Below are 72,089 nucleotides of genomic sequence, written 5' to 3' on the forward strand. Positions count from 1 at the left end.
CACTTTTTTTTTCTTTTTAATCCCAGGAGCCTGGTTCAGGGCCTAGCACATAGTAAGAGCTAAATTAATGTTTGTTGAATTAAATTAAATTAGAGCTGGAAGAAACCTTAGAGGCCATGTAAGCCAACCCCTTCATTTTATAGATGAGGAACTGAGGCAAAGAGAGGTTAAGAGTCTAGTCACCATATAATAAGTAGCAGAGCAGGATCTGAAATTGGGTCCTGCTACTCCAGATTTAGCAAGCTTTCCACTCACTACATTACCTTAATCATTAGTTCAACCATCTGTGTAAGGAAAATAAGGATTTCTATAGTGCTTACACTCTTCAGTAGCTATGTATATACTCTTTATAATTATATTTAAACTATTAGCCTTTTTGTACTCCTTTTTATATTTTCCACAATTGAAAATTTAAAACTATTAACTTCAAAGCAATTTTTTTTCTCAGTAATATAAAGTTTGGTTTAAGCCCTGCTCAAAATTGCAAGAATCTGAATTACTAGAGGCAGAATTAATAAGGTTTTTTACAATAAAGTAATTATATGAGTAAATACACAGATAACATTAAATTTTCTCTTTTTTTTAATGCACATGTCCTGGTTCATTTTTGTGTTTTCCTTTCAGATCCTGATTTCCTAAAATTTTCTAAGTGTAAATGTTTTTCCCCTTTGGGTAAATACCTTATATTTTATTAAAGGCCAATTTATTTAAAGGCTAAATCTCCACACTCTTTCCTGTTTCCAAATCTAGAAGGTCATTATCTGTAATAAGTATATTTTTTACACTTGGATAAAATAAAGGAACTATTTCCTAGAATAAGAGAAAACAAGATTGAGTCAGACAGATGACTTGGGTTTAAATCTTGTCCTTTTCAATAACCATATGAACCTGAGTAAATAATTTAATCTAGTCAGGTTCCACTTTCCTGATAATACCTATATTGTCTACTGCATGGGGTTGTTGTAAGGATCAAATTAAATCAGATAAAATACTGACATACCCTATCTATTGTTGTTAATTCATTGTACACAAATAAAAACTAAAATTCAATGATTTATTGATGAAATAGAACTCTGAGGTCATCTATTCCAACTTCTTCATTTTACAGCTGAGGAAACAGAGACCTAAGGAGGTCAAGTGATTTGCTTTAGGTCACATAGTTCATAAGTGAGAGTCAGGCTATCTACCCATTCCAAACCCATAACAGAATTGCACCATGATACCTTCTTTACTTTGCTCAAAACAATGTAAGAGGTGATTAATGCCATAAGAATAGTACCATCAAAAGTCTGCTGATGTTCAAGGGAGTCAGTGCCTCACAAGGGCTTATGAGCTTAGCTCACATTGTCAACCACCAGCCAATCAGCATTTTGGGCTACTAGCTGAATAACATTATATTTTGTTTTGCGACATTATAATGCAAATGAGGTTTAGTTATGATATGTATTAATGATACTTTTTGCAAAATGAGGTTGGCTGGGGCAACATTATGCAAGGGTGTTTTATGTGATACAGAAGTATTCTGCACACTGTAAAGTACTGTCAAAGGTAAGGACAGGGAAGGTGACTGGACTTGGGATTGCATTCCTATACAGCACTCCCAAATGAGAAAACTCTCTTTGCCAATGTAGGTTTGTGCCTTCTCTGAAACTTATAATCTTAGTGAGTGGCCTAGGACATTGAGAAGTTAAGTGACTTGCCCAGGGTCACACAGTTGGTCAGAGGTGGATTTTAACCCATGTTTGCCTGGCTTTGAGTCTGTCTTTATATGGTTCTCTTACACAAATGTAAGACATTATTAATAACAGGATGTAAGCTTCTCAATGGCAGGACTATGCTTTGACCTTCTTCGTATCCCCACCCTTACTGCCTAGCATAGTGCTCAGCTCACAACAGACTTTTAAAAATGGTTCTTTATGCAAAACTGATTTCTTGGGCAAAAGACATGGAATGCATGAATGCTGAAAATGTGTGAATGGTTAGGTGAACTCAATTCGAACTTTCAGAAAATATTTTAAAATTGGAAACCACCTAAATGTGGTTTCGTTTATAAGTCATAGAGGATGTTAGATGTCATTTCTAGGCAGAGATGATTATTTATTTAAAAAAAAGATCCTTTAAAATTTCAGGAAGCTGAGGTGATGGTTGCTCAGCGCCTCACGTGTCCTTCATTTCTGCCGATGACACTGCCATCCTCTCAGTCACCCAGGCTTAGTATCTCCAAGGATGTTTGCCTGTTTTCTCCCTCAATCCTCTCATTCAATCGCCAACTCTTGTCAATTTTGCCACGACATCAACTCTCAGATGTGTTGCTTCCATTTCACTCTTACTGTCAGTACCCTACTTCAGACTTTTAACCCACTTGAACTATTATAATAACTTCCTAATTCGAATCACGGAAAGAGGACCGGCCTTTGAGTCAGGAACACCTGGATTTAAATCCTATCTCTTAAACATATTGGTGATGTAACTCTGGGTAAGCCACTTTAATTTTCTCTCAAGTGCTCTCAAGAAAATATGTAAAATCATCAATTGCAAGCAATTTGCCAATCTGCATCAGTGACCTGAGCTTCCACAATGAGACTCCCTCTACATCAGAGCTGTCAAACTGGAGATTAGCCAAAGCTCCCAAGTGGGGCCTGAACCAGATTAAAATATAATTGGAAAATGTTTAACAAAATAAATGAAAATATAATACATCATAGATAATGTTAAATTGTGATCTTCTAAGTCAATATGAGGTTTGCAGGGTACGGATTTGTTTCTATTTGAGTTCAAAACCACTACTCTACACAAACAGAATCAGAAGTTTGGTTAAAAAAATAACCATCACTCCCTACTTCTACTTGCTCCCAATCACACAAGTGGAAAAATATCATCCTCTTAATGCACATGTCTGACCATGTCACTCCAACGCTCAAAAAACTACAATGGCTCCTTGTACCCTATAGGGAAAAAAAAAATCACAGAATCATTTAATTGCAAGGGAAAATGTCTTGCTTAATAGAGATTAAGATTGCATTAGCTTTTTAATAGAATCTGTAGTCCATTAAATTCTTCAGGTTCTTCCCCTCCCCCATCTCTGTCTGTCTTCTGTCTCTCTCTCTGTCTCTGTCTCTCTCTCACACACTCACACACACAGACACACACACAAATATTTAGCCATGTCTCCTTCATCTTGTACCTACAAAGCTGATTTTTTAAACTGTATTTTTGATTTTATATTTATCTTTATTACATTTTTGCCATATTAGATTTAGCCTGGGCAGCAAGGTGGCATAGTGGATAGAGCTCCGGCCTTGGAGTCAGGAGGAACCTAGTTCAAATCCGACCTCAGACACTTGACACTTACTAGCTGTGTGACCCTAGGCAAATCACTTAACCCTGATTTCCTCACCAAAAAAAAAATTTAGCCTATCATTCTAGCCTGTTAATTTTAGATCTCTACTCTGTCATCTACTATGCTACCTCTCCCAAGTTCTCTGTTATCTGAAATTTAACAAACATCATCTATGTCTTATTTGAAGTCATTGATAAAAATGTTTCACAACATAAAGTCAATGACAGATCCCTGTGGTACTTCATTAGAGACCTCTCCAAGGAATATTGGACCATTGATTCAGCCTAGTCATTGCTCTAGATCTGAAACCATTTAACCACAGTATCCTCTTGCTCAGATCTCTTCATCTTGTCCATAAGTATAGCCTGAATGTGTCATGCGCTTTGCTGAAATCGTAAAATATGACAGCACTCCCCTGACCAAAAATAAAACAGAAGGAAATGAGGCTAGTCAGACATGTTTTGGATGAAGCCAAGCTGGCCTTTCATGAGTGCCACTTCCCTTTTTCGATATGGACAGACCACCGTTGTAAAATAAAATTGTTCCAGAATTTCACCTGGAATTAAAATGAAGCTCACTAGAAGATTTGCAAGTAACATCTTCCATTTATTTTCAATCGTTTTATTCAAATGTTTTTCATTGTTTAAATGTTTCCCCCAATTTCTGATTTCAGATCCTCCACTTCTAAGGTATTTTTTCTGATTCTCCACAGTCTCTCGAAGATCACTTACAGTGCCTCAGTGACCATAATGTTCTCCAGGATACTAATATCCTGGAATGCAGTTTGTTCAGGTGTAGTGAATTAAATTTCTTGAGGTAATTTCTAGGTAGTTTCTTAATATCTTCTCAGTTTTGGGCAGGGGTTTCAACAGTGTATGAACTTTTTTCCCTTTATTTTCAACCCAAAGATTCTCCTTAATGGAGAAGACAGAAAAAAAAAACACAACAATAATTTAGTAGTTCTCAGTTATCACTTTCATCTGCCATTATCCCATCTACTCTAAATAGTTCTATTTCTTTGATCCTCCCTTCTAACTCCTTACCTTGGTGTTTGAGGTTCTTCAAAACATGACTGCAATCTACTTTCCCAGCCTTATTTCATATTACTGCATTTTACACAATCTATCTTGCATATGAAATGTACAAGCTGTTCTCCCAACTCTGCCTGCACTCCCTGCATCCATTCATTAACACAGGCCATCCTCCAAGCTTCATTTCTGCTTTTCCCAATCCTTCTTGTCATTCAGATTCTACTTGCCCACAAAACTTTTCCTGATTGAAGGGCCCCAGATAAAAGCAATCTATCCTTCCTCAATTTTCTGCAAAGCCTTTGTGTCTCTCCCTTGCTCTCATTATACCTGAGCTTGTATCATATTAATCTCCCTACATGTCCTTTCCCCAGTACTTGACTGAAATCTTTTGAGAGTGGGGATTGGAATTTTTCATCTTTGTACTCACAGCATTTAGCTAGAACAGTGCCTTGCACTTAGTAGGCAAATAATAAAATGTCTCTTGAATCTGGAAAGCAGTGGTACCAATGATAAATAAAAACAAAGGGTTTTCTTCAGCACAGAAGAAGGGTAAAAAATCTCTCCAGATGCCTATTTGTCAGATACCATCCTACTGAATTATTGCCCAATTGCTTGCCAAAAAGGGAAGGAACATATCCTGACTTCTCTCAGGATTGTTTCTAAGATGAGTCACAGATCCTATTGTGAGCAGCTTTGAAATTTCATGAGGAGGAAACACATTCTATAAGTAGCAAATGTTACTTGTTCCCATCACTATTTTTACATCAGTTACTATATAGCTATTGCAATTCAGATTATAAAATCTGTTTCATTAAAGGTATTCTAAAGCTTCCACTGGATATATGTCTTCATGCATCCGTTCAGTATGGTGCCCACATATATTCCTGGGTTTGTCTGAAAACCCACTTCTGTCACTTTCATTGATGACCTGAATTTATATCTTTTGATTTAAGTACACACATTACTTTGTGAACGAATGATGTTACTGATTTTTTTTCCTCAGTAGCAAGTTTGTGTCTATTTTTTCAAAGCTATTTCTGTTGAAGACTTTGGGGCAAATACTGTATTGGCCCAAATTTAGACTACATTTCCTCCCCCTTAAAAAGCTAAATTGTATAAAAGCCATGTGATCTAAAATTGTACTTGTAGTCAGAGAACTACAACTATAGTGTCAAAAATCATACAGCCATAAGAACTTAGAGCAGCCTTAGACCTAGAAGGTTCCTTCAAGGTTATGTCTTCACTTGACAGATGACAAAACCAGGCCTAAGGAGCGTAAATATGTTTCCTAAGGTCATATAAGTAGCACACATCATAGGAAAGATGTGAATGCATGTCCTCTGACTGCAGTCAGTGGAGAATAGGAATGATAAAAATGGAGCTCTTATCAATTTTCCACATTGTTCACCAAGCTCATCATCTCCTATTCAAGACTAAATGCAAATCAAAAAAGAAAAAGAAAACTTTGCATTTCTTACAACATCTATAAAGTGCTTTATTTCAGACTTTGAAGTAACATTTTGTCTAATGTCTATTTCTCCTAAAATTACAGAAGAATCGGCGAACTATTTTAAATGCAAGGTCAATCCAAACTAGTGCTTCATCTCTGATAGAGATGTATAGGGGGAGTTCACCTGTACCCTTTGAAATCAATGCCATAGGTTAGGTATGTTTCCAACCTTTGAATTTCCATTAATAAGCTATTCACAAATTTGTGTAAACCTTATTGTAAACAATTTGTATTTTTGGCCTCTTGGGAATGACAAGTTACATAAGGTTAATACCATTTGTGCCAACATCCTGCTGCACCTGTGATCTCTCATTATTTTAAACTTTCTCCTTTCAAACTTCATCATGGCTCTAGTATGAAGACTGAATGTCCAGTGAAAGGATCAGTGATTGGTGACCCTTGTAAATTTCACACAGTGCCCAATCCTTCTATCTATTGAGTTCATTGTCAAAATAGAAATACAGTGTTATTTCACTTTGATGATGATAGTCAACCTTGTTTGAATTATTTCCATACAAAAGGCCTGCTAGAGAATTCTACTTGAAACCTGGCAATTAAAACTCATGAATTGAGGTTCTAGTAAATAGAAATATATGAGATTTAGAGAGCAGATACCTAAAATTTACCTTTAATTAGCAAATCAGTTCTTTCAAAGCTATTCAGATTTGCATAACTAGCATAATATAAATTGAATCATAGAACAAATTTAACATAAAACAACAAAAATTGCTTCCTCAAACCCTCCAGAAGCTGTTATTGTAAATAGTTATTCCTACCAAAACACATTCTTGTCTACACTCAACTGTTATATTAATTATTCCATTCCACGTTTTTTATCAATTTTTAATGGATAGGATCCTGGGCCTGAAGTTAGGAAGACCTGAGTTCAAATCTAACTTCAGAAACTCACTTGCTTTCTCTGTGACCCTGGGCAAGTCAATTAACTTCTGTTTCCTTCAGTTTCCTCAACTGTAAAGTGGGGATAATAATAATACCTACTTCCCATGATTGTTGTGAGGATCAAATCAGATACTATTTATAAATTGTTTAGTACAATGGTGCATATAGTAAATGTTTAATTAATACTTACTCCCTTCCCTTCCCTTATTGATTGGGATCAAAGGTTCATAGATTTAGAGCTGGAAAGACCTTCAAGGTCATTTTGTCTAACTCCCTCAATTTACAGTTGAGGAAATTGGAACCAAGAAAGGTGAAGTAAACTATGCAAAGTAAAGCCAAAGAGAAAGTGGACATCAGGACTTATCTTTGACTCCTCCCTCTCCCCTCATACTCCTTTCCCCATAGACGAACAGTTATTTACTCCTGTCCATTTTTCCCTCATATTTCCTTTCCCCTCCATCCTTTCCCTTCCAATTCATCACTTACCACCTAAATTTATACTTTGGGTCTTCAACTGGCAAGAACCTCCTAGCTTCTCCTCCTTCTCCCTGTCATCTGTCATCAGCTCATTCACCCTAAACAGTAGGCACATTGCTTCTTTCATCTTCCCATTTTTTTCCAAATAAAAACTCACCCTGTCATATAGGTCACAAATCCTAGATACAGCAGTCAAAGTAATCTCAAATTAACCAAACCAGCATATTGCACTGAAAATGTCACTCCTCTGCTCAAATTTTTTTTCAGTGTCTCCCTATTGGCATGAGGATAAAGTCCAAACTCATACAAGGGCCTCTACAATCTGGTTTCCACCAATTTTTCTAGTTTCATCTTCAACTAGTCATGATCCCAAATCGTATTCTCCTTCCAACCTAGTCTACACGCTATCATCAAAACATATATGCTATCTCAGCATTATGGACTATTCCAAACCTTATTGACCTTTCAGGAGTCATCACCAACCTTCCGTCTTTGACTTCACTCCATCCCATAGGATTACCTCTATCTTTTGAACTTTATGGCAAGGAATAGCATGGTAAAGTGTTCACAGGGCCAAGTGTCTGAGATTGGATTTGAACTCAGGTCTTCTTGACTCCAGGCCCAGTGCTCTATCCTCCGTGCTACCTAGCTGCCCATTAATGGGAAGATATTGTTACAAACACAAGAAATCTCACTGTATTGGTCAGACCACCTCAAGGATGTTAGATTTAATTCTGTCTATCCCATTTTAAAAGGGATGTGATAAGGGTAATACGGTTAGTGAAAGGATTGAAAACAATAGTGCATGAGCAAAGAAGTGGAAAAGGCATTTATGTACTTTGGTACAGATCAGTCAATAGAAGGCAGGTAGTTCAACTCAATATAAAGCAAAACATCCCTCCTCAAATCTCCCCTGAGTTCTCCTTCCTCTCCCTCTTATCTGAGAACCTAGCTTCATACTGTATTTCCCCCCTGTTTCTATCATATCACTCAGATGCCTTCTACTACTATTTCTCCCTTCACCCCTATCTCATGTGAAATGGTAACCTTATTCCTTACCAAGGTCAACACTCTACCTGCACAAACAATCCCAACCTACCCCATATCCTCAAACAGTTTGCCTCCTCTGTCATCTCCCATCTAGCTCTTATTTTCAATCTCTCCCTATGTAGTGGCTTCTTTCCCACTGTCTACAAATATGACCATGTTTTCCCCATCAACAAAAGCCCTCACTCGATTCTTTTACCCCCAATATCATCAGCAAGAATGGAAGAGATGGTTCTGCTATTTATGGTTAAACTCCTTGGAAAAGCTGTCTGTAATAAATACACATTTAATAGGTATCCACTTTCTCCCCTCTCATTCACATTTTAATTCCTTACAATCCAGTTTCTGACCTCATAATTCCACCAAAAACTTCTTTCTATAAAGTTACCAATGATCTGTTAATTGGCAAATCCAATTGCTTTAACTCAATCTTCATTCTTCTTGACCTTTCTGCAGTTTTTGACACTGCTAATCCTCCTCTTCTCTTTGATACACTTTTTGTCTCTAGGTTTTTTGAAAACCACTCTCTCCAGGTTCTCCTCCTAACTATCAGGACACTCCTTTTCAGTCTCCTTTGTCAGGTCACACCCTCTAACTGTATGTTCCACAGGGTTTTGTCCTGGAAACCCTTCTCTTCTAACTCTATGCTATCATGGTCTCATCAGTCCCCATGGATTTAATTGTTAACTCTATTCTGACCATTTTCATATCTACCTATCCTGCCCTAACCTCACTGTTGACCTCCAATCTTGCATCTCCAACTGCCTTTCCAATAGTTCAAATTTGATGTCCAGTAGACATTTTAAACTCAACATGTCCAAAAATAAACTCATTATCTTCCTCTTAAACCTTCCCCTCTCCTAAATTCCTTATTACTGTTTTTATTTTTAATAGTATTTTATTTTTTCCAATTATATGTGAAGACAAATTTTAACATTCATTTTTCTTTTTAAATTTTTGAGTTTCAAATTTTTTTCCTTCTCTCCCTCCTTCTTGAGATAGTAAGCAATTTGACATAGATTATATATGTGCAATCATGTAAAACATATTTCCATATTAATCATACTGTGAAAAAAGGAACAGACCAAAAGGAAAAAAAATGAATAAAATAAAAAAAGTGAAAATAGTATGCTTTGATCTACATTCAGACTCCATAAGTTCTTTCTCTGGATGTTTCCCTATTACTGTTGAAGGCAACACTACCCTCCAGACTTAGAACCCAAGTGTCTTCCTCGATTCCTCCCATATTCAATCTTTGCAAGATCTTTTGAATACATCCCTTTCTCTCCTCTCATACTGTCACCATCCTTGTTTAGACCCTCATCACCTCATACTTGGGCTATTGGCTAGTGGGTCTGCTTGCCTCAAATCTCTCCCCATTCCAATTCAGCATCCATTCAGTCACCAAAATGATTTTCCTGAAGTACAGGTCTGACCATGTCACTTCCCTGCTCAATAAATTCCATTGGCTCCCTATCATTTCTAAGAACAAATACAAAATCCTCAGTTTGACTTCAAAACCCTTCATAGCCCAGCTCCTCCCCTCAGCTTTCCAATACTTTTCAATTTAATAACACTGGTCTCCTTGCTGTTGCACACTGACAAGATGTATACTCCGTTTCTTGGTTCTTGACATTTTGTCAGACTGACCCCCATGAATGGAATGCTCTCCCTCCACTTCTCTGTTTACTGGCTTCCCTGGCTTCTTTCAAATCCCAACTAAAATCTCATCTTCTACAAGAAGTCCTTCCTAAGCCCTATTAGTTCTATGGTCTTCTCTTTTAATTATTTCCTATTTATCTTATAAATAATTTGTTTGTACATATTTATGTTTGTTGTTTCTCCCATTAAATTGTGAGCTCTTTGAGGGCAGGGATGGATTTTTGTATCTTTTGTGTATACCCAGTGTTTAGCACAGTACCTGGCATACAGAAGGCACCAAATAAATGTTTATTGACTAATAATTGGAGATGTTTAGAAATTGAGCAGTTTGGCTAGATGGATAGTGAGTTTCCTGTCACTGGAGATCTTCAAGGAAGTCTAGATGTTCACCTGTGCAGGATATTGTAGAGGGTAGATCTGATGTTGACCTAGGTGATTTCTGATTTATGTTTCAAATTCAGTTTTGTTTTTTGTTTTTTTAATTCTGATTTTAGTGCCTTGCACATAATAGGTGCTAAATAAATATTTGTGAATTATCTATTAAAGCAATTATCATAAGGAATTCCTATAAAATAATCGAACAAATCTCATCTTAAACTTCCAATTGCTAGCTTGAGTTACTTATCCCTCACTCAGTGGAACCATTCTTGTACACTTATCACATTCTAATTAGAATTAGAATTGAATGGAATTCACATTTTGACCTACTATAAGGCTGTAAGTTCCTTAGAGATAGGGGTTGTGTGTATATTATCTTCTTAATTACAGTGCTTAGTACAATGATCTCCATTCTATTTCAGTGTTTCAAGGATCCATGATTTTGCCAATAGGGGTATTAATTGATGTAGATTACAACCCTCCTAATTTAGTAGAAGTTCTTCAAAAGATTTCATCTCAGGAAAATTTATCATCCAATCATGAACCTCTCTGAATTTACCCATGCTGAGTTTTGGATGACCTATCCCATAACTATAGCCTCTTCACCTTGTTAAGACCTGTCAGAGCTTATACTCTATTCACATAAATGTTCAGAACAAAGGCCACCTTTATGCTAGCCTGGAGCATTGAAGAAGGACTTCAGTGGATAAACTTGCATGTAATTATTAATTTTTCTTTTTCTTTTACTTTTGCTCTGGAACCTGTAATTTCATCAGAATGAGGAATTCTGAGTTTTGAAAATACTTCTGCTGCTGCAGATTGGCAATTCATCTATAATTCAGAGTCCATCAATTAATTCATTCAATTAAATTGATTGAGAATAGTCCATCAAAATCACTCACTCAATCAACCAATTCCAATAGGATGTAAACTCCCTGAGGTCAAAAACTGTTTCATTTATGTGTTTGTATTCCACAGAGTCTACTGCAATGCCTGGCCCATAGTAGATGCTTAATAAATTCCTTCTGATTAACTTATAGTCTTAGAGAGTTGCCTGGGGCACTGAGACCTTAATTCATTTACATAAAATAAATGTTTTAAAAAGTTGAATGGAACTGCCAGGTTTGAGTGATAACTATTCTCATTTTAATATGGTAAGATCATGACTTTTACTAGTTAAAGCTGGCCTCTTTATTAGTGTGAGATAAAATGTTTGTACACACGTGGTTAAATATATTGAATTGTTTGGCTTACTTGGATGACCCACATGTTTTATTCAACATGTTCTTAACCAGGGCCTACTCAAATGTGCAAATTTATATTAAGGGTCATTTTTGAAGACCTAAGGTCCTTGAATGGTAGCTGTTTAGCCACCTGTGGGAGATGTTGTAGAGGTGATTTCTGGTCAAGTTCAAGTTGGACAAGATAACCTCAGAGACCTTTTCTAACACTGAATGTCTCTGAAAAAAAATGTATACCCTGCTTTGCGTTAAAAAAAAATGTGATGAATAGTGAAGAAATGTATTGTAGGCAGGTCAGGCATGTCTATTACCTGTTTAGAAAGTTCTGATAACACATGATGTGGCTCATTTCATATCTAGCAAAAGGCTTATTGAAAGAAATTTCAGAATATGAGGGGAGGAACTTACTTCTTATTCAGCCATAGCTTTGTCTTTGGACCTGACAGAAATCTTTATGTCAAAAAATAGAAACAGGGTAACTATACTTAAAGACTACATAGGGATTTTAGTGTGATTAAAATAGAAAGGTTTATAAAAGGCTTCTAGTTTATAGAGAATTATATATGTGAATATTCTTTAGGTTCTATTTCTATCAATAATAAGAAGAAGAATAAGCAACTTTTTATATACAGAATAATAGAGGATTTTATGGAGTCATGACCAATCACTAGTCCAAAACAACCTGTTAAGAAGAATGTCTCTTTCTCCAAGCAAGAAGAAAGAATGCAGTCTCCTATGATGTGTCTCAAGGAACTACACTCATAAAACTTCTCTCTTCACCTTCAACCTTGATTATCCTGTGATATTTATGTCCACCTGAAATGTTAACTTATATCAGCTAATCATGAACAAGGAACAGGAAAAATATGTCTTGGATCTGCACAGAAGATATTGAAGTCATTTACCAGGAGGTTGTGTAGGTGACAGGAGAAATATTGTTTTATTTATGACTGCCTTCATGGCTGGCCACCTCTCTCTCTTATTGGAACATCTATCAATGTACTTTCTCCTGAGGACACTTCTATCACAATTGTGGCTCATAATTTTGGGAGGCAATGTATTTTTTTTTGCTTCAATATAGTGAGTCTCTACTACTTTGAGTCCTTAAAGATCAAATAAAATGATCAGCATATAAAATTCATTTCTTAACTGACTATAAGAACAATTCAATAAGTACAACTTCTTACATACGGCAAGTTGTGATATGCATTATCTTAGTTTTAAAAGAAATGAATAGAATGCTAAGTCCCTGGGAATATATTTAATTTTTTGGCTTTATTATATTAAACCAAAAGGTTCATATTTTGAGAACACTCATTAAACCTTTAAAAATAGATCCTAATTTGAATTTTATTCTCTTTGAAATAATCAAGACCAAAGGGAAACTTCTTATAAACTCACAGTACCAAAAAAGTGTTAAGAATTCAAATACAATCATAGCATATGCTTTTTAGATTCTTAGTGAGTATTTTAGAGTTCCATCATCTCCTCACATGTGTTCTACTTAATCATTCATGAAAAATTTATATTATTAATAGAACTAAATATATTCCAATCTCTTTAATGTCAAATTATAACCAGCCCTTCTTTAAAAATAATTTGAAAAAAGTTCCTTTTTTATGATTCTGGTGATTGTACAATTAGATGTATCACCTTGAAGAGCCAATGGTCTCCTCAATAGTCTCCTCTCAAATAGTGTAAAAAACAACCTATTTACATCTTGTCTTTCTTTGTAACCCCAGCCATGTATTCCCATAAATCCTGTATACAGAATGTACTTCATATCCTGAATATCTCTTCATATTTTAATATTCTATGGGTGCAGGTATACTACTAGAAGTATCCATCTCTTTTTATTCCTTGTTCTTAATGCATGGCTGCTATATCTTCCTTTTTAAAAAATCATACCTTTATTTCATGGTATCTCTGATTCTACTTCTTTAATACAATACATCACTTACAATAAGATGAAGCTTCATTATATTGACCATGCATCTCTCCATGGTCCTTTGGCTAACTGGCAATTTTAGATCTTTGGAGATTGTGTATCCATTAAACTCTACCATATAGTGTCCTGATGATGTTTAAAAAGATTTGTGTTTCATCAAACCTATCAGACTAGCCAACATGATAAATGTTAGAGAAAATTGGGAAATGGGAAATGGGAAAATTGGAACACTAATGCATTGTTGGTGGAGTTGTGAAATGATCCAACCATTTTGGGGAGCAATTTGGAACTACACCCAAAGGGGTATAAAAATGTGCATACCTTTTGACCCAGCAATAGCACTTCTAGGGCTGTATCCCAAAGAGGTTATACAAATGGGAACAGAACCCTCATGTACAAAAATATTTATAGCAGCTCTTTTTGTGGTGGCAAAGAATTGGAAATTGAGAGGATGCCCCTCAATTGGGGAATGGCTGAAGAAGTTGTGGTATATGAATGTAACGGAATACTATTGTTCTATAAGAAATGATGAACAGGCAGACTTCAGAAAAACCTGGAAAGACTTGTGTGGTCTGATGCTGAGTGAAGTGAACAGAACCAGGAGAATGTTGTACACAATAACAGTCACATTGTGCGATGACTAACTTTGTTAGACTTAACGCTTAACAGCAATACAAGGATCTGACATCTCCAAAGGTCTCATGATGGAAAATGCTATCCACATCCAAAGAAAGAACTATGGACTTTGAATGCAGATCAAGGCATACTATTTGATATTTTTTTCTTCTGTTGTATTTTGTTTCCTCTTTCTGGTGGTTCCTCCTTTTGGTTCTAATTCTTACTTACAACATCACTAATGTGAAAGTATGTTTAATAGGAATGTACATGTATAGCCTATATCAGATTGTGTGCCATCTTGGGGAGGGAGGGAAGGAGGAAGAGAGGGGGAGAAAAGTTTAAAACTCAAAAGTTTATGGAAGTGATTGTTGATAAATAAAAATAAATTAATTAAAAAAAGATTTGTATTTCTGTAAGTGAGCAGCTTAGAATCACTGAAAGCACTGAATAATTTCTTAAATGTAATGGAGCCTATTGCCATATTTCTATTTAATTCTGGGCCCAGTTAATTGTTGATTTGCATTTTTTTGTCCAAGGTATATGAAGCAATAGATTAAATTAGTGTATGCTCTACCCATTATCTATCAAACTGTAATAGAATTCCTTCATATGCTTTATTTTTCTGTGTAAATTGCTTAGCTGTGCTTTTTTTTTGTAATTATCATGAATCTCATTGAAGAGGACTTCTAATGTTCTAGGATTTATTGCAATGAGCACAATATTATATAAAAACAAGATAATCTGGGAAATTTTGACATCTATGATGAAGTACTTTTTTTATTTGGATATTGCACCAATGGAAATCAGCCTGGGTGAAATCCACTGGATATTGATAATGAGGTCACCATTTGACCAATCTTTGTAGTTCTATGTATCAAGGAGTCGTGTAAAATCTATACATGTACATAGCATATATCTTCTTAGAATATAGCCCTCAGATATTAATTTTGCTCTACCGTTTAAAACGTTTAAAATAACTAAGAAAGAGTGAGATTTTGTATTCTCCATTTCTTTCAGTCAATTGTATAACTGTTCCTATAAGTTCTATTGTAGATACTTATTTTCTTCCCTTATCTTTTCTCTTACTTCCACTGCAGATATCCTTCATATGTATGTTGATTTTACAAAGGTAACCAATAGGCATATAGATGAGCAGTTTCTGGCAGGTGTTTTTGTTTGTTTGTTCTGGTTTTTTTTTTTTTTGTTTCCTGATTTTCCCCATTATTTTGGTATCTTCCATTTTGAGATACTTGAATATCAATTGGCTTGCAAAATTGTTTGGTTCCAATATAAATTGATTTTGTGTTCGTTGAATTGTGATGTTGATAAATGACATTTAAGTTTTTGCTTTCAAGTTCACAGAATGTTATAAATATATTCTCTGTAATTTGAGCTTCACAACAACCTGCAAGGTATACACTAAAGGCACTCTTTTATTTCCATGGTACAGATGAGGGGGAAATCTCCAAGTCATCAAGAGGCTTGCCAATGAGACCAAAATGAGTAAGTGCTCTTAGGTAGAATTTGAACAGAGGTCTTCTTAACTCCATGGCCATGAGTACTTTGTCTGATATAGCCCCCTTTTCTGACTTCAACTCCTTTAGGGCCATTTCTACTTCTTCATATAACACATTAAATATTGGATTGTCAGAAGTGCAAATGGGTTATTTCAAACTTCATTGTCAATGAAAACATATCAATATAGAAATACTAGAAAATCAATTTTTTTGTCTGTTATGCTCATTTTAGTTTCATCTCTAATTGTTCTTGCTATGATCTTACTTAGTGACCTCCCAAGCTAAGTCATTTACTTATTTATTTAGCTATCTATTCATCTATTATTCATTTGTTTGTTGTGATATTGTTAAGTGCTTGAGTTCCTTAGAGATTTCTCAAATATTTTTCTAGAAAAAAAGGGATCCATAATATTCAGGTACAAAACTTTTGAGTAATATACAAGCCTTTGGCCTCTTTTATTTCTTATCCTAAAGCAATATTTTTTCCACCATTTTATATTGTGACTGAGTGTCAAGGTTGACTTTGTTTGGAGGGTTCTGTTATACTCTTGGTAGAATCGTTCTAGTTCTAACAAATTCTGGAGCAACCTCCCCTTTGAAGTTGATACTATCAAAATTATTCACCCAATTATATCATTTGTTGCCATTTTTAGGAATTCAGCATCTGGCTGAGAGTCTTTTTCTTTAATAAAAGCTAACGTTTATATAGCAGCTACTGTGTGTCAGACACTGTGCTAAATGCTTCACAATTATTATCTCATTTGATCCTCACAAAAACCTGAAAGGTAGATGCTACCATAAACTTCATTTTACAGATAAGGAAACTGAGGCAGACAGGTTAAACGACTTGCCTAGGGTCACACGGCAAGTAAGTGTCTGAGGCTGGATTTGAACTCAGGTCTTCCCAACTCCAGGCCTGCTACTGTATCCACTATGCCACCTAGCTGCCTCACAAATCCCTCCTTTATAGTAGTAGACCTTCACATTCATTATTTTTCTCCTAAACATTCTAGTATCTCAGTTTCCCAATCCCTTGAGTTCTCATGACTAATTCCTCCACTATACTTCACCCAAACTACCCCTCAGTCACATTTCATCAAGTGTTCCATTATATCATTTGATCCTAACCTACTATCATTCCACTTCTCCCTATGCCCTATCTCTCCTAAAGATATCCATTGTCCTCCCGAGGCACTCTAAATAGTACTTTCTCAAACTATCCATCACTTCTGCTCTAACTACTTTCACACTTTCTCAATTTTGAACAGCTCTACACATCTCTATTCTTGAGTCCATTACAAGAAAACTACTAATGTCTTTCATAACCCCAGACCTAGATTATTTTCATTATCTGTATTTTCTGTTCCTACCCACGTGCTGCTGAATCGAGATAGAGGAAGTCACAAGAGCCAACTGTGTCCACTACACCTTTATGTACTCTTATCTCAACTTGACCCTCTTGGCAGCAAGGCAATACTTTTACTCCTCCCTAACTGATTCTCTATTCTACCCACTGGGGCTATGACAAATATTCTCTTTTCTAGCCTCCAGTAGCACTCCCTCACCAGCCCTCCTCTCAACTAAGGACTTTTTCTCATCCTTGAACAATGCAATTGAGGACATTTGCCATAAATTGCCTCTTCTATTTTTCTCCCATTTCACAATCATTTCACAACCTCATGACATTATTCATTATTATGTCCTTTAATCTAATCACTGAGGAAAGGCGGGCCCTTCTTTCACCTAAGTCAACCCATCTAAATATAATATTGATCCCCTCCTGCATTTTTTAGTAGATGCCCCCCCACCAAAAGAAAATTACTTAGTCTCCTCCTTATCTACTGATTCTTTCTGTGTTACCTGGGAACACACTCTACTCTTCTCATTCTTAAAAAAAAGCTTTATGTGGATCCTACCACCTTCTTAAGCCATAGCTCTATATCTATCCTCCCTTTCATAGCCAAATTCCTTATGGGGGTGGGGTGGGAGGGAGAGCTATCTGAGCAAACCTGTTCATTTTTGGTGTGTCCACTTCCTTTCACTCATTTCTCAACCCTTCACAGACTGGGTCCTACCTCATTGCCTTTGAAACTGCTCTCTTCCATAGACAACTCAAACTCAACATGTCTAAAACAGAACTTGCTATCTTTTCACCCAAACCTAATCAGAACTCCCTGGTTTTTGCTAAGGACAGGTCTCTAAGGTTTACAAACTCAGTGCTATACTTAACTCATCAATTTTGTCATCCCATGTAGCCATCAGCTGTCAAACCTTGATGTTCTTAACTCCTTAGCATCTCATATCTGAACTCTTTTCCCTATTTACATACTACCCTTCATCTAAGCCCTTGGACAATCTTGCCTGGATCACTGAAATAGCCTTTCTCTTAGCCTCCTAAACTGAAATTTCTCCTTCTCTAATCCATCTTCTACACAGCTGCCAAATTGATTTTCCCAAAGCACAGCTATGGCCATGTCACTCTTCTACTCAACAAGCTTGAGTTGGCCTCCCATTATATCTAGACTATAATATTAACTAACTAGCATGACATCGAAATTTCTTCACACACTGGCCCAAACCTATCTTCCCAAATATTATTAGACATTTCTTGCCCTCCTGCACTCTTCTGCTCAGCCAAATTAACTTTTGACCTTGAAGCCATACATAACACTCAATTTCCTCAGCATTTGTACTGTCTGGGCAGCTAGGTGGCTCAGTACATAGGGCACTGGGTCTGGAGTCAGGAAGACCCATCTTCATGAGTTCAAATCTGGCCTCAGACCCTTACTATCTCTGTGACCCTGGGAAAGTCACTTAACTCTGTTTACCTCAGTTTCCTCATCTGTAAAATGAGCTGGAGAAGGAAATGGTAAATCACTTCAGTGTCTTTGCTAAGAAAAGCCCAAATGGAGTCACAAAGAGTCAGACACAAATGAACAAAGTACAACTCCCTGGAATGCATTTCCTTCTCATTCATCTCTCTCTCTCTCTCTCTCTCTCTCTCTCTCTCTCTCTCTCTCTCTCTTTTCTTACCACCCCCAAGCTCCTCGTGCCAAATGTTTTGTATATATTCTCTACTTATCTCCCCCAATAGAATGTAAGCTCCTTGAGGACAGGGAATGTTTTTTTTTTCTTTATTTGGTACATCCATTGTCTAGGACAGTGCCCAAATGTATATTGACTCTTTGACTACATAAGCTGCCATTAAATTCATAGTAATCTTTCTCTTTGCACTGTATGTCATGAAACGATTATTTTTGTTGTGCTGTGGGTGACAAAACCAGAGCTGCCAATAGAAAGACAGTGTGGTACAGTGGGGAGAAAACTGGTTTTGGTGTCAGAGATCAGGTTTTAAATATTGCCTACCATTTACTACTTGGATGGCCTTGGACAAGTAATTTAACTTCTCTGAACTTTAAGTGACCTTAAATACAAAATGAGAGCATTGAACTAGATGGCCTCCAAGGTCCCTTTGAGCTCTAAATCTTCAATTCTATGAAGTCTTTTGTTCACCTCTCAAGGAGAACCATGGAACTGCCCTTTCATTTAGCTGCAGCTTCTTTATTTCTTCTGGTTTCATTTATAGTGAGAATGTCAATATCGATGTGGTTCAGTTCCTCCAGTAGCATGTGAATTCATTCATCATTGAACACATCTTTCACATTTAGACTATCAAAAGTTGAATCAATATTTACAGATGTCTAAAAACTGTGTAGTTCTCAGTTTCCTCTGCTCCCTACTCTGCACTATATTATCACAGGATTGAGATCTATTTTGTATTTTTCTTTATTTGATAGGTTGCCATGAGACAAAGAATTCATCACCTAGTGGTCAGTCTACTAATGATGTTCACCATCATACGTGTGTTTAGCTACTCTGATCCTGGATCAGAAAGGGCACTTTTACATTGTTATTATAATTTACATATTCCTATCTTGGTAGAACCTCCAGATTTTATGCTCCATTGACTTTGGCTTTGAAAACCCAAGGTCAGAGCCACACTATCATGTGTCAGTAAGACTAGAACTTTGTCTTTATGAAAGGAATAAACACAATTGTCTGGAAAATCATACTGATTTTACTACAGTCAATCAGATCTATAAGAATTTTTATCATTCACTCATAATACCATAAATAAGATGCCACTATGCACCAAATGTAAGTTGACCTAAAAAAGTATAAACTCCTTAGACAATAATTTAAAACCATCTATAATTTGGCACTGATCTTTCTAGCCATATCTCACATTCTAATCCTGACAAATTCATCCCACCCTTGGCCACCTCCCTATCCTTACTTATATAATTCTCTATTATTGGGCACCCATAATGTACCCTTTCTACCTATATTCACTTCTTGAAATCCTTCTTTTCCTTCAAGATATAATTTAGGCTACTTCTTCTTTATATAGCCTTCTCTCCCCCCACCAACTGACAGGGATCTCACAATTCATGGATGGATAATTGAATGAATGAATTTTTAAAGTATTTATTAACCCCAATTCCATGCCAGGCACTATGCAAAGCAGTAGGTATAGAAATGTTAAACAAAAAAGAATAAAGAAACAGTCCTTCTCTCAGGGAGTTTACATTCTAATAGTGGTAGATAGCATTGTTTGCCTTCAAACTTTTTATACTCCATTTTGAATAACTTTTGCATACTTGACCTTCTGTAAAAAAAGACAAACAAACAAATAAACACTGAAACTTCCCTAAGGATATAGACTTTTGTCATTTTCTTCCTTTTTATTCCAAAAGCTAAGTCTACTTCCTTGGTAGGTGCTTAATAAATGTTTATTTAACTTTATTCTCTAAGATACCTAGATAAAATAAGTGGATATTTGCAGCACATAACAGTGCAAAGAGTGCTGGTATGGGAGCTGGGAGACTTAGATTTTAGTTCTAGCCCTATTACTAATGTTCTATGTCAACTTGAGCAAGTCCTTTAAACCCTTTGGACTTCACTGCCCTTATCTATGACCAGGAACATGGTAGAAGCCTGGGTTTAGAATTCTGATTCTGCTACTTACTAGCTATTTAATCTGAGGTAAGTCAATTCACTTCTTTGGGCTTGTTTCCTCATTTGTAAAAATGACAGAATTCGACTACATGATCTTTAACATCCCTTCTAGCTCTAAACTGATGATCTACAAAATGAGCAGTTATTACTATAATGGAAATAATGCTTTTAATATTGCATATTATTTGTGAGGACATCAAATATGAGTTAGCAAACAAATTTATACCATATTGTAAATATAATGATGACATGGAAGATTGAGAGCAGATCAGAAAATCTGGGCCAAGAGAGCAGCTCTTCAGTTCTTTGATAAATGTAATTTATCAATAGGGCTTATGGTTAACACCATTTATCTAAATAACAATATTCTAAGAAGATTCAGATAGAAAATAAATAAGTGTGTGGCATTTGGTAAAGGAACTAAAATAAATGTAGAGGTTGTGGGATATTGAGGAATATATTATTTCTGCTCCTAAAGCTACTCATTAAATATTTTCAGCAGCTGAGAATTGGTTGCATTCTCTTAACAATTCCAACAATTATTTCTAGACATCTACTACAAAGGTGAGTTCTAATTCTTAATAGATAGTTCTATTTTGCTATTGTTTTAATATGCAAAAAAAAGTTGTCTTGAATAACATAGATAACATACAAATGGGGGAAAATGGAATAAATAGGACTTAGCAGGTTCCCAAATAACTCTGGACTAGTATTTAATTCCTAACTGCTTCCTATTTCTAACAATTTTCTAAGGACTTAATTTACTCTACCTTCACAAATTCAGAATCACCAACTTTACAATAATTCATAGATTTTTCTCTTTGTCTTCTTTTTATACTTAACCCAGAACATACATAGTGGAAGGAGAGGTAGAGTCATATATAGCCCGAAATTCCTTGCTCTTACTTAGTCTCTTTCAATAATATTTTTTTAAACAAAATGTATGATTTTTAGTAGTGTAGGAGCTCACTAAATAAGGGATTTCCTAAACACCTTCTCTGAAACTTACAGTGTTACAAAATCACCTAGTAAGAGGTTATGTGATTTTCTCTGAATCAAATAGCTAAGTATGCATCAAGAGGCTGGATTTGAACCCAGATCTTCCCGACTCCAAGACATACTCTCTATTCACTTCACAATGCTATCTCTCTTCAATAGCTTTTTATGATCATTTATTTGCAGTAACCTATTATCACCCAAGGAAGAAAGAGGAAAATTTCAGGGGGGTTTTGATTACACATGAAAGGCAGCATGGCATCATATGTAGATATTAAGGTGTTTTTTAGTTGTGTCCAATTCTTTGTGACCCCATTTGGAATTTTCTTGGCACAGATACTGGAGTGGTTTGCCACTTCCTTCTGCTCATTTTACAGATGAGGAAACTAAGGTATACAGGATTAAGTTGTGCAGGGTCACACAGCTAGTAAGTGTCTGAGGTCAGATTTGAACACATGAAGATGAGTCTTCCTGACTCCAGATCTAAAACGTTATCCACTGGTGCACCTCGCTGCCCTTCATATATAGAAGTGCCTTTAAGCTAAAAGACTGACCCGAGTTTGAGGCTCACCTTTGGCATATACAAGCTCTGTGACTCTGAGGAAGTCCCTTAGTCTCTCATGCTCTAGGCAGCTCTTGAAGAGCACAAGTTACTGAGATGGTACCAGCCAACACTGGTAGAAAGTATTTGCTCTCCTAGGAGTTTCCTGGAGCAAAAAATCATAAGTCCAGTATTTATGCTTTGCTAACTTTGACAGTCTCCGAATTTTGTACAGAGGCCCATAGAATTAGATCTCCTGCTTCTCTGAACTATTGGAGTGGCTTTGTCAAAGTACACGTTGGGGTGTAAACAGACACTTCCCCAACCTAGTTTATAGAACAAACAGTAGCCCCAGGTTTTCAAAAAGATTTGGAAAGGACTCCAGATACTGGCTAGTCTAGTAGTATCAAATGCAAATAGACATGGATCCCTGTAGGTCACATATTGACTTGGAAAACCACAAATTAACATTATCTTTGTTATATTGAATTTGTATTTATTTTTTAAACATTTTCTAATTACATTTTAATTTGGTTCTGCAGCATGCAGAATTGGGGAGCTTTGCATGTGGCTCACAGCCTCAGGGCCACTTATTCCCACCCCAGAATACCTTAGTTAGGAAACCTCCAAAAAAAATCCTCAACTGCCTTTGGTTAAAGACCTTTAATGAAAGGGTAAATACCTACCAAAGCACTTCTAGTAGGCTCTGATTGTAGCGAAGTCCCCGCCTGCCCCCCACCCCCAACTTGCAAGGAACCTGAATCTGCCATTCTGCAACTTCTGTGCCTTGGTCCTAATTTTTCCCAGTGGGCCCAAGCAGAATATTCTCATCCTTCTTCCAGACAATAAACTTTCAAATATTTAAAAGCACCTATCGTGTCCTTTTAGAGAAAATCACTGTGCCACTAAGCTCACAGTGTTGCCCTTCTCTTTAACCTTTAGCCTTCCTCCTCATTCTTCTCTTCGACCCCTATCATATGCCTGACTCTACCTCTGCATCTTTGTCTGGCCTAAATGCCAGCAACACAAACAGAAGGATAGATCCTATATACCACCCAGAAAAACCAGGAGGGAGGATCGATGTGTATTTCTTGTATGTCTGTGTCTCGCCTGGAGCTCCTTGAAAAACTAATGCTATAACAATGAAAAGCAAAACAAACTAAAACAAAACCTTCTGATTTATTGCCAATAGTAACTTTACTGCCCTCTGACTTTGTTTCAGTATGGCAGAGGAGAAAAAGAAGTTTTATCAGGAAAACCAAGTGAGGAAGGAGATGATAAATATTGCAGAGATGTCATTTCTGATGATAAAGAAGACAACTAGAATTATATCATCGAGGAAAGGTCCCCAGAATCTTTGAATCTGTTGGGTTTTTTTCCTCCCTTTGAGATTGTAGGGACCAGAAAAAAAAGAAAAGAAAAGAAAAGAAAAGAAAAGAAAAGAAAAGAAAAGAAAAGAAAAGAAAAGAAAAGAAAAGAAAAAAGAAAAGAAAAAAAGAAATAGCTCTCTGAAGAGAGGGAAAAAAGGGAACTGTTTGCAAGTTATAGAGAGCAGTGACTTCTAACTACCATCCCCTGTAAAAAAAGCAACTGGGAGGGCAATGTAGAAAACATGATGAATTAGATTAAGCTTCACATTTAAGCAGCTAGGGAACCATGCTTTTAAACAATATTGTACTTAATTCATAAATGGAAGAAAATTACATATCCATATATTCATGGAAGAAACTTATAATTCATAAATGGAAGAAACTTACAAAGAATGCTAGTGCATTAATGGTTTAAAAAAAAAAACTCACTACCGCATATGCATTTTCTCAGAAACCTAGAAACTGTGTTGTTGTCATCCCAATTTGGCCAATTACTAGCTATTGAACCAAAGGTGAATCACTTTCTTCTCTATGCCATGGTACTCCTCCCTGTAATATTAGAGGCTTGGAAAAGACTTAAGTAAAAACTATAAGGAAAAGTGGAAAATGTTTGAGGAGAAATTATATTTAAACCATCAGCTTATATCATATACCACCATGAGCTCCAATAAAGTACTAGGAGTTAATATAAAAGTTACATCATAAAAACACTAAAAGGGAACAGAAGTAGGTGTCTTTAGCTGGTGAAGAATACTTGATGTGATACTCTCCTCCTGACAGAAAGTTGATGGATTTGAGGGGCAAAATATGGCATATTTCTTTTGTACTTGGCCTATACAGGAACTTGTTTTGCTTGACTATATATATTTGATTTGAGGGTTTTGTTTTTGTTTTTATTTTTCAGTGTTGGAGGGAATGGGTGTTTATATACATTGAAGGAGGTAGAATTTTTTTTTGTAAATAGAAAAAATAAAAAAATAAATTTTATAAAAGAATGTTTTTAAAAAGATAAATGCACTATGCTTTACAAATAGATTCTCATTTTATCCTCACAATAAACCTATAAGATAGGTACTATTATTATCTCCATTTTAGAGATGAGGAAACTGAGGCAGACAGAGCCTAGTGACTTGTTCAAGTTGATACAGCTAGTAAGTGTTACAGGAAGAATTTGAACTCAGGTCTTCCTGACTCCAGGCCTAGTGCTGTAACCACTGTACCACCTTACATGCCTCTTAGAATTGCCTAAAATTATAAGAGGTTAAGTGAATTGCCAATGGTCACATATTCATTGGACAACTAGGTGGCACAATGATTAGAGTGCCAGGCCTGGAGTCAGGAAGAACTAAGTTCAAATCCTATCTCGACACTTAAGAACTATGTGACCCTAGGCAAATCACTTAACCATGTTTGTCTTAGTTTCTTCATCTGTAAAATGAATTGAAAAAGTAGCAAACTACTCCAGTACCTTTGCCAAGAAAACCCCAAAAGGGGTCCCAAAGAGTTAGATGTGACTGAAACAATTGAACAACAACACATATCTATGATATGCCACATGTAGGACTTGCACCCAGGTCTTCCTAGCTCTAGAGTCAGCTCTCTCTTTCCATACTGCCTGTTTCTACAACCGAAATTTTCAATACCAATGGATATCTTTGGTGATTTTAGAAAAAAAATGCTCTAATTTCTCTGAGCATTAGTTTATTAGCTCAATCTAAAACCTTGAATTATAATCCTCTTCTTATTTAAAAAATACATTTTTAATTTTATAGGCAGGTCAGATGTCATTTCTACAACTTTTACAATTCATTCATACTATTCTGGATTGAAGAGTCTCATCAAGACTAGTTGGGAAGCCGTGCAACAAAGATTCATGAAGCCAGTCTGCTTCATGAAACACTTGGTTGGCCTTGATTTTATGCTATTTGCGGAGTGAAAAGATTGCAAATGTGTGGAAAATGTCATTTTTTGGGGCTCAGTGGTGTCTGTTAGTAAGTGATTTTTATTTACGACCTAGGGCACAGGTGTCTGAGAGTAAATGTTCCTTTTAACAACCAGGTTCAAAATTTGGCAGAAATACCAAAATAATTACAACAAAATCCTAATATGTGACTTTTTGGGAACACTACTTTTATTTATATCTAACAGGTGTATTCTAGATAAACTATATAAAATATTTGTGACCAAGTCAACTTAAAACTGTATACAAAGAAATACAGTATAGTATACTAAAAATTGAACCATGAGCTTTCATAGAGTATTTTTATAATCAGACTTTTAGAGCTGGGAACAAACTTAATCTTCACATTTTAGCAAAGAGAAAATGAACTCATAGAGAATAAGGAACATCTTTGGGGGCTGGAGGATAGGGATGGAGGCGAAGGAAACAATGGACGTTGTCAGGATAAATAAGATCTGTGAATTCATTGGTACAAGGAACTCCAGTTGAGGAAGGAGCATGGACTAATACAGATCAATACCTGCTCTGTAATTTATGATCTTAAAGAGTTACCTGGGGCACTGAGAGTTTAAGTGACTTGCCCAGGGTCACACAGTCATTATATGGCAGTGGAAGGGTATGAAGCCAGGTCTTCTAAATTTGAGGCCAACTCTTTATCCATTCCATAATACTATCAAACAATGTCATAGGCTTACAGATTTAGAGCTGAAAGAGGATTTAAGATCATCTCATTGAATACTTTCATTTTACAGATGAAAAAACTGGGACTCTCAAAAATGTGTGGTAACTTGGCTAATGTCAGTTTAAAAGCAGTAAATTCAGTTTTCTACAGCAGGTATTCTGGCTCAAAATTCAGCCATTTTCTCCTTATCCAATGATTCCTTTCTTGCTGCATACAAACACTCCTGGAACTCACTCATTCTTTAAAGAAAAAAGAGAAAGGGGAAAAAATCAAACAAAAAAACTCTTTTCTTGACCTATGTCTAGTTAGACAGGGGTCAGGAAGACATAAGTTCAAATCCTTGGAAACTTAATAGCTGTGTGGCCCTGGGCAAGTTTGCTGCCGTTTTCTTAACTATAAAAAGAGGAATGATAGCACCTATATCATAGGGTTTCTGTGAGAATCAAAAGAGATAATATTTGTAAAATACATAGCACAGGGCCTGGCACATAGTAGGTGCTAAGAAATGCTTATTTTCTTCCCCCTTTCCTTCCCTCTCTCTTCTCACATTGCTAGAAGTAGTTTACCCTCTTCATTTTCTAACTTCCTGTTCCCTTGTCAACACCTTGCATTGTGGCTTTGTAGCCCAACACTGAATTTCAATAGCTCCAAGATCAATAATTATCTTTTTACTATTAAATCCAGTGGATTTTTCTCAGTTCTTATTTTTCTGGACACCTCTGATGACCTCCTCCTTCTGGAGATGCTCTCATGCTTTTTTTTGTGACACTATTCAGTTGTGGTTCTCTTCCTTGTTTCCTAAATTATTTTCCTCAGTCTCCTTTGCAGAATAATTATGAATAGCCTGCTCCCTCCTCATGTCTCTCTACATAATCTCTCTTGCTATTGTCATTACTTCCCATTAGTGTTGTTTTGTTCAGTGTCTGATTCCTCATGACCCCATTTGATTTTTTGTTTTGTTTTTTGGCAAAGATACTAGAGTAGTTTGCCATTTCCTTCTCTAGCTCATTTTATCAATGAGAAAACTGAGGCAGAGTTAAGTGATTTGCCCAGGGTCACACAGCTAGTACGTGTCTGAATCCAGATTTGAACTCAGGTCTTCCTGACTCCAGGCCTGGAGCTCCATTCACTGCACCCCCTAGTTCCCTAATCTCAAAAAAAGTATAATTATCCTTTTATGTGAAGATGATTTCCAAATCTCTGCATCTGGCCCCATCTTTCTTTTAAGCTCCAGTCCTCCATCAACAACTGGCTGGTAGAAAACTTTACCTGAATGTTCCATATGCATCTCACACTCAGAAACTCTAAGACAGAATTCAAATGTTTCCCTTTAAACCTTTCTAACTTCCTTCTTTCTGTTGAGGGCACTATCTTGCTAGATTTGCAAACCAGGAGTCATCTTCAATTCTTTACTCTCATTTAATACTTTTATTCAATTAGTTACTAAGTCTGGTCAAATCTATCTCAAAAACATATTTCTTGCATCTGACCCCTTATCTCAACTCATACCCCAACCATCCTAATTCATGCCATCATCTCTCCTCTATCTTGGATGATTGCAAGAGTCTCCTCCTTAGTTTCCCTGCAGCCAGCCTTTGCCCTACACATCCATGTTCCACACATACCAGACTGATATTCCTGAAGGACAGGCCTGACTATGTCACCTTCTCGAAAACCTTCATTTATCCTCTAGAGTTTCTAGAATTAAACACAAATGTTTCATTTGGAACTTACAGCCCCTCACAATCCAGATACAGCATGTCTTTCCAGTATGATTAAGCATCACCCCCCTCACTCACTGTAACTCTAGCAAAACCTCCTTGCTTGTATATGACCTTGTGTGGTGCTCTGAGTCACTGATCTGTGCTTTTTTCATGGGCTGTTCCTCATGGCTAGAATTCTCTTTCTTCACAACTTTCTCTTGTTGGAACACCTACTTCTCTTCAAGTTGCCACCCTGCCTTCTTCAAGAATTCTGATTTGGTTGCTAGGGCTCACCTCCTTCAAATCACCTTATACAATTTTTTAATACACGACACTTGTCTGTGAAGATGTTGTTTTCCTCTCTCCTTCCCCCATAGTGGAATGTAAGCTTCTTAAGGGCAGGGGCTGTCTTGCTTTTGTATTGTATACCCTTTGCCTAAAGAAGTATCTGGCACATAATGTGTATTTAATAAATCCTGTTGATTGTTCGGTTGACATTTCCTTATAATTGAAAAGTATGGTTATTTAACCTCCTATACTATAAGCAGAGTAATTTTCAAAATGAGCAAACCTGCATAAAGAAAATGTTATTTGATAAGAAGATCCTTTGGAGAGTGAGATTTTTTAAATATAAGAAGAGGCTGTGTGGCAAGACTGGATAGAGTGCTGAGCCTGGAGCTAGGAAGAACTGAGTTCAAATTCAACCTCAGATACTTGTTGGCTATGTGACCCTAGGCAAGTTACTTCCCCTCTGTTTGATTTGGTTTCCTCAACTATAAAATGAAGATAAGCACCTACCTCTCCGGGTTGTTGTGAGGATCAAATGAGACATTTTTTTTTGTAAAGTTCTTAATATAGTGCCTGGGGCATAAAAGGCTATATGTAAATCCTTCACTCTTCCTTTCCTATAGTAATTTCATTTCCCTGGATTATATTTAAAGGTATCTTATTAATTCAGCTATTATGGCAATCACTTGACTTTATCATTTTCCATTTTTTTCAATGTTTGTGGCTTTATCTTATCAATTTTACTCTGTTCTAAGGCTAGCTGTGCTTAATTAATGATTGCGGCTTAATTCGACCCCTTTCCCCACATATCTAACTCCTTCATGTATTAGAGTTTCATTTTCTTTCATATTCCTCCTACTTTGACCAGCTTCTATGATAATTTCATTGCTTTCTATTAAAAAAACTGCAGTGATCAGATTGAGTGTCTTAGAGATGAGTATATAGAACAGTTTAAAAAAATCATTATATATTGATCTGTTATATAGTATATATCTGAGTTGAGTAAGTCAATTCCATATCTCCCTTTTTCTTTTGGAGCTCTCCATGGCTTAAAGGTTACATGATCAATTGTTTAGAATCATGAGTGTTTTTTTCTTCTCAGTGGAAGCACGAATAATTATGATTACTTAAATGTTTATTCACTTCCAAAATTCAAAGGCTGCTTAAATCTAGTTATGCTTTCTTGTCCAGGAAAAAAAAATCTAACAGTGGGATTACCTGACTCCATCCAATGGCTTTGAAAAAATGCTAGGAAGTTAAATTAAAATATGATGGTAAGTGGGTTCCTAATATTGTCATAAAGGTTAAAAAATTGAAAAAAAACTAAAAACCTGTATAAGCTCAGGGAAATTTTCCATGAATTTTCTGTCACCCTGCAAAAACCTTCACCTATCAAAATTGCAAAGGAAAAGAGAAAAGGTGAAAGAAGATGAATTCATTATAATGGAAAGCATGCTGGACTGAGGATAAGGGCATTGGGTTCTTAATTCCAGGGTTTCCACTAACTCACTAAATGACCTTGAGCAAGTCACTTGACAACTCTAGTGTTTTTCCACAAATACTCTGAATCAGCAGCAAAAATAAGATCATGCCCTGTATTTCTCTTGTATTTCACTTTCCCTTCCTCTCCAAGCAGATAACATACTTCTATATACCTAAGATGTTTTCAATAAATATGTATATTGAATGAATATTGAAAATAAAGTCAAGCTAAATAAAGTATGGAAAACTCCATTTAATAAACCTAATTTACTATTATTTCTGTTAAACCATGATGGAAACCTCTCTATTCAACTTCCTTTTATGTGCTGTCTTCCCATATTACAATGTAAGCTCTTCAAGGGCAAGGACTATCTCTTTACTTGTATTTGTATCCCCAGTGGTTTGCCCTGGCAGCCGCTGGATCCCAATTAGTATGAATAATAAATCCCTTAATGGGGTTGCATTATTTAAATTTGCACTGCATATTTATACTGGTCTGAAACCAATTGAATGGGGCAGCTAGATGGAACAGTGGAATGCTGAGCCTGGTCAGGAAGACTCCTCTTCTTGAGTTCAAATCCAGCCTCAGATACTGACTAGCTGTGTGACCCTGGTCTAGGCCTGGTAGAGAAAGTCTGGAGACCAGAAATTCTTAGACTTTGCTTTCAGGTTTCAGGTTTCAGGATCTTGTACATATCATCTCATTTAAGCCTCACAACAGCTTCGTGAAGTAAGTCCAACAGGTACCCATATTTACAGATAAAATTGAGGCTGAAAAAAATTAGGTGGATTGATCATGGTCATAGATCTAGTAATTATTTTTTCCCGACTTCTTTTTCTTTTTTTAAATATTTATTTTTAGTTTTCAAAATTCACTTCTACAAGATTTTGAATTCCAAATTTTCTCCCCATTTTGCCCCACCCCCACTGAATACCCCTTCCCCTAATCTGCCCTCCCTTCTATCTCCACCCCCCCCACTTCTCTTATCCCCTTGCCCTTCTATTTTCCTATAGGGCAGGATATATTTCTATACCCCACTGCCTGTATATCTTATTTCCCAGTTGCAGGTAAAAAAAAATTTAACATTTGTTTTTAAAACTCTGGTTTGTTTTTAAGGAGTTCAGTGTAACTTCCTGTAGAGTTCTTCCAAGAGAATCATCCCAAAGGCTTAGGACTTCATATTTTCCATTATAGATAACCTCTGTGGGACAATTTCATTGATATTTGTGAATCCATTGCTTTTGAAAGTGAACTTGGCAACTCTCCCAGGGTCAGTGAGAATGCCACCTCCAGAGTCAAGAAGATCTAAGCTTCAGTCTGGCCTCAGACACTAGCTATATGACCCTGGGCAAGTCACTTAAACCTCTGTTTGCCTCAGATTCCCCAACTGTAAAATGAGTGTAGTAATAGCACCTACTTCCAAGGGTTGTTGTGAGGATCAAATGTTGTAATAATTGTAAAGTGCTTAGCACAATGGCTGCCACATAATAAACTCAAAATTAAATGGTAGCTATTATTATTAGAATTTTTCTCAAATGAAACTTGGACCAGGCCCTGCTAGCTAGTGCATATCTATCAATATAGGGTAAATAAATTGGTAGTTAACAGTTGGAAATAGGGTCTAGTTCATGGAAGTGAAAGAACAAACCCAACTTCCATCCAAGAGCCCTAATCTATGACGTTAGGGTTAAAAGCCTGGTGCCCTCACTAACCAAACTAACCAAATATAATCAAGACACTGTATGATATAGTAGATAGAATACTGGATTTTGAACCAGTTGAACTTCCTTATATAGTTACTAGCTTGGAGGTGGAGCCAAGATGGCAGAGTAAAAGCATTAACTTGCTTGAGCTCTCCCCCAAACCCCTCCAAATACCTGTAAAAATGGCTTTAAACAAATTCTAAAGCAGCAGAACCCACAAAAAGACAGAGTGAAACAAATTTCTAGCCCAGGACAACTTGGAAGGTCTGCAGGAAAGGTCTTTTGTGCCAGGCTGGGAGAGGAGCACAGTTCAGAGTGGGCCACGCCAGCAGAGACCTGGCCTTAGCAATCCTGGAGCAGGCCACAGGGGACTGAATCACAGGCAGTTGTGGCAGGTCCCAAACTTCTCAACTCACAAATGCCAAAGACAACTTAGAAGATCAGTAGGAAAAATCTGTTGACCATGGTGAGAGAGGAAGTTTGGTCCAGCCCCAGCCCCAGCACAGCCCTGGGGCAGCAGCTGCTTCTGGAGCTCTTGACCCACAGATGGAGGGGGAGATCAAAAGACCGATCAGAGGGGGATTGCAGGGATCTCTTTGCTGGTGCTGAGGCAGGATTCTCTTGCTTTGCCCATGCTTGGATCTGGGTTACAGTTCTGGGTGGCGATCCTGGGGCAAGGAGGAGCATTGGTGTGGTGGAGCTTATAGTGGCAGTAGAGAGGGAATCCCCCTTACAATTCCAACACAGAAAAAGAGTGGTTGTGGTCAATCATAGATTGCAGCACAGGCCAGAAAGGGAGTAAACACCTCACCCCTTATCATACCACCTTGGAAGAACTGAAAATTTACAGATACCTAGAGATATCTCTGAAAACAGCTGCACAAAACCCCTGAAGCTTGGGACAGTACATTCTCTATACTGGAAGCAGACCCCTACCTTAACAAAGAGTTTAAGTCAAGAAATTGACTGGGAACATGAGCAAACTATGCAAAAAATATCAGACCATAGAATCTCTCTTTGGTGACAAAGAAGATCAAAACATACAACCAAAAGAAGATAACAAAGTCAAAGCTCCTACATCCAAAGCCTCCAAGAAAAATATGAATCAATCCCAGGCCATTGATGAGCTCAAAAAGGATTTTGAGAAGCAAGTAAGAGAAGTAGATGGAAAAATTGGGAAGAGAAATGACAGTGATGCAAGAAAATCATGAAAAACAAGTCAACAGCTTGCTAAAGGAGACCCCAAAAAAATACTGAAGAAAATAACACCTTAAAAAATAGCCTAACCCAAATGGCAAAAGAGATCCAAAAAGCCAACGAGGAGGAGAATGCCTTAAAAAGCAGAATTGGCCAGATGAAAAAGGAAGACCAAAAGCTCACTGAAGAAAATATTCCCTTAAAAATTAGAATGGAGCAAATGGAACCTAGTGACTTTATGAGAAATCAAGACATTGTAAAACAAAACCAAAAGAAAGAAAAATTAAACCAAAGGCAAACAAATTAATGTTATATTACCTTCCTCCCCTACAGCAAAGGATTAGGAAAGAAGAAAGACATTAGGAAAGAGGGCATATATGTATGTACATGCATTAATGGAAAACATACACATAAAGAGGGAGCTACTGACAGTTTGAGGGGAATTATCAACTATCTCCCACATGTATTGTATGCAAGGAAGAGTTAAGCAAGAATGAATGGTTGGGCAGCTGTCCAATTTCTCCCCAGGTAGTCTTTCACTTTTTAACTTTACTGCTTGGAATTGATGTTATAAGTTTGCCTATAATAGTCCATTGCAACAAGTTTCAGAGGGAAATAAGAAAAAATAGAAGACAGTGTGAAATATCTCATTGGAAAAACAAATGACCTGGAAAATAGATCCAGGAGAGATAATTTAAAATTTATAATGAGTTCCCTAATATTTCAGCCAGGCTTGAGGGGAGACTTTGGTTCTGGAACAATTGAGACACTACAAGGCAAGTAAAGTAATGGAAAGAGCCCTGGGTTTAGTTTAAGTCTCAGTTTTGCAACTTATTATAGTATGATCTTCCATTAAGTTACTTTCCCTCTCTTTCTCACTTTCTTCCCCTATACAATTTGGCATTTGGAAGAGATGATTCCTCAGGTCCCTGGCAGCTCTGGCATTCTCCAGTTCTGTTTTATAGTCAACTATTAGGTGTATATTGAGGAAATTAATAGGAGATAAGGAATTTCATCAGGCAGAAGAGCTTGAAGCTTGGAATAGAGAGTTCTGTCAGGGAGGAGCTAACTGACTCCATAAGCATTCATACGCCTACTATGAGAAAGGCATTTCAGACTCATCAGGCATTGATTTTTAGCAGTTATATTGCAAGTGATCGCTGGCATTTATATAGTGCTTTATGGTTGACAAAACACTTTGTATCCATTATATCTCACTTGAACTTCACAACAGCCTTGTAAGAGAGGTAAAGAAGGTATCATCATACCCATTTTAAACTGGAGAAACTGAGGCACAAAGTATGATGTGGAACCTAATCTGTTGGTCACAAAATGTAGCATAATAATTATAGAATCTATGCTGCAGAGAACCTCAGAAGGCATAAAGTCCAAGCCAAATCAGAAAAAAAAATGTTTTCTACCATATCACCAATAAGTGATCTTTCCAGCTCTGCTTACAGTCCTTCAGTGATGGGGAACTCAGCAACTCCTGAGCCAGCCCATGCTACTTTCAAATAACCCCATTATATTGTAAGTTCCTTGAGGGAAGGGGCTGTCTTTTGCATGATTTGCTTTTGTATTGTCCCTTGTACCTTTGGAAGACCCAACTGGGATAACCATTATAGCCCACATAATAAGTGCCAAGGATATAGTAGGTGCTTAATAAATATCGCTTTATCAATTGATTGTTAAAAAGTTCTTCCTTAGGATAGAGGTACAAACTTCTTCCCTAAAATGTCCACCCAATGCTCCTAGTTCTGCCCTGTTGGGTCAAGTAAAATCAGTCTATTTCTTCCATGAAATGGTTGGAGCTAGATCTCATGACACTCTCCTAAATCTTCTCATCTCCAGGTTAAATATCCCCAGTTTAATTTTTTTAACAGATGCTTATCTGGCATTGTTTCCTGCCCCTGTACATCGTAATCACTTTGTTTTGAACTTGCCACAGTTCATCAATGTCCTTTCTAAAATATGGTATCCAGAATTGAACACAATAATCCAGATGTGGTCTGAAGAGCTCTTTCAATCTTAAAAGCTCTGTATACACATTACTCAATTAAGAATACATTCCACAACTCCCCTGGTCCTTGTAGGCTAAATGAGAACATAACTCTAGCCTCCATTTATATAGTGTGCATTTCACAGGAAGGGTCCCAGAGTCACTTAACAAAAGCTCTCTTTCCACCACTATTAATGCCCTCGCTTCTGGCACACTCCACACCACAATTTCAGTAAGAAGTAGAAGAGAATCTGGCAATAACAACTAATTTCTAAACAGTACTAAAGTCTACAGGGTGCTCTCTCCCAAATGAAAACACAAGGAGAATTTATGCAGATAGATATGTGATTTGTCATTACCTAATTGGAAATTTTCAGCATCTTGCTCTTAGGACCAGAGGATATGAGAAACTTGATTTAAGACTGATCTGAAAAGAGGATGTTGTCACCATTAATCTTTCACTGACAGAGACATAGAATGGCCGAGGAAACTTTCTTTGCAACAGCTTCACTTATTCTGTACTGAGGGGGAACCAGAGGGTTGGAGGAGTCCTTCTCTTCTCTTAGAAAATAGTTTCCTATATGTTATGTGGAGAAACAAGAGGGGTAAGGAGAGAGGCAATTTGGGACAAAGAGAGAAAACCAGGACTTCTGAGGCAGGAATGGGAATCACATCATAGTAAGGTGTGAGAAGGGACCTTCAAAGACATGCCATTGCACCGAATGAAGGAATCAGGGATTTTCACTCATGAGAAGGAAAGATCTTCACTTCATGAGAAGGAAATAGACTTAAGCACTAAAATAAATAAAAATATAAAAGTTAAAAAAAGTTGAATGTTAAAACCAATTTTGGTCTATATTTATAGACCAAATAATAATAATATTATTTATTATTAAATAAATAATATTAAAACATATATATTATGTTTTATAACATATAAAACATAATATATAACAATAATATTAAAACAATAATAAATTGAGTTTCCAAGCTATATTCAACAAAACACACCTTATTCCTATATACATTCAAAACTTCAGAATTTCACCAGGAAAAACATATTTGGGAATTTATAAGGTTTTATAAAACCAAAAAGTTGTCAAGTTTGAAAAGGGATATAGGAATCAGCATTTGAAGGGCTGTCACATGAAAGAGGGCAGCAAGTGTCTTTGCCAAGAAAATGCCAAATAGGGTCACAAAGAGTTGTATATGACTGAAAGGGCTGAACAACAACACACGAAAGAGGAATCAGATTTACTCTGCTTGGCTTGAGAGAGCAAAACTGGGAGTAATGAGTAGAAGTTACAAAGAGACACATTTAAACTTGATGTAAGAAAAAAAAATTCCCAGTACCTAGAGGTATATAAAACACAAATGTGAATAAAACAGATTGCCACCTCCCCCTACCCCATCCTCAGGTAAATCATTAAGCAAAGGTTCAATGATCACTGGATTAAAATATTATTAAAATATTCTTATCTAATTATGTGTCGGACAAGCTGGCTTCTGAGGTCCTTTTCAACTATAAGATTCTATGATTTGTAGGATCGATACCATTAATTCAATTGATATATTGGGAAATAGAATCTCAGGGAGGAAAACTGAGTCGCCCATGTTCATGCAGTGTTTTTAAGGCAGAGCTCTGGTCTTCTAATTGCCAGTCCCTCTGAACATCAATCTGTACTGGTGCATTGTTTAACATGTATATAATCTTTGGCATATCCCTATGCCATAATAGCATGCTAGGCTACTGCCTGATGGCTCAGAGTAGAATTTCTTTTTCTAGCCTCTTGTTTGTGGGCTATAATGGTTATCCCAGTTGAGTCTTCCAAAGGTATAACAGACAATATAAAAACAAATCATATAACTGTCATGATGTTAATTATATCTTATAGATGGGGTGAGGAACAGAGGTAGAAACTCAGAAAAATAAAATAAATTCTGGTATCAATTATAATCTTCAGGCATTACCTCCAGGAAGTAGACTTAAGCACTAAAATAAATAAAAATATAAAAGTTAAAAATAGTTGAATGTTAAAACCACTTTTGGTCTATATTTATAGACCAAATAATAATAATATTATTTATTATTAAATAAATAATATTAAAACATATATATTATGTTTTATAATATATAAAACATAATATATAACAATAATATTAAAACAATAATAAATTGAGTTTCCAAGCTATATTCAACAAAACACACCTTATTCCTATATACATTCAAAACTTCAGAATTTCACCAGGAAAAACATATTTGGGAATTTATAAGGTTTTATGAAACCAAAAAGTTGTCAAGTTTGAAAATAAAAGCAGAAAATGTGTTTCCTGGTGCAGGAAGGTCTGTTTCTAAATTGCTAGAGAGCTAATTGGTGATTCAAAGGTCAGTGATAATAGTGATTACTTTTTTTTTTTTAAATGCCTACAGCCCAAGTAAACAACAGCAGACTGTGATAAGAGCATTTTATCACAGACACTCACCTCAGAGAGCTTCTGTAGGGGAAACTAGGGTAAGAAAAATATTTCTGGGCATCCATGAACTCTACACTGAGAGTGTCATAGGTCTAGTCTCCAAAAGACCCAAATGTACACACATCATTTACCAATGTTTTTTCTGTCTCTTACTTGACTGACAGTAATGAATATGTATATATATTATTATTTGTTTTAAATTGTAACAGTCTTTCAAATTATTTATTAAGCATCTACTTTGAATAGAACAATCTCTGGACTTCATCTATGTCCAGCAACTCATCTTTCTGTAAGATCACATTTAACTCTGAAACTCACACTACCTCAGACCTCCCGCCTCCCTCTGGTTGTTGTTCATCTTAGGACCACTAACATCATGGCATGATATATTGACTTGCACATGAATTAGATTTAAGTGAAGCTGAGTTGCACAAAATCATCAGTCTCACTCTCTCTACCAGAGACAACTTGATGTCTTACCAAGCACTGAATGCTCCACAGCTCCTGATTCAGCAGCCTTCTTGGCCATTGCTACAAATTGTTTTCATCTGCCCATTCCACCAGGGAAAGTCTTCAGATGTTGGAAGCAGACATCTCCCTAACTCACTAATGGTTTGTGGCCTGTTTGTTTAGCCTGGTTTAGCCTGTCTGCCGAGATGGTTTTATTAGGATTTGGCCACTGCACATGCTACAGTGTCTTGGAACAACAGGTGAAAGTTGAGTGATGGGTGGACACCAAAGGTAGATGAGCAATTCTGAAAAGGACTCAGTAGCTCTCACACCAGAGGTACTAGTCCTCCCTGAACACTCCATACTCCCCCTCCCTCTGATAGGAAAGGGTGGAAGGTGGACATCAGGGAGCTCCTCTCAGACTCTTCATTTAGAGAGGGCACCCAGGACAGCTATCTCATCATTTCCCACCTGGCTGTGTACTCCTGTGGACTTCATCACACTCTTGCTCTCAACGCATACTAAGTATTCTTTCCTCCCCCTTCTCCTCCACTATGGGTTAAAAGCTCAGAGATAGAATAGGTATGATTCAAATCTGCTTTGCCCCTGAAAGGAAAAAAAAATCTTATTCTCAACCAACAGTTTGATTCACAAAGTCAGCTGGGGTGAGTGCATTCAATTTGTAGTGAGACAATTTGGGTTTGAATCCTAAGGTTGCCACTTTCTTGCTATAGGACCTTGTAAAAATCATTTCTCTTCTTTGTGCCTCAGTTTCTCCAGTTTAAAATGGGTATGATGATACCTTCTTTACCTCTCTTACAAGGCTGTTGTGAAGTTCAAGTGAGATATAATGGATACAAAGTGTTTTGTCAACCATAAAGCACTATATAAATGCCAGCGATCACTTGCAATATAACTGCTAAAAATCAATGCCTGATGAGTCTGAAATGCCTTTCTCATAGTAGGCGTATGAATGCTTATGGAGTCAGTTAGCTCCTCCCTGACAGAACTCTCTATTCTAAGCTTCAAGCTCTCCTCCCTGATGAAATTCCTTATCTCCTATTAATTTCCTCAATATACACCTAATAGTTGACTATAAAACAGAACTGGAGAATGCCGGAGCTGCCAGGGACCTGAGGAATCATCTTTTCCAAATGCCAAATTGTATAGGGTAAGAAAGTGAGAAAGAGAGGGAAAGTAACTTAATGGAAGATCATACTATAATAAGTTGCAAAACTGAGACTTGAACTAAACCCAGGGCTCTTTTCATTACCTTACTTGCCTTGAAGTGTCTTAATTGTTCCAGAACCGAAGTCTTCCCTCAAGCCTGGCTGAAATATTAGGGAACTCATTATAAATTAAACCAAAGGCAAACAATTTAATGATATATTACCTTCCTCCCCTACAGCAAAGGATTAGGAAAGAAGAAAGACATTAGGAAAGAGGGTATATATGTATGTTCATGCATTAATGGAAAACATACACATAGAGAGGGAGCTATTGATAGTCTGAGGGGAATTATCAACTATGTCTTGCATGCATTATATGCAAGGAAGAGTTAAGCAAGAATGAATGGTTGGGCAACTGTCCAATTTCTCCCCAGGTAGTCTTTCACTTTTTTACTTTACTGCTTGGAATTGATGTTATAAGTTTGCCTGTAATAGTCCATTGCAACAAGTTTCAGAGGGAAATAAGAAAATTCTTTCAAAGCCAAATGTAAGTCATTTTTATTCACTTTCCCAGGTCATCTGTAGCACAGTTCCTGCCATTAGAGTGGGTTCTCAAAATCAGGCAACACTAGTCTAGTCAGAGCATCTTATTTTTATAAACAGAAGCCAATGCTGTCAGGGTTTATGCTTCTCCAAAGATATTTCTACCTAAATGAACGAATTTGACTATTACGAAATGAAACATATTCCACAAATTATCTGCCATTTTACCTTATGTCCCACTGTGTATTAGGCCATTCTATATCATGGGACTGCTACAAAACCTAATGCAATTTGAAGGGGCATTAATAGTAATTCAGGGCCCCAAACAAGGTATGTCAGGAGAAGGAATATTTCTATTGTGCTCGGCAGTGGTAAGGACACATCAGGAGGACAATGTTCAATTCTGGCTTAGGGATTTAGATAGGACTTTGACCAACAGAAGCATATCCAACAGAGAGTAATAGGGCAAGGGAAATAGAAATCATGTCATATAGTAGTTGTTGAAGAAATCAAGAGAATTAGCCTGAAAAAGAGGTCCTTAAAGGGGTCATGATAACAGTAATAGCTAATACAGTACTTTAAGGTTTGCAAAATTAATTCTGTATGATCTCATTTTGATTCACACAACAACCCTCTGAAGGAGATACTGTTATTTTCCCATTTTACAAATGAGAAAACTGAGCCCAAGAATGGTTAAGTCACTTATCCAAGGTCACATGGCCAGTAAGTATTTAAAGTGGAATTTGAACTCAGTACTTCCTGACTCCAAGTCTAGTAGTCTCTCCATTGTATCACCCAACTGCTCTCAAATGACCAATCTTTAAGTATATGAAGGATGATCATGCAAAAGTGGAAAGAGACTTAGCTCATATAGGCTCTAGTGAGACAAAATGAAGGTCAATGGATCAAAGTTAAAGGAAAGTAGATTCTAACTCAGTGTAGAGAAGACCTCAATAGAAATCGGAGTCATCAAATAATGGAATGTGTTGCTTTGGAAAATGTTGTTGCCATTACTGGAAGTATTTAAGAAAGACTGGATACTTCTTGTTTTGACTGGCCCTCTTGTCCAGGATGTTTCAGATGAAAGTAGAGAGGCATGATAATGCGAAAGTCCCCTGGTACTCTGATGTTGTCAGCTCTCATTTGAAGTATTATGTTCAGTTCTAGAAACCACAGTTTAAAAGGACACTGATAAACTGAAGAGTGTCCAGAGTAGGGGAACTGCGATGGTAAAGTCTTGAGGTCATGTCATATGAGGATCATTTAAACTGGCATGTTTATGGGGGTGGTGGGAGGCAGAGAAGAGAGTATTTGTCATAAGTAAGAGGGATTAGATTTGTATTGTTTGGGCCCAGGGACCAGAATCACAAGCAATGGGTGAGAGTTGTAAAGAGATCAATTTACTCTTGATGTGAGGGAAAATGCCCTAACAATTCCATTCGTACAAAGGGCAACGAGCTGCTTCTAAAGGTGACGGGCCAGTCTCCCTTTGAGGGCTTCAAGCCGAGGCTAGACAATGACATAACAGGAGAGTGTCACAGTGATGATTCCTTTGGTGTGTGGCTCTATGGAATAGATGGCTGCTGAGATCCCAGTTAGCTTGATTGCTGTGCTTCTGAGACTTGAAAGCAAAGATTCCTTCTCAAGTTAAGATTCTTTGGTTAGATTTGGAGTTGATAGGGATTTGAACATTCATTTAGTCTAACACCACGAGGGGCGGAGACTTTATTTACATTTTTGGTGGGGAGGTAGTCAGCATTAAGTGATTTTCTCAGGGTTACGCAGCTATTAAGAGTCTGAGGACAGATTTGAACTCTAGGGCTGGTGCTACATCCATTGCACCCCTGGTCAGAGACTTTAAATAATCTGATACAGGTCACACATCTAGTGGGTAGAAGAGTTAAGGATTCAACACTAGGCCCTCTGGTTCAAGATCCAACATTCTTTCATCTGTACTATGCTAAAAATTCAGAATTAAATATTCACTAGGTATATATAAATCTCTGATCATTGAGGTTATATGAGACAGAGGAGAGCGTAAGACTTAACCTGCTTATAAAATATGAGGACTGAACTAACTTCTAAAGTCTCTTCCAACTCTAAAACTATGATCCATTTTTTTTCCTTTTAGTGTCTTGGCACCACCGAAAAGCAATGGCACTATAGTGAGAAGTTGCTGTCTTTTTAGTCTTTTCAGTCATGTCTGACTCTTCATGACCCCATTTGGGGTTTTCTTGGCAAAGATAATGGAGTGGTTTGCCATGTCCTTCTCCAGTTCATTTTACAGATGAGGAAACTGAGGCAAACAGGGTTAAGTGACTTGCCCAGGGTCACACAGTAGATGTCTGAGGCTGGTTTTCACTCCAGGCCTGACACTCTATCCAATGAGTCACCTAGCTAGCTGCCCATAGTGAGAAGACCCAAGTTTAAACACCACCTCTGATATTCCTACCACCTATATAACTATAGATGTGTCAATATCCGCGGGTCTCATTTTCCTCATATTTAAAGGGAAGCAGTTGGACTCAAAGGCTAGCTTTAGTTCCATGACCCTCAGATCCTCTAGCTTTTTCTAAAGAAATGGACTAATTAATTCTTAGCTTCCTCCAAGTTTCATCTCAGATCCTGCTTCCTAAAGGAAGCCTTTCCTTATCCTCCCCAGTTGCTAGTCTTCTTTCATTCCTCAGATTAGCTTATATTTCTTACCTGTGTAAATGTCATAGTTCCCCACCAGAAAGTAAGCCCCTTGTTTGGGGTATTGTTTTTGCATCCCAAGAATATAGGACAGTGCCTTGTACTAAGCAGATGCTTCATAAATGCTTGATGGATCTCATTGTGAAAACTTGAGCTCTTTTACCTCTTTGGATCTATAAGCCAGTATATTGGAGGTAGGGAGAAGTAAAATTGGGGAATCCAGATGGCAATTAATGACCAGTGCAATCCTTAGATCATTGTCATAAGCTTTACTTATTTATGCAATTGCCAATTTTATTTTTTCAATGCTTATTTTTTAGATATAAAGAAATCAGACCTGTACCACTGACTCCACAGGCTTTGTGACTAAGAGATTCTGAAGGAAACATTGCTTGGGTATTTTTAATTTGTATCATGCTGACTTTATAATCCTTGCTGGGCTATAGGTGAGCCTTATTAAAGTACACAAATTTAAGTAAAAATCAGTAGTGTCAGAATGTGAGTAACCATTGCTATTAGAGACTCTCTAAGAATTTCAGCTACAATCCTGAAAAACCAGAAATAATGACTTAAAGGTAAGGAGAGAAGTGCCTCTCTACTCTGTGCTACAGTATCAAAGAAACATGATCACAAAAGGTTTCCCTGATGGAATTAAAACTACTCTCTGAAGACAGAGAAATCACCGAGGAGCACAACATCAGAGGATTGTGGGGGAAAGCATTGGATCCATAATGTACTCTGTTTCTGTGCTCAGGCTTTTACTAACAATAAAAACTGGAGGGAAATCGCATGACAAGGGATCCGTAAGGCAGTAAACTTTGTCAGAATCATGAAGAGTTACCATCTGGTGTCAGCCTGGATTTATGAGTAAACTCAGAAATGTTTTTAAAAGCTTGAAAATCATTATACAAATTTAAAGAAAATTTCCCACCCATCTCCCCCAACCCCAGCAAGCTACATAAATCTATAAAAGCATATAGTGAGATGTTCCTGTGAAGTATTAGGGAAGCAATTGCATGCCAAAGGCACCTCGTAATTCTCACCTCCTCATCCCCTTCCTACTTGCTGCCCCCCCCACCAAAGAGGAAGCAAGCTTTTGGATGATTATCCAAAGAGAGAAGATCACTGAATTTAGAGTCAGAGAATGTGAAGTTTAATTCTGGCTCTCTCACTGCCTCTGGGATCCTAAGCAAATCATTTCTTCTCTATGGGCTTCAGTTTCCTCTTCCATAAAATAAAAAAAAAAAAGTTATACTTGATGACTTCTGCAGTTCCTTCCATCTCTAAAACTATGATCACTTAAACAATAGACCCAGATTTTCCAACAGTAATTCAGTCCAAGGACTAAGAAATGCATAGCAAGTTGCCATTTTTTCCTTGGGAATTTTCAATAGCACTTTAAAAACTTCTGATACACGTCAAGAAACAGCTCAGTTTAAGTGTGCATACATAACTGAAGAATAAGAATGTATTTAAATTCCCACCTACATTTTTCCCCCTTTGCTCACTTAGATGTAGCCTGGATAAAAGTTTTTTGGGTAGAGAAGCTTTTCTCATACAAATTGTTGAGAGAACAAAAGTTAATAAAAGAAAGTATAGTGTTGATAAAAAAAATGTTACGCATCTTTCTCATTAATTATCTAAATTTCTTCCAAAGTGACTCCCAGGAACCCTTATATCACCTTGCACATAGGTACTCAGAGATTGTTAATTGATTTATTGGTTGATGGCAACCATAAGGCATATGGGAATAATGGCCTGTACAAATGATATTAGCCTGAAATTATGACATTATCAACCACACACACACACACACACACACACACACACACTCACACCTCTAAAACATTTGTAATCTGATTCAATAGAATAATAAAATCTTAAAAAATTTTCAGATGAATTATAGAAATAAAAATATGGCAATATAAAATTTTAAGTTGACAATAGCTTCAGGCATTGGAAACCTGAAATGGTCTTTTAATTATATGTATATGTATATACATACATATACATATATTTGTATATATGCCTATAAACAGAAGACTAAAGCATCTTACAAAAAGACCAACTATAATATAATTAAATACTGGAAATAATGTGTTATATTATTAATAGCAATGGAATTAGATTCAGGATTTAAGAGTTTGGGTTGGCTCTGAATATTAGACTGTGATTTAACTTCACTAAGCCTCAGTTTCCTCATCTATACACAATTGTATAAAGGATTTGTAATTTCATCAGCATAGGTTTGGTAAATAGTACCACCCATGCAGGTCATAAACAATCTATAATTTAATGGATTGGAGCAGGAATATGGATACGGATGGGGAAATGGATAGGGATAGAATAGGGATATAGATGGGAATGAGATGCAATTGGATGGGAATGGGGATGGTGATGGGGTAGAGGGATAGAGATTGGACCTGTGATTTAATGGGTATAAGGAATTCCTTATACTGGTACAAGTTGGCACCTTCTCTGCAAACTAGTCTGAGAGAGTTGCACTGGGCACTAAGAGGTCACAGGCCTTGCCTAGATAATAACAATAAAACGCAATAATAGATAACTCTATAAGATTCTCTGGGGTGCAAAAAAATTAAACCTCCTGCCCAGAACAATATATCTAATTAAGTTAAGTTCAAGTTGCACTCACTCCAAGCCCAGCACTCTTTTGATTATTCCATGCTGCCTTTTTCTTATCTATAAAATAGTGATTATATATGTGTGTGTGTGTGTGTATGTATATATATATATATATATATATATATATATATATATGTGCTACTTGTCTCACAGGGCTGTTATTTGTAAGGATCTTGGGAAACATGACATCAATGCAAATCATTATTGTTATTATGGGGCTTATTTGTTTATTTTATAAACAATATTTGGAAGATTACTGTCTATTTAAGACTCAGTCACATATAGATGGCATTTAATATACATTTAGTGAATGAATGAAGCTCTTTGAAAAAAATTAATTTGTTCCTTGGACTGTGTTCATTTTAATAAGAGAGGTGTTCTCATCTTATTAAAATAAAAGAAAAACTTTCCACATAGAAAGTACGGTACCTTTAAACAGGGTCAGTCCATGTAAATTTCCTTTGATTTTAGTCAGTTTCAGTTCCATCTGTCAGGCCCAACCTTCTATACATGCCGTTTTGAAAAGTGAAAGTAAGGATTCCACTTTACAGAGCTCACAGGCTGCCACTAAAGTGATCCCTAAAGTGATTAATACATAAGAAAATATATTTTACAGTTGTCCATGTGAGTAAAATTTTGAACAGATACTTTAAGGGATTTGAATGGTTTTCTAACTTCTAACTGATGGTATTTGTATACTCTGCAATTTATGAAGGGCAATATTTCCTTACTGGAGGTGACTGTGAATACAGAAAATACTTCATATTTATGAACAAACTTGGAATAACCTCTATATCAGATCAAATTATATCACTTTTAGGCAAAGAGTGGCTCAAGGAAATGGTGTTTATGCATGATTTTACATCTCCAAAAGGCACTTGGTATAAACATTCATAAGCACACTGCAAAAAAAAAAAACATTGATTACTGTAACATGATTTGTAAAATGGTATTTAATTTACTTAATAAGAGAATTTATAGTATCTTGCTAGTGAAACAAGTACAAGTCACTAGCAGTCTTGAATTGGATACAAGTGGTGGAAATGATGTTTGGAAGAAATGGCATAGACATGTTAGCAGTACAGATTTAGAACTGACAAATCCTGAAAGATCACATATTCCAATTCTCTCATTTTGTAGATGAAGAAACTAAGACCCAGAGAAAGTAAAATGACTTGCTCAAGGTCGCATAGATACGGCTCAGATTCTAACCCAAATCCTCTGACTCCTAATCCAATGCTCTTTCCATCACATCAAATTTTTATTATGCTAATTTATTTATGAGTTTTCAGGCTTTTCACCCTTATCTTAGGGGTTGAATTATGTTTCTATCAATTAATCATATGTCATTTTTAAATTTGCAGGTGTCCCCAAAAGTAGAAAAAATGTAAGTAAACAAAAAACAAAAACAAAAACAAAAAGCAAAGCAAAGAATGCTCTGTTTCTGATGAAAACATTTCAATTGTCCAAATAAGCAATGTTTCAAAACAGCTTTTAATAATACTCCCAGTTTAGGTTACACACACAAAGATATATTTTGACTTACCTCATGGTGTACTAAAGATAAGAAAATGTCACTTTACAATTCATGATTATCTATACAGTGTTATATAAAACATAAACTGAATTAAACTCCAAACTCACAACATAAAACACAGTCACATCATTCACATCATTAAACTTGGAACCATTGATTTGGGTCTTCTTATTGCTGATAGGAGTTAGGTGAGTGTGAAAAAAATATTTTGTAACATGATCAAGGGAAGGAGAATCAAGATCAAGGGAAGGTGCTGAACTTGTTGAGATACTCATTTCTCCCTTTTTCATGTGCTCTTTTAGCCTTAAGGTCAAAGAATATCATGCACTAGTACAGGAAATGTGCAACTTTTGACAAAATTGTTAGTATGCATGCAAATGTATACAATGGTGATGGGGACCAAGTGAACACTAAGGGACTTAACAAAACTACTTCATTGCTAAATTTCTCTAGGCATTATCTGCATTCCTGAAAGTTAATTTTGGTCACTGAGTGTATCCTTTATCTTTGGAGTGTCTGTCTGAGGTCAAAATCTAGGTATGAGTTAAGAAGTCCATTCTGTCCTAGGTTATAGACCTAAACCACTTGATCACACCAAATAACTTTAAACAACCTAGTGTCTGGCCTCGCTGTTAATCTATTGTCTGATGTGATATAAGAACTAGACCACTCTTCAGAGACACAGGAAAGAGAAAAAATCACTTGGAACATTTCTTCCATATCTATCAGACTATGGGACTTTGACAGTCTCTCCTCCAATAGATCTCACATAACACTTTATTTTACCCCCCTATACACTGATCATGCAATATTGCATATCATATATAGTGACTTTATCTCCCCCCAACACCTAATGTAGTGTTCTTCATATAGGAGGCACTTAAGTGTTTCTTTTTTTTTTATTTTTAGGCAATTGGGGTTAAGTGATTTGCCTAGGGTCACACAGCTAGTAAGTGGCAAGTGTTTGGTCTGAGGCCAGATTTGAACTCAGGTCCTCCTGACTTCAGGGTCGGTGATCTATCTACCGTGCCACTTAGTGTTTCTTGAATGACTAAATGAGCATATATTCAGGTCAAAGTAATAAAGTCGAAAAGAACAAAACATTGGGGTTAAACACAGCTTTAAAACTTCCATTATTTAAATGCATTTTAAATAAAGTGTCATCTCAGCAGAGGATAAAGTGCTTGACTTGGTGACAGAAAGACTTGGATTCAAATCCCACCCGTAATACAGAATTGCCAGGAGAAAGCCCATTGAGTAGAAGGGAAGGGACTCATAGCTGGTGGCAGTAGAGTGGCTTCCTATAGAAGTTGAAATTTGAACTGAGTCTTGAAAGAAGTCAGGAATTTCAAGAGGTGAGGAGGGAGAGCATTCCTGGCATGGAAGAAAGCCAATGAAAAAGCACAGAGATAGAAAAAGTGTTGTGTAAGCGGAAGAACCAGCAAGCCAGTATCATGGGATATAGAGAGGGAAGTAAAATGTGAGAAATCTGGAAAGAATGGAATATTCCACATCCTGTATTCCTTTATCTGACCTTTATAATGCCACGATCTCCTGAAATGCCATGGAAATAACACCTGGACTTACTCTTGTGTTCTAGTCTAGATTCAGCTAATTGGCTATGTGACCTTAGGCAAATCATTTCCCCTACTTGGGAGACTTGGGAGAGTTTTTTGTTTTTTTTTTTTTTAATGTAAGTGGGATTTCTAAAATGATCTTCACATTTCCTCCCAGATCTAAAATTCTATGATAATCTCCCAAAGAGCTGTTTTAACTCTCTTCTGGGCTAACCACCAGCAAAAAAAAAAAAAAAAAAAAATAGCGGGAAGGAATGTTCCAAGGCACCCAACTTAAGCCGAATCAAAAGAGGCAGCAGCAAGGATTAATATAGCAAGCCTGGCTCAAGGTGATTATGAATATACCTTCTCTCCCTAGAGAACTTGCTTGTTCTCCTGATAAAGGGAAAGCCTATTTGACTATAACACAGAGTAAAGTTATTTACCAACAATTTTTCCTCTAGATGCTATCCTGCCAATTCAGGTCTCCAAGGTCCAATCCTTCACATTCACATAAACAGAGCTTCCTTCTACTTTAAAAATAGCCTTATACTACTTTAAGTATAGTAATTATGGAATGGAATAGGGATGTGGTAGTCAGGGTCACAAAGAGAAGAGACAGTAGCTCTGTAAGACCACAGACCTGGGTTTGCTTTTTACACTATTCATTAATCCATGAATGCCATTAGCATTCCTACTGACTATGGAGTACTGGGTGAAGCTCTGAACCGTGTATTTAGATGAGCAGCTCTTCTGGGAGTTCTTAAATGTATCACATGGACAAGGATACCCTAGATGAATGTATAAAAGTACTGAGTAGAAGTTGGAGTACTGGGCTAAAAGTCAGGAAGAACTGGGTTTGAATTTTACCTAAGATTTACTAAGTTGTGTGACCCTAGGCAAATCTCTGATCATTAGTCAGTGATTCAATAAATATATATTCATGTACCTACCATGTGCCAGGCACTGTGCTAGGTGCTAAGGACACAAAAAGAGGCAACAACTGTCACTGTACCCAAGGAGCTCACAATCTACTGGAGGAGAAAACAAGTAAACAAATATGTATAGACTCATCATATACAGAATAAATAGGAAGTAATTAAGAGAGGGAGGGCACTAGAATTGGGAAAAGCTTCCTGTGGAAGATGGAATTTTAGGTGGGACTTCAAGGGAGCCAGGGAAGTAAATAGGCAGAGATGAGGAGGGAGAGCAATTCAGGGATGCAGAACAGCCAGAGAAATGCCCAGAGCCAACATTTCATGGCTGGCATTCAGGTGTAAGAAGACTAGAAAGGTAGGAGGGGCTAGGTTATCAGGGCACAGTTTCCTCTTTTGAAAAACAGGAATAATAGCACCTACCTCACAGAGTTGGTACAATGAATGCAGGTGATAATGTATGTGAAGCAACCTTCAAGCTTTGAAGTGCTATATTTCTACTCTTTATTACTGCTATTTTTGTAAGGAATTGGAAGCCTCCTTCCACAAATACTGTGGCATTTGCCAGTTTTTTCTTAACCCCTTATGCCATTGTGAGTTTCTCTTTGTGTCACATCCCACGCCTCCTCCCTTCCTCACTCCTCCTCCTATCTCCCTATCTTCTTCCCAGTCTCCTTGTCCCTACATGGGTCGCATCAAGTCTTAAACTGGAGAGACAATAATCAGAGTTTGGAAAGGAACATGGGGAGCAGAGAGTCTAACACATATCTAAACAGAAATATCCTCTACCACATCCCAACAAGTAGCAATTTATCCTCCCGTGGTAGATAACTCACAACCTACTATGGCAGCCTATTCCACTTTTAGACATTACTAATTGTCAAGCAGTTTTTCCTTAGATTGAGCTTCTCCTCAAATCTTCTTCTCTTCCTATATCTTTTATATTTAGCCTTAAATCTGCCTTTTTGCAACTAATACCCTATTTTTCATCAGTCACAAGTCAAGGAGTTTGTCAGGGTATTTCTGGGGAAGCCAGGAGATTCTGAAGATTAGTTGACTATAGCACTTAAACATTTTTATGAGCATTTTTCATACAGTGTCTCATGTGATCTTCACAGAAACTCTGTGAGATGGGAAAGACTAGTATAATCATCCCAGAATACAATGGCCTACCTTGAGAGGGGGTAGGCCTCCTTGGAGGCCTTCAAGTAGAGGTTAAATAACCAGTTATTGGGTGTGTCATACTGAGGATTCCTTTCATAAATGAATTGGGCTAGAACTCTGTTATAGTGGTTTCTCTGATTCAATGATTGTCATTTCATGAATGAGGAACCCTGTGCACAGGAAAGCCAAGTCATTTGTCCAAGTTCCCACAGACTGAAAAACCTAAGACTTGATTAAAGACCTTCTCACTCCAAATTCAATGTTCTTTCCACTTCAATGTGCTACACTATGATTAATTTTGTGACCTACAAGTGAAAATGAGTCATTTTTTTTTACCTTGGCCACCACTCTACCAGCTGACCTTTGAAGGTCTGATAGTGATATCAGTTGAAAGTTTTTTTTTAACATCCAAGTCTTCACATTGGTTCAAAACTTAGAAGGAAAACACTAAATATCATGCATCCTAGATTGTCCTATATATGTTTTCTCTTCCATTAGAATTGTAGGCTGCTTGAAGGGCAGGGTCTGTCTTAATTTTGTATCTGTATCCCCAGCACTTAGGATAGTGATTGCCACATAGAAAATGCTTAATAGTGATTTATATTCATTCACTCATTGAATGTTCTCAGCAAGACTCTTTATTAGGCCATATGGCTCATGACACATAATCTGTACAACCTTGTAAAATTAAGAGTTTTGCATTTATTGTCTATCGTTAGCTGGTATTAAGCTCAGGCCCCACTGGGTTCTAGGTTGGCCAACAAGGGAACCCGCTTGTTCTGCCAAAGAGTCCTATAGTTAGATGATATGAACCTCGCCATTTATTTTAACAACTGAAGTGCCAGATTTTGTAGAAACTGGTTGTTGCTTAGCAACCTGCCCACACTGTGTTTCAGACTTGCTACCTTAAATATCCCTCTGCAGCAGGAGATTTTTCAAAAGTTTTATTATGGATTTTCAGAATGTATTTCCTAAGGTTGCTAAATGACAACACAGCTGCTGGTGGGTGCTTCATGCCATCACTGACTGGCACCTTGGCTCCAAGGGTGTTAGATACCATAGTGATGCGGGCACTCCAAGAAGTATCCTTTGGGATGACCCCTTAGAAGGATAGAATTTGGCAAGCATATATGAGCTAGGAGGGAAATAAGTGAGCACACATGGGACCAGAACAAGCTAAAGGAAGTATTTGTTTTGGGATGAGGTGTAGAATGTGAGAATGTACAGAAGAGAGTGGGAGTGTAAAGAATGAAAGTGTGAACACATAAGAATATCTCTCTAAATTTGTATCATCTTAGCATGGGATTTTAAAGTAGGAAGGGGTTTTAGAGATCATCTAGTCCAAAATCCTCATTTTAAAGATGAAAGAATTCAGGCTTACATAGGTGAGATGACTTGCCTAAGGACATATTGGTTGTGTCAGAGTTGGGATTTGAATCCAGGTCCTCTGGCTTCAAATCTAGTACTCATTCTGGTGCAACACGCTGCCTCTCATCACATCTATGTGTGTGTGCAGATATACAACATATACATATACATATGCATATTTGTAGATATATATTTGTTATAGCTCATATGGAGAAATTATGATTGGCCACACGTGAAAGAGGAGAAACATTGCATTTGAGGGCTTTGCAGAATCTCTCGGCAACTTTATATCCAGTACAAATGACATCTTCAATAGAGTTAGACTTTGATGAAGCCCTCCTTACTGGGGAGAAGCAGTATGAGCTGGTTGTGATAGTTACTCAGGTGACTGGTGTGCTGGATACTGCAAAGATTTCTGGGAAAATAAGGGTGTGCACTACATTAAACAGTGATAAAAATGCACACTATAGAGGATAGAAACTTGAATGTGTCCAGTTTTTAAGCTACAGCCTGTTCCCTATGTCAACATAATCACCTACACCCAACAAGCTCCAAACAGTCACATTTCCATTGACAGGAAACATTCTGTATTGAGTTGGTGCATTATTACTTTTTTTTTCTACCTCCTATTAACTCTCATCCCACTGATTCATGACACACTCTGGGATTAATCTGGAGCTGTGTCAGTGGGCTGGAGAAGCTAGGGCTGATGCAAGAACTACTCAAGGAACAATTGAAATCACCATAAAAATGCACTGAGAAATTCTGGTGAGAGGAGATACTCCCCGAATAGAAAAGAGAAGGTACTTCCATTTTTAAAAACAGGATTCTGTCACTACACTCAGATATTCAGTGAAAATATAGACTTTTGTTTATCACTCCTAAGACACTTGAAGACTGGCATAAGACTAAAAGGCAAATGGTCAGCATCTAACCCTTTTAGGAAGGCATAAAATTGTCTCTTCAAGCAGTGTGAAGGAGCCACACAGAGTCAAAAAGTTCTGCATTTAAGTCTTACATCTAACCAAATGATTTTGCGACCCTAGCCAATTCTCTAAGACCACAAAATGCAATGTTGGAAAGAGTTATCTCATCCAAGAATTCTCTACCACAATGAAATCGCAGGTGTGGTCATTATCCCTATCTAAAATCATCTCTAAGTAATTAATTTCCTATAAAAAATGAAGCTTCTCACTGTTGCCCTTGACAGATCAGAAAAAAAAAAGGAGGGTCCACTTTCATCATGAGAGGATGAAGTACACTACTACTTAGAGTTGATCTACATTGTAATACCAGTCAATTTTATTAAGCTGTTTTAAGAGTAGGATATATCATAGCAATGTACAAGGCAATTTAGAACAATTACAGACTCACTCGAGTGAAAGAGGATGCGTAAAGTAAGGCAAACAGTTGTCACAGTCAGCTCAAAAATCCCCCTTTTAAGACTCTGGGGCTTCCATTTCTCAAATCTACTGTGAAAACAGATGACAAAGCATCCAAGTGCAGCCACACAAATATTCTTTACTCTGCTACAAAATGTGCTCTTAAGAAGAGGGTTTAAAATCCATTGATTTATTTAATAATAATTTGTCTGGCTTTTCTACAGAGCTGTAAGATGTGCCCCACTTTTGAAAGCTAGAAGTATCCAAGTAATGGAGAAAATATTGGATGAGGAAGAAAGAGAATAATAATTTATATAGTCCCTACTTTGTACTAAACATTGATATAAGCATTTTAAAAAAAATATATATAAATACCATCTCATTTGTTCCTCCCAATAATGCTGTGAGGGAGGTGATATTATCCCCATTTTACACCTGAAAAACTGAGACAAACAGAAGTTAAATGATTTGCCTAAGGTCATACAGCCAAGGCTGAATTTAAACTTGAGTCTCTCTGACACTAGACCCAGCATTCTATCCACTCTGCCACCAGCTGCCTTGTTGGACTTGAAATCAAGACCTTGGTAGGAATCCTAACTTAGATATTTACTAGCTGTGTGACTGGTATTGGGAAAATCATTTGGCCTTTGTAGGCTTCATTTTTTTTTCCATCTTTAAAATGAAGGGTAAATGGACTCAATAACCTCTAAGGTCCCTTCCAACTCTAAATATGTCATCCTATAATTTTCTCATTTAATCCTTAAATCATCTCTGTTAATTAAATGATATACAGATACATATATGTATATGTGTATGTACATACATTATATATGTATATACATACATATATGTGTATATATGTATGTGTGTGTATATATATACACATATATATGTGTATATATATATATACATACATACACACACACACACACATATTATCCCCATTTGATATGAAGAAATTGAGCCTGAGGGAGGTTAAGTAACTTGCCCGGGGTCACAAGGATGCTAAGCATACAGGACAATGTTTAAACCCAGGTCTTCCTATTCCTAGTCAAGCACACTAATCACTACACACTACCTTTATTTACTTACCTCAACACTTAAAGACAAAATAATGGCAAGAATACTTTTTCTGAAGTGATTATAATATGAAGTAGTCCACATAAGACAAGCTATTCTAAGCAAATAAATAAAAGGCATTTAGGAAAACTTCAACTTACCATATACTTACTACTAACTCAACTCAGATTTTTTTTCCCTACAGTATTTTAAAGGTTCTACTATTATGACTAAGGAAAATTAAACCAAGAAAACAATTAGCAAATTTATATTTAGCAAAAAACAAAAATGTTCACTGAATCTTTTGGACTAAGAATGCTTTTTACTTAATTTTTTGCAATTGATAGCAATAACAAATGACCATCAGTACTCAAAGTTACGATGGAAGTTTTTCAATAATCAAAGAAAATTCATATTGCATTTACTAAAATATTCTAAGGCAGGAAAAGTAACTTATAAATAAGCTAGGAGTTAGACCTGAGTTCTAGTCTGAGGTTACCATTAATTAGTTGCATAGCATCAAGCAATTAATTCTCCTTTATGACACTTCATATGTAAAATGAAGGGGTTGGATGGGGTGATTCCCAAGGTCCTTTTTAGCTCTAACATTATATGATTTAGAAGGAGTTTTAACAGTAAGGGTTGGCTTCAAATTTTTTTTTCTAAAACCCTACTTAACCAAAAATATTCAATTCAACTCATTCTTATAGTATGTATTTAATCAAGTTTTACTATATCTTAAGAAAACTCAGAAAAAAGAAAAACCTGATTGAGAGTTGATCAAATTTCCAAGAAAAGTCTAAATAATAACAAGCCCATGACAAGATATATTATGACTACAGAACTTTTTTGTTAGCTTGTGTACTTAATACTTTTATATATAGAGAGAGAGATTTATTTCCTCTGAATTATTTTGCTGCCATACAATGATTTCTAGTCATTTCTGAAAATTCTATGAATTCACCCTCTTAATTAATTTTTTATCATTCTATTTTCTTTTCTCTTTTTCTTAGATTAACCAAGGATTTATTAACTTTGTTAGCCTTTGAAAAAAATAAAAATAAAGAAGTAATTCTTAGTTTTCATTATCATCTCTAGGGTCATATTTTCTTTTTTATTTATGTCTAATTACGTTAAATATTTCTCCTTTGGTATTTATTCTGAAGATGTTAATTTGTTAATTTTCTGATCTTTGTAATGATATGCTCATTCCATTGATTCTCTTTTTCTTGTTTTAACTGTATCCCATAAGTTTTGGTATATCATCTTATTGTTATCATTGAACATAGCTACATCTGTGTACACAGGTATTTTAGTTCTAAGGCTTTAATGAGGTTAAGTTCTGTCATTCACATTTTATCATTGCCTAAGCAATGTTCCCCCTTAAATTTAAGACAGACTTTTCCCATGTGAGTGTTACCCATAATGTCTCATCATGCATGGTATGGAAGTTACCCTGATTTCTGAAGGACAATGTTAGTAGATCAGAGGTTCTAGCTATTCCTACTAAGATGGATTGGCTTTAAGTATAAGCTAGTGACAAATTATATTTTGCCCAAGGACTAATGTAGCTATGTTCAAGTAGGTTATCACCATATGATTGGCCATCAGATGATTTTCCTTTCCACAGGAAATATGAAGATCACATGCCAATAAGATATGAAGGGGCTATGATCTGCACTGAGAGAGGGAGTATAGTATTTGCATCAATGAAAGTACAGATCTTACTATAGCTGACTTGACCATGGGCAACCCAGTTATACTCTCTGAGCCTTAGTGCCCTCATCTCTAAAGTTGATCTTTGAAGTATCATTAATTCAGTGACTACTATGTACTAATGTGCTAGGAAATGAGGATACCAAGAGAAGTGAAATAGCCCCTGACTTTAAAGAATTTACTTTCTAAGGCTAATATTTGTACACTTTGCTTCATAGGTATATTATGAAGAAACAACAATGTATGTCTTCAAGCAGAATAGAAATGCTAATATTTGTTGTGAAGAAACAGAACTAAGGCCAAGTATATTGGCTGAGGTTCAGAATTTCTGCTAAGCACTCCAATTTAGTCCCTCATTCTAAATCATTAAATTCTAGTTGTTACCATCTTTTTATATATTATGTTTCTTTATCATTAATTAATTAATTAATTTTATTTGATTACTGTCACATATAATTCTCTGGGTGTAACACACTATTGCATAAATACATACATACATATATACACATATATATTTACTTATAAAAATAAAAATTTTTCTTAATAGCTTTAAGACATTTTTATGTTAAGATCATCTAGGAATTTTTCATACATGCAATGAAAATGAACTATACATTTTGATGATGACATGTAGAGTAATTTTAATTTCATTATTATACAAAGAATTTCCAAGGAGCTATTGTTTTTTTTTCTGCAGTATTTATTTTTTTTTATTTTTAGTTTTCAACATTTACTTACACAAGATTTTGAGTTCCAAATTTTCACCCCATCTAGCCCCTACCCCCACCCCAAGATGGCATGCATTCTGAATACCCCTTCCCCTAGTCTGCTTTCCCTGCTATCTCTCCCTACCCTTCCCCTTCTATTTTCCTGTAGGGCAGGATAGATTTCTGTACTCCATTTCCTGTATTTATTTCCCAGTTGCATGTAAAAACATTTTTTAAAACATATTTTTTAAACTTTGGGTTCCAAATTTTCTCCCTTCCTCCCTTCCCACCCACCCTCATTGAAAAGGCAAGCAACTCAATATAGGCTATACATATGCAGCTATGCAAAACACTTCCATAGTAGACATGCTGTGAAAAACTAACTCTATTTTCCTTGATCCTATCCTGCCCCCCTCCATTTATTCTATTCTTTCTTTTGACCCTGTCCCTCCTCAGAAGCATTTGCTTCTGATTACCCCCTTTCCCAGTCTGCCCTCCTCTCTATCATCCCCCTACTTTCTTGCCCCCTTCCCCTCCTATTTTCCTGTAGGTTAAGACAGATTTCCATACCCAATTGTGTGTGTATGTTATACCCTCCTTAAGTGAAATCCTATGAGAATAAGATTCACTCATTTTCTCTCACCTTCCCCTAGTTCCCCTCCACTATAAGAGCCTTTTCTTTTCTGTCTTTTTGTGAGATAATTTACCCTGTTCTACCTTTCCCTTTCTCCTTCTCCTAGTGTAATCTTCTCTCACCCCTTAATTTTATTCTCCAGATATGACCCCTTCATCTTCAACTCACCCTGTGCACTCTATCTATCTATCTATCTACATATATATATATATATATACACACATATATATATATACATAAATATAATTTTTCCCTCCAACTACCCTAATACTGACAAAGGTCTCATGAGTTACAAATATCATCTTTCCATGCAGGAATGTAAACAGTTCAACCTTAATAAGTCTCTTATGATTTCTCTTTCCTGTTTACCTCTTCATGTTCCACTTGAGTCTTGTATTGGAAAGTCAAATTTTCTATTTAGCTCTGGTCTTTTCATCAAGAATGCTTGAAAGTCCTCTATTTCACTGAATAACCATTTTTTTCCCCTGCAGGATTATACTCAGTTTTGCTGGGTAGGTGATTCTTGGTTGTAATCCTATCTCCTTTGCCCTCAGGAATATTATATTCCATGCCCTGCGATTCCTTAATGTAGAAGCAGCTAAATCTTGTGTTATTCTGATTGTGTTTCCGCAATACTTGAATTGTTTCTTTCTGGCTGCTTGTAATATTTTCTCCTTGACCTGGAAACTCTGGAATTTGACTACAATATTCCTAGGAGTTTTCCTTTGGGTACCTCTTTCAGGAGGAGATCAGTGGATTCTTTCAATTTCTATTTTGCCCTCTGGTTCTAAGATATCAGGACAGTTTTCCTTGACAATTTCTTGAAAGATGATGTCTAGGCTCTTTTTTTGATCATGGCTTTCAGATAGCTCAATAATTTTTAAATTCCCTCTCCTGGATCTATTTTCCAGGTCAGTTGTTTTTCCAATGAGATATTTCACATTTTTTTCTAATTTTTCATTCTTTTGGGTTTGTTTTACAGTGTCTTGATTTCTCATAAAGCCACTAGCTTCCAATTGCTCTATTCTAATTTTTAAGTAAGTATTTTCTTCAGTAATCTTTTGGACTTCCTTTTCCATTTGTCCAATTTTGCTCTTTAGGGCGTTCTTCTCTTCATTGGCTTTTTGGACCTCTTTTGCCATTTGGGTTGGGTTATTTTTTAAGGTGTTATTTTCTTCAGTATTTTTTTGGGTCTCCTTTACCAAGCTGTTAACTTGCTTTTCATGATTTTCTTGCATCACTCTCATTTCTCTTCCCAGTTTTTCCTCTACTTCTCTTACTTGCTTCTCAAAATCCCTTTTGAGCTCTTCCAAGGCCTGGGACTGATTCATATTTTTCTTGGAAGTTTTGGATGTAGGAGCTTTGACTTTGTTTTCTTCTTCTGGTTGTATGTTTTGATCTTCTTTGTCACCAAAGTAAGATAATATAGTCTGACTCTTTTTGCACTGCTTGCTCATGATCCCAACCAATTACTTGAGTTTTAAACTCTTTGTTAAGGTAACAATCTGTTTCTAATGTGGAGAATGTACTGTCCCAAGCTTTGGGGGTTTGTACAGCTGTTTTCAGAGATACTTCTAGGGACTGAAAAGTGTCAGTTCTTCCAAGGTGCTATGATAAGGGACAAGGTGTTTCCTCTCCACAGCCACAACAAGCTCCACCAGGCCAGCACTCCTCCTCACCCCGGGACGCCCCTCAGAACTGTGACCCAGATCCAAGCACAGGCAAAGCAAGAGATTCCTGCCTCAGCCCTGGCAGAGAGATCTTTGCAATCTCCTTCTGATCAGTCACTAGATTCCCCCTCAGTCTGTGGGCAGGAAGCTCAGAAGCCAGTCACTGCCCTCGGGGTAGCTGGGATCTAGCTTCTTCTCTCACTGTAGTAACACACTTTTCCCACTGATCTTCTAAGTTGTCTTTGGTGTTCAGGGGTTGAGAAGTCTGGAAACCACCACAGCTGCCTGTGATTCAGTCCTCTGAGGCCTGCTCCAGGGTCGGTGCAGCCTGCATGCCCACACCGAACTGTGCTCCTCTCCCAGCCCAGAGCAATATACCTTTCTGATCAGCCATCCAGGGTGTCTTTGGCTGGAAATTTGTTTCACTCTATCTTTTTGTGGGTTCTGCTGCTTTAGAATTTGTTTACAGCCATTTTTTGTAGGTATTTGGAGGGGTTTGGGGGAGAAATGAGAGTGATGCAAGAAAATCATGAAAAGCAAGTTAACAGCTTGGTAAAGGAGACCCAAAAAAATACTGAAGAAAATAACACCTTAAAAAATAGCCTAACCCAAATGGCAAAAGAGGTCCAAAAAGCCAATGAAGAGAAGAACGCCCTAAAGAGCAAAATTGGAGAAATGGAAAAGGAAGTCCAAAAGATTACTGAAGAAAATACTTACCTAAAAATTAGAATAGATCAAGTCACTGCTTTCCCTCTGCCATCTTGGCTCCGCCCTCAGAGGTCTGTTACCATCTTTTTAAAAAAATTTGTTTTTCCTTAAAAACTTTCTTTCTTTATCAATCCTGGCTTCTTTACTCATGGTTATAAGTGATGAGGATTCCCTCAGATTTCATTTTTTTTTAAAAAAGCTAAATACATCACCCCAAATTATTTTCCTATGTATCTCTACAAGGTCATTCTTACACTGCTGCATCATAAAACAAAAATGAGACACTATCCCTCAGCAAAAACAGTTTAATTTCAAAGTCAAACAGCATGTCTCCACTTCCAAAATGTAGATTCATAATTTCTTAGACTAGAACTGTGTGTCTTGTCCAACGTCTTCATTTTTTTGATGAGGAAACAGGTCCAGATAGTTTAAGAGATTTGACCAAGGTCATACAAAAGCAAGCCTCAAAGCTGGAATTTGAACCTAATCAAATCCAGTAATTTTTCCACTATTCCTCTCCTCATCACCAAGGGACATTACGTCTTCTGGACTTCTGTAATTTATAGCCATAAACACTAATTTCCTTCAATATAACCATTAATATTTTTGTTATTGAAATCCTCAGGCATATTTTCCAGATTAGCATAGGATTGATTCTCCCACCTCTGCCTCCAAGCTTGCCCCCTAAATGGACTCAAACCTGGTAGACACATTACAATCTATTTCCCACTAAATACAAAAGCAAACATAAGCTGCTGAACATAAATAATGGCATTAAAATATAACCAATTCCCTGATAAAATGAGTAAAGCCCAATTTTTATAGATAGTCTCATTACTGTCACATTCTGACATCCTTTTGAAAGGTTTAAATAAAAGATATAGTCCTATAACTTTCTTTTAATGTTGTTTCCTAATCTCAGTCATTTGAAATTTTAAAAAGACACAATAATGGACTTACACAGAAATCATTTCCACAAATGTTAGAGGACGTCTTTATGGAACTCATTAGCAATGATGGAAGATTTCAATAATAATCCACATATCTAGTAGCTGCCTATTCCACTTTCCACTCTACTGATAAACTTGAAGTTGTAAACTGTGTCCCACTAATTAAATCAACACACATAAATATGCTTACGACACGTGTTTTCGAAGCCTGATTAAATTGTTTTCACAACTCTTTTGGTAGACAGGCTTTTCTTCATACATCATAGATGCCAGTAACTTCATTTTCTCTACTGAAAGATGAGACTACCATTATCAGTAGCTCTAAGACACAGCTGGTAAATTAAGACTGATTACTGTCTGTTCCAACTACTTCAGAGAAGAGGAACACACTAATCTACCTGACACCTCTGTTCGCATTATTCAAAAGTTGGAATGAAGTTGCCTCTCCTAGAGAACTGATGGATAGAAGAAAATATCTCGTTCCTTCTGATTAAGAAAAGCCTCAGAGCAGCAATTAAGGATGACCAATGGATATCTTTTACAGCTTTTCTTCCGAGATCAAGTCATTTTTCAGAGAATCATAGAATTTTAGAGTTAGAAGGGACCTTAGAGATTAAATAACCCACTGCCCCATTTATAAAGCAATCCCTTCTATAGTATTGCTGGTTGGCAGTTTGCCAACCTGTGTCTGAACACTGCCAGGAATGGAGAATTTACTACCTAAGTAAGACCATTCTAAATTTCAGACAACCTAAGTTAAGACAACAAAGGTTGCTCCTATGTTGAGTTGAAATATACCCCCATGTAACTTAACAGAATCACAGAATATTTCAGCCAGGATCTAGTCCAATCTCCTAATTTTTCACATGAGAAAACTGAGGCCCAGACAGGCTATAAACAATACCACCATTCAGTATCTGAGTTGGATTTAGAATTCATATCTTCTGATTCCAAATTCAGTGATCTCTTTTCACTACATTGTATTGCATGGACTCCATTAATTTATTCAGAACAAACATAAGTTCTATCACAAACTAGAACTATAGCTTCTCAGAATTGAAAAGAACTTGAGAAATCATTTGGTCTAAAATAATTCTGAGCAAGAATCCTCTCTACACTATCCATGACAAATGATCAACTTGCTTTTGCTGAAGACTTTGGTGAGAGCAAACTACAAAAATGAAAGAGGCCTTGCCCTTTGGATGAAGGCATAGTCCACTTGCCAAGAACCATTCCACTAATTATTAGGAACTTTCTACTTAGCCTAAATATTTTGTGTGTGTGTGTGTGTGTGTCTGTGTGAGTGTGTGTATTCCACCCATTGCTACTAGATTCCCCTAAAGATCAAGCAAAAAAAAAAATATATATATATGTATATATAAAATGTGTGTGTGTTCCTTCTTCCATATAGCTACCCTTCAAATACTTGAAGGTAGCTTTCATATCTTCCTTCAATCTTCTCTTCAAATCTAAAAATTTATAGTGTCTTCAATTGTTCCTGAGATACAATGCTCTCGAGGAACTTCACCATCCTGGTCACCTTTCTCTGAATACTCTTCAGCTTATCAAATGAGGTAATACTTGTAAAAGGCCTTAGCATAATGCCTGGAACATAATCGATGCTATAAAAGTGCTTATTTCCTATCCCTCCTTTCAACCTTATCAATATCCTTCCTAAAATGTAATGGTTAGAATTGTATAGAACACTGTCAATACAGTCTGGCCAGGACAGAGTACAGAAGGATATTATTACTCTCTTAATCAACCTAAATGCATGTTAACTTCTTTCACTGTCATATCACACTGCTGATTCGTATTTAGCTTGAAGTCCTCTGAAATTCCCACCGCAGTCTTGCAATTGTGAATCTGACTTTAGAAAAAATTGTAAGACTTTATATTTATCCTTGTGGCATCTCATCTTATTAGATTTTTAGCCCAACACTTTAGCTTGCCAAAGTGCTTGGATACTGATTCTGTAATCCAACACATTAATTATCCCTCCTTGCTTTGTGTCACATGCAAAGTTGATAATCATGCTTGGAAGTAAGGATTATTTCATTTTTTTTGTATTTGTATTCCCAGAACCTAACATGTAATGGGTGCTCAATAAATATTTGTTGATTATTTGCTTGCTATACCTTTAAGTCATTGAGAAAAATGTTCAACTGCACAGGTTTAAAAAAAAAACACATCCTTAAACTGTTCAACTAGAGACTACATATTTTCTATGCAGACATTGAGTCATTTATGTCCAGTCATTCAGTCTGTTTAGAATTCACCAAACTGTATATTATCTAGGCCACATCTCTTTGTTTCCTATAAGAACACATGAAGGATTTCATCAAATGCTTTGCTAAAATCTTGGTTCACTAAATCTACAGCATTTCCTCATCAGGCGATAGTTCATTAACTGTCAGAAAATGACATGGGGCTATATGTGTATCACCCCTGTTCCCTACTTTCTTATCCTTTCTACTGGCTTATAGTTTATAGCATCCATTCTCTTTCCATTAAAAAAAATGACCATGGTTGTCCTTTTCTCTCTTATCTTCATCCTGTATCTCATCTCTCTGCCTTTGTACTGGATGACTCCTATGCCTGAAATCAACACTTTCTTCACCTCTACTTATTAACTCCCTCCCTTCGAGATGAAGCTTATGCACTACCTTTTATATGAAACCTATGAGATACCTTCTACATGAAGCCTTTTCCTGATCACTTAACTGCTAGTACTTTCTCTCTCAAACTACCTTATATTCAACTATTTTGTATTTATTTGTGTTATCTTCATTTCTATTCTGTACATATATATGTATGTACTTCTTGTCTGTCTTCTATTGAAATTTGAGCTCATTGTAAGTCAGGATTATTTCATTAACTGGTGCTAAGCACAGCACTTGGCACACAGTAAGTAATAGCTAATTAGATACTTCTAGATGAATTGACTGATTGACTCCAGCTCTGTGACACTACCCTAGCTCTTCACAATCTGACTCTCATGGAATGGACAACAATAGCTCCCAGCCCAAGCCAGGCTTGGTCATTGTTTGGGCTCTGATGACTCAGAGCGAGTGTAAATAGCAATTATTTTTGTTCTGGGCAGGAACTCTGAGGGTCTTCCCCTCCCAAAATGATTTTTTTTTTTGACTAGGTAAAAGCAGCCATTCTTCGCCTCATTTCTTTCCTATCCTTAATCACTTAATGGGCATTGCCTCAGTCAAACTGAAATATGAATAAGACCTTAGCTTAAAAAGGCCAAGGCCACTGCATCCATGCCACCACCAGTCATCCTGATCTATATATTGCCTCTGTACCCAGATGGTTCCAGAGGAGAAAGTAAGGCTGGTAACTTTGCCCAGCTCTCCCTCATTTAAATTCAATTTACTTGCATTTCATGGCAATATCTCCCTGATGTCATGGTCCTCTTCAAGAATGAAGGACAAACAACAACATGGTCACTGATGAAGTATGTCAACCACATCTGCTATTACTTTCAATATTCTGGGTATAGAGCATATGGACCTGGTAGCCTGAACTCATCCAGGGCTGCTTGGTACTCTCTTACTAGTTACCTACTTATCTTGTGTTCCAAATGCCTACTGGCTTTACTTTATCTGTCCTCTCCAGTGTGACTTTGGACAATTAATTTTTTTCCCTAAGCTTTGACCTTTTTTCATCTATAAAATGGAGATAATCATACTTGCCCTACCTACCTTATAAGACTGTTGTGAGAATCAAATGAAATTATAAATGTAAAGGACTTTATAAGAGTAATGAGCTATACAAATGTAACTGTTACTCAAGAGATACAGGATCATGGGATTTAGATCAGAAAGTGACCTTAGAGTTGAGGGTTTTGTTTACCTTTTGTGAGTCATTGACACTTTTGCTAGTCTGGGGAAGCTCATCAATCCCTTCTCAGAATAATATATTTTTTATTTTAGTTTTTTGATTGGGCATTGGGGGTTAAGTGACTTGCCCAGAGTCACACAGCTAGTAAGTGTTATGTATCTAAGGCAGGATTTGAACTCAGGTCCTCCTGAATCCATGGCCAGTGCTCTATCCACTACACCACCTAGCTGCTCCACCAGAATAATATTTTAAAATGCATAAAGTAAAATACATAAAGTTACAAAAGAAGGCAATTATTGAAATACGGTTCTTAAAATATTAGAAGTTCCAAGTTCACAGACTCCCTGAAATCTATCTCTGAACCCCTGGTAGTCTATATATCCCAGATGTAACCTTTCATTTTACGGATGGGAAAACAAGTCCATAGAATTTAAATGACTTACCCAAGGTTAAATAGGTAATAAGTGGGAGAATCAAGATTTGAATCACAACTTCTGACTCAATATCTAGTGTTCTATACACATCATTGTATCATGTGGAAATAGGCAGAATGTGTGTGTGTGTGTGTGTGTGTGTGTGTGTGTAATAGAGAGATGTTAACATATGAGAACATTTTTAATAGATATAATTTGTTTCACTTTGATAGGTGTTAGGCATTTGATCCATAAAGAATGAAAAAGTTGGTAGCTGAGGGTCACAAACATAACTCCTTATTCTGTAATTCCTGTGATGAGTGTAAAATTTTTGGCCTACTTTGCCAAATGATATCCATCTTTTCCTTCTGCACCTTTTGCAGACTACCTCAGATTTTCTTGATTGCATTTCCTGTCCACCTCTGACTTTGCAACTTCTTGGTTTCCTTCAAGGCTAAACCCCAAATTCACCTCCTAGACAACACTTTTCTTGGTCCTTGTAGTAAGTAGAGTTTCTCCATCCTCAAATTATATTGTATTTATTTTCACATTAATAGAGCATATCTCCATCCTGCCCCAATAGAATTTATGTTCTATCAAAGTGGGACTATTCTTAGTATTTAACACAGTACCTTGCACATAGTAGGCACTTAATCTGTGTTTGTTGGGCCAACTTAAATTAAATTGAAAGATTTTAGATTTCTGAACTAGAGCTTCATATTTCCACAGGCTCTCAGGTTAATAGACTCAATCCATGTATGGAGCACATGAGACACTCCCCTGAAATGCAGAGGTTTCAACAGATAATAATGTGTCCTGCATTTTTTTTTGCAGCATTAGAATAAAAAAGAAAAAAAAGGGGGGGGTACAGGGAAATAAAAGTTGTTTAACATTCCATGAAATATTTGTAGATGATGATAAAAAAGGCCGAAAAAGGATACCTATTTTCCTATATTGTTATGAATTGGTAAAAAAAAAAAAGGAATAAAAACAAATATGGCATACTTACTCTTTTTTCAGTGGTAAAATTAAGTCATAATAGCTACCCAAAACAATATTGGCTTGTTTAGGAGAGTGGGGGGCGGGGGGTAGATAGGTTAGCTGTCTGAAGAAACAATTATATACTAAATCAATATTTCCAATCATTACTAATCTTTAAGGCTTCACTTAATTCTTCCTTGATTTTTGGATAAAAGTCTTCCTATACTACAGCTCTGCTAATTGTGCTTGAAACCCTCCCTGGCTTTGCAAATTGTCATTTTACCTTCTCTTGTGTTTCCCTCCTTTGATCATCCATACACTATAATGCTCCATTTCATTTCCTATCTGATTTCAGAAAGGTTAGGCTTACTACAACTTCAAGTGTCTTTTCAGGTCAGGGGCTTGGAAAATGTGGCCCAGTGGGAACTGTGTCCTTTCATGCCCTTTAGTTATCTATTCACTGCTTCATCCTTTCTTCATTAACTCACTTGATATAATTGTGTAGAAAAAGTATAAGGGTAAGATCTGTGGTTCAGAGTTTCTTAGGCTCTCTAATTTCATGATAACCAAAACTTTACTTGCTATGCTCACATTTTTCCTTTTCTCTTGGGCCAGATGGGGATTTACCCTGCAGGCATTTTTCCTTCAAACCTGCCTCATGTCTAGGCTATTTCTATTTACCTGATAAACAAAATCCATTTTGAATCACATTTACTATGCTAACACAATAAAGGTTTTTATTCTTCTACAAAAACATCTGTGTGGCTGAATCCAAAATCTCCATCTCCATTCCCCAGCTCTCTCTGAGCTCTATTTTCATATTTGCAACTTTCTGCTGGACATCTCCTCCAAGATATTTTCAATGAAAGCTTGATCGAATCACTGGATTTAGAGCTGGATAAAACCTTAAAGATTATCTATCATTTTGCCAGTGAAGATATTGAAACTCAGAAAGGGAGACAAAGTTATTTTTTTGCTGTTGTTTAGTTGTTTTCAGTCATGTGACTGTGACCCATTTTAATTGGTTTCTTGGCAGAGATACTGGAGTGGTTTGCCATTTCCTTTTCCAGTTCATTTTTGTAGATGAAGAAACTGAAGCTAACAGGGTTAAGTGACTTACCCAGGGTCACACAGGTTATAAGTATCTGAGGCTGGATTTTAATTCAGGTCTTCCTAACTCAAGGTCCAGTATTCTATCCATTGTGCCACCTAACCATCCACACCAAATAAGATCTTTGTCCACTGAATCCAAATTCGATGCTCTTTCTACCACACCACTCAAATTTAACTTGGCCAAAGTTTATTCTCTTTTCCATAAAAACCTTATTTTTTTTTCTTCTTTAATTCATATTCTAATGGTGACACCATCATTTGCCTAGGCTAAAATCCTTGGAAACAATCTCTACCTATTCACAGTTGTCTGTCCTAACTAGGCGGTTGAGAAGTCCTGTCCATTCTTCCTCCTTCAAAACTCTCACATTTTTTTCTTCCTTTCTACTCCTACTCATACCACACAAATAAGGGTAGAGCCACACTATTTGTTTCTCATCTGGACCATTTTGGTAAGGTACTGACTAGTCTCACTACTGCCAATCTCCCCCTCCTCTAGTCTACTCTGCATGTTGTTGCTAAGTTAATCAATCAAGTCTGAACTCCTGAGTCTGGAATTTTCATATAAACAATCAGAGTCCAAAGCTGGTTCCAGCTTTAGAAATCTTCTCACAATAATGATGGGGATATTGGCAGCCACTGGGGGTGAGTGAATTGTCCAAAGTCAAAAACTAATTAGTCTAAGAAATGAGACTAAACTATATCTCTTTTCTTTAAAAAATATCCCAGATTCCACTAATATCAACCTGCTATTCCATCCTTATCTCACATTCTTCCCCTATACATCCTCTGTTCCAGTCAAACTGCATTCGTTCATTCTTAGCTCCTTGTTTTGTTTTTTTTTTCTCACACCATCTATCATTCCTATAATACACTCTACCTTTCTCCTCCTCCTTTCACCTATATTGGTGAAATCATGCGGTCCTCCAAAGTCAAGTTTAGCTGATATCTTCTTCTGATCCCTCCGTTCAGAATTAACCTTTATTCTCAGATTTCACTTAACGCTTCATATCTCCCCTATGTTATATACTCATTGCATTTTAATGTGGATTATGGTTCATTCAATATAATTAAATTTTAGTTTAATAGTTTTATTCTTAGGCAATATTTTCTATTTTCCTTGAAGGTAGGGATGGCCTTAATTATCCTTGTGTTCAGAGCATATCTCTAACCAGCAAGAAGGCCAAACCAACCTTGCTGTTGTTTTTCACACTCTTGGGATATCCTTTCTCCTCCCTTCTGGTTCCTAGAACCATTAGTTCCCTTCAAAGATCAGCACATACATAACCTCCTACATAAGGTCTTCCCTGATCCCCTCAATTTTTGCTACCCTCTCAGCAAAGTTACTTGCAATTTATTTTTAATGTATTCTGTATTTGCTTATTTTGTATATACTTATATGTGAACATATTGTATCCCTCATGGAATATAAGCTCTTTCACTGAAGGGACTATTTCATTCCTTTTATGTATTCCCACTGTCTAGCACAGTGCCCAACATATAGCAGGCAATTCATAAATGCCTACTGATGGATTAAATTCAGGCTGAAAAGGAAGCACTAAATGTACCCTCTTATCAACATTTTTTTCAAGACATTCATTTGGACAGGGAGAGATTCTAAGGACACAAGACCTCCAAGATAAAGGTTATAGGATATTAAAGGATAGTATTGTGGGGAGTGGGGATGGATGAAAGGAGCAAGACAGGACTGGAATAGGAGAGACTCTAAGGAAACAAGACTTATAGGATACTAAAAGATAGTACTGGGAAGACCACTGTTATGGGGGGAGATGGGATGGAGGAAAGGAGCAAGGCAGAACTGGGACAGCAAAGAAGTGACTTGGAATATAGCTATCTCAGAAAGGAAATAAATCATTTGTTAATTTTGTATTTGAATGAATAATTACTACTAGCTAGGTGCTAAGCTCAGTTGTTTCTACATTGCTGAAGACATATAAGTATAACAAATATGCCTATTTTTTTTTTCCCTAGGAACAAAGCCTTGCTAACCCTGCTCCAGTTACAGCTCTCAGGAAAAGGTTTTGCCTATAGTACATACTTAATAAACATTGAATTGAAGAACAAGAGGTTCAGGAAATGTTTGTTGCCTATTGAAGGGCAAAATAATGGCCCACATTTTTATGTTATATAAAGATTAACAACGTGTCTTCTTCACAAGAATCCTGCGAGACAGGAAATGTAAATAGCACTCTCATTTTATAAATAAGGAAACTTGATGATGAAAAATTAAGTCATGGGCCAAGGGCAAAAACCTAGGAAGTCTGGGAGTCAGTTGGTTAGTAAGCCTACTATGTGCCAGACACTGTGCTATGCACGGAGGCTACAAAGAGTCAGGAAGTGAACCCGTGCCTCCTGACCCCAAGTTCCAGGCTACCCTAAAGTCATAGATATGTCTATAGAATTAATTACAAAAGGGGTTTGGGCAAGAACAAGGAAAACAAGAAAGATATTTAAGAAGAATGAGAAAAAAATAAAGCAGTGAGTATAGTAAGGAGAAAAATCTCTATTACATTTTGTTTCTTTGGATCTGTAGTCTTAGCTCTGAATCCTTTATCTATAATACCTAGCAGAGGGTCTGAAACATAATAGGCTCTTAAAAAATGCTTGTTGATTGATTATATGGAGTACATAAAATAAAATTTGTATATATCTCATCTCACACATTCCATATAGATGCCAAGTGATTTTCTTGAAGTTCAGGTCTGACCATGTCACTTCCCTACTCAATAAACTCCAGTATCTATCTAGTCTCTGTACTCTTAAATATAAGCTTCTCTGTTTGGCCTTTTCCAGTCTACCTTTCCAGTTTTAACATACATTTTTCCCCTTCCTGTACTCTAAGATCTAGCCAAATTGTTCTTTCTATTTTTTCCTCATATATGACAGTCTACTTTCTATCTCCATACCTTTGCACAGGCCGTCCATATCTGGTCTGCATTCTCACACCTCACCTCTTGCCTCTTAAAATCCAATTGCCTTCACCCCTCTATTCAAGCATCACCTTATCCACAAACCATTTCCTGACACCTTTCCTGCTGTCAGCCCAATGCCCTCCTCCAAACACACACACACACACACACACACACACACACACACACACACACACACACAAATTCCCTTGAGTTTTGCACATACTTAGGTATGTCTCCTCTCCACTGACAGAATACAAGAGCCTTGAGGACAGGAATTGTTTTGTTTTTTTTCTTTGTAGCCCCAATGCCTAGTACAGTGCCTGCCATACAGTAGGCATTCAGTAAATGTGTGTTATGAGGTTGATTTATTGATTGCCTGGAATATTCAAGGAAAATAAAATCTATACACATATCTCTCTCTGAATTATCATCAATATCATTAAAATATTTGGGAATCTTGATAATAAGAAGGAGGAGTAGAAAGAAGAAAAGAAAGGAAAATATGAGAAGAGATGGAGATGGGGAAGGCATAGATAGGCAACAATTCATGTTTTAAAAAATACATAGGGGCACTAATGTACTGTTGGTAGAGTCTGTTGGTAGAGTTGTGAACTGGTCTCATCATTCTGGAGAACAATTTGGAATTACTCCCAAAGGGCTATAAAACTATACATACCTTTTAATCCCACAATACCATTGTTAGGTCTATATCCCAAGGATATCAAAAAAGGGAAAGGATTTCTTTGTACAAAAATATTTATAGCCACTATTTTTGTGGTGCCAAAGAATTGGAAATTGAGAGGATGTCCATCATTTGGGGAATGGCCGAACATCATTGTGATGGAATACTGTTGTGCTATAAGAAATGATGAGCAGGATGGTTTCAGAAAAACCTGGGAAGACTTACATGAACTGATGCAAAGTAACATAAGTAGAACCAGAACATTGTACACAGTAACAGCAATATCATAAGGATGATCAACTGTGAAAGACTTAGCTACTCTGATCAAGACAATGGTCAAGACAATTCCAAAGAACCCATGATGAAAAGTGCTGTCTACCTGCAAGGAGAGAACTGATGAACTCTGAGTGCATATTGAAGTATAAATTTTTTATTTTTTTTGTTTCTTTTGGTGTGTGTGTGTGTGTGTGTGTGTGTGTGTGTTTTCTTTTGTAACATGGCAAATATGGAAATATACTTTGCATGATTGCGCCTGTATAATTGATATAATATCCCTTGCCTTCTCAAGGAATGAGAGACATGGAGGGGGACAGATTTGGAACTCAAAAACATTTTTAATTAATGATAAAATTTTTACATATAATTGGGAAATGTTTAATGAAATAAATTAAAATATATTTTAAAAAGTTTTGGGGATTTTTGAGAATAGCATGGTCAATGTAAGTCAATGGCGTGCCATGGCAACTGAAAAGACATAATGTGATTGTGCCCTGACTTATTGTCTAGAACAACAACAGTAATGATAGCTAGAGTATACATAACACTTTAAAGTTTGAACAGTGCTATATATGGATATATAATCCCTTACAAATATTTCATTCATTCTCCATAGCACTTTTTCGGTTTCTCAACAAGTTTCACATCAATATTTCCCTGTGCAGAGAGCAGTGGCAATAGGGCTTCAAGATTTTATTATACTCACAATAAATATAAGAAAATGATGGTAAAGGTCCAGGTAATTTAAGTAACTTACCTAACATCACTGAACTCATGAGTGTAGAACTAGGGCTAGACCCCATAATTCTCCTGATTTTAAGATTCCCATGAAATTACCATTAGATCACAGAGGAAAAAAATTACACAAAACCTGTGGTTCAGAAAAAAAGGGAAAGGGTGGCTATAAGGCAAACTTCTTATCCCATCACAAATTTAGAAGCATATTTTCACTCGGAGAGAATACTTTCCAAAAGAATGAGTTGAAAAGTTGTGGCAACATGAATATAACATTAAATTATAAACTTATAAATAAGCTTATAAAAGATATTTTTACCACTTTCCTGACAATAAGACCTGCCACCCAAAAGTCCAGTCTCTTCTCTACATAATGGCTTTCCAAATATTTTGAAATACCAATTATCCACCTACCCTCCACCAAAAAAATATCTCCTAGCTAAACATCACTCATTGCTTCATCCAATCTTTGTATAGCATGGTTTAAGTCTCCTTACCATCCTGTCTTCTTAACATACTTTTTATTGGTCAATTCTCTTCCCAAAATATAGCATGCAGAACTGAAATCAATATCCCAGATTGGGTCTAATTGGAATATACTACAGACAATCATTTTCTTTGTTGGGGCAACTAGGTAAGATAAGGAACAGATCATTGGACCTGATGACAGGAAGACTTGGATTCAGATCTAGTTTCAGATACTTATTAGCTGGAATGACTAGCTATGGGCAAATTATTTAACTTCTGACTTCCTCAGTTCCCTCATGTGTAAAATGGGGATAAAAATACGACCTACCTTCTAGAGCTGCTGTGAGGATTAAATGAGATAATATTTGAGATAATAATAAAAGTGCTTTGCAAACTTTAAAGCACTAATATAAATTCTAGCTATTACTGTTGTTCTAGACAGTAAATTCCTATTGAGGAAGGCAAGTTCAAATTAGCCATTTCAGCTGTCCTGGCACACTATTGGCTTACATTAAGATTGCAATTCTTTAAAAATCTCAAAGTCTTTTTTTAAAAAGCATGAACTGATGCTTTCCCCATCCCGCACTTCTGAAATTGATATTTTTGCACTGAAGTGTAGGAATTTATACTTATCAAAAATAAATTTCACCTTATTATGTTGGAGTGTCT

The sequence above is a fragment of the Vombatus ursinus genome, unplaced genomic scaffold, assembly GCF_900497805.2.
Source record: "Vombatus ursinus unplaced genomic scaffold, bare-nosed wombat genome assembly UNPS02014841.1, whole genome shotgun sequence".
NCBI classification, from domain to species: Eukaryota; Metazoa; Chordata; class Mammalia; order Diprotodontia; family Vombatidae; genus Vombatus; species Vombatus ursinus.